We start from the raw sequence: 72089 nt of genomic DNA, 5'->3' as shown, positions 1-72089 counted from the left end.
AAATGAAGGACACAAATAAAAGGCTGTTATTTATGATTATTAGCATATTATTACTAAGAACAACATGTAGTCAGATTGATCATAGTCTTTTTATTAGCACACATTTCAGAGATATTCCAAATTATCTTTTAGTTTGTTTCCTTATTAATTCAGCTAGACAAGGCACATCATTACAAGATTAAAATGGCATTATTATTGCTGGGTAAATATGAAGATTACTGGAAACAATAGTTGTTGTGACAACAATCTCTGAAAAAGAAAATTAAATACGTCTAAAAGTACTATAGATAAGGCTGTAGTCAGAGCTCTTTTTAATCTACTTCATAACAAATAAGTATTTTTTTTCTTTCTTGTTGCTAAATTATATATATAATAGACTAAATTGCACTAACATTAGTATATTATTGCAGCTCTTCACTTACTTGAAAGTAGGGAATGTTTACAAATTTTCCAAATATGGTATACCATGACTTGGAGATACTCATCTACATGATTCATGAAAAAGTTGTTTCCATCAGGTAAGAACAATAAAGACAAAGAAATATTTTGCAATGCAAATAAAAGAAGATGAAAAAACCAAGCACTTCCATCAGTCTCACTGTAAAATCATAAGAGTGCAGAGTATGATATGCTTTAAGCATAATTATATACAAATGCATACTTTGAAAATGAACATCAAAAGTATGTTTATATTGCAGTGAAATTAAGCACATGTCCCAGTTAATATTAATAACTTCCTTGTTATATGAGTGTGTTTTCATTTTAAGAGCATTTTATTTGTAGTCTTTGCCACTGAGTTGGAGTCTCTGTTATAGATCTTCACCAAAACTACATCAGCAGACTGCTGCTGTGGGCAAAGAGGTTTCCTGGCTTGTCTGCCACTGCCACTTCCAAATGGGGTATTAGAGAATCACATATGTGATCTTATCTAAAATCCTCTCATATGCAGTCTAACAGCTGACAGGCACCTGTACAATTGGAGGAAAAGATGCACCAGAAAATATAACAAAATAAATCAGTGGGACAGTTAGCATAAGTTAAAAATAAGGGGAAATGATGCAAAAATGTTGCTCTGTGATATAGAAAGTTTGAAGTTAAGTGTTAAACTTTTTTTCTCAATGAGTCCTGGATAACCAATGACTCCTGGGCTAAGCCATACAGGAAACCTCCAAGGAGAAATATTTCTCCTGGTCCTGAGTCAGCCTATTTGAAATTGTCATAACACTCTTGTCAAAGAGCCACTCTAGAACATGCTTCATCTCAACAGTTTTGTGTGAAAAATAATATGAAAAAAACTCAACTGTCTTGCAATATTTACAAAAGAGAACAACATGAAAGCAAGATAGATGCTTAAAAAGACACTAAAAGGAGCCCCTGTAAAAGCAAAATCTTCACTGGAAGTTTGGGAATGATTTGGTTTGAGTCACAATGCAAATGCATACATTTTCAAAGAAGGTGAGAAAAAGAACAAAAGAAAGTCAACATGGGCCCACAGCGGAGTAAGGAAGTCAATTACAGCTAAAAATGGATCCTTAAAATACATGAAGTTCAATCTGAATAAAGACCAGAAAAGAGCATGAACTTTGGTAGCTAAAATGTAAAAACATATTAATGCCAGACAAAAACAAAAAACTAAAATCTTATCAGCAAAAATGAGTGCTTGGATGAGATGACAACAGAGGTTACAACATAGCAAAAGAACTAAATTAATATTTTGAATCTCCCTGCATCAGGTAGGTGTTTGAAGATTTTTTGTTTGTTTGTTTGTTTTAAGCCAGAACTGTTTTTCACAAGGAACACAAAAGAGACTAAAAATATCACATTCAAATATCAGGAGCACAGCTCGTAGGAGAACTTGACAAAATGAATGATTACACATCATCAAAGCCAAACATATGCTTCGAAGAGCTTTGCTGAAATTCAAGGAATAAATATCTGAATTATGGACTGAAGTATGTACCTCCACACTTAAAACTGGCTTTATACCAGAGGAATAGGAGGAGACTTACTCTGGAAGCTCACTGATCAATAACCTGTACAGTGAATGAAACAGAAAATAAGGCAAAGTCTGGGCGTCTGCAGAAACTAGGAAAGTAAGTAGCTATGGTATAAGAGAAGACTCTATCCTGGATAAATAAATCACTATGAGTTAGGATGCAGGGGAAAAAATGTGGGTTTTTTTATTCAGAAGAGAATTACCAGTGAAGTTCTGAATAAACTGTCATGTAAAGAAGATTAATAACCATATGAAAAATTTGCTGATCATGATGATTTATTTGGTATCTTACAAAGAAGAGTTGGCTGCAGAGAGTTGCAAAAGGACTACACAGCCCTGAGATATGGGATGATAAACTGGAAGATAGTATTAATGCAAATAAATGTGACGTGCATATGGAAAAACAAATGCAATTTCATGATGGGTTCTATAATGATGTGTTCTAAGATGACTGTTAGTCAGGAATGAGATCATAGATTATAATAGATATCTTCAAATAACTATCACTTCAGTGTTTACTAAAAGGAAAAAACTCAAAATGTTAAGGCTTAATAGGTAGGGAATGGAAAACAAGGCAGAAAATACTATTATTTGATGATATAAATTGTCAGTATGCCTGCATTTGAATGTTGTGTACATCTGAGTCTCTTATCCTGAAGGAGATACAATGGAAAGTCAGAAATATGTACAAAAACAGCTTCCAAGTGAGGAAATGTTAAATAAACTAGTGTGGTTTTGAGGCTGACAGAAAGAAGGGAGGTGTGGTGGCGTCCTTAAGTTCAGAAATGGTGTGGTGTAGAGACCACATTCCCTTCAGTCCTAGAACTATCTGTAATCAAACAAAACCACAAGGTGACAGGTTCAAATTTCCAAACAATATGGAACACTAGCAGTGATAATACCCAGTGTGAAAGGAAGCGGGACACTTAATGTGGATTCTAAAACACATTGGAAAAAAATATGAAAGATGTCACTGAAGTCTGTAAGGAATGGACATAACATATCTACTTCTAAAAGTTTCCTAATGTGCAACTGCTGGGTTCAGGAGAATTTCACAATATACTTGTCATCTTCCTCCACGTTTTTCCAGGCATCTGCTTTTGCCTACTGTCAGAGACAGGATACAGGACCAGACGGGCTTTTGGTCTGATCTGACACAGCTGCTCAGATGCTCTTAGTGATAAAACTCACTGTTCTTCATTATGAAAAATAAAAATATTTGATTTTTTTTTCTGTTAAACATTCAATGTAGTAGTCATGAGTGAGTGCTCTATTCCTTTGCAAGTGTGTTTGAAAGACTTTCTCTTGATCATCATACCCTGAATGCAAAAGAACACTGTAGTTTCTGACTCAACTTCACAGTGCTGTTATATATTAAGAGTACTATCAGACCTTAAAATTGTGTTCATTGTCGTGGAAATCTTTAAAACTTAGGAAAGATTTCCAATGCAATTCTAAGGGATTTCTGTTTTATTGCATTTGCAAATCTGTTTTGGTAAACACTCAGTACATCAAAGAAAAAAAAAAAAAAAAAGAAAAAGGAAAAAAGAAAAAAAAAAAAAAGAGAAAAAAAGAAAGCTTTGCAGGACCTTTATATTTAGCTTTACAGAACAGTGAATTTTTTTTTTTTTTGAACCTTAATTCTCAACTGTATGTGTGCTCCTGGTCTGGAAAAATTGTAAGGCACAGTGCACTTAGGTCTGCCCATGTAGGTGTCAGTTGTGTGGCATTCAAGTCAAAACCAGTTTTTATTTTTATAGAAAACTTCAGAACATGTAAAATTTCTGCAACCAATGATTATATACAATTTTGAAAAAATTCCTTGTTTTAGTAATTCATTCTTCCTTTCATCTTTTGTGTTTGGGGAGATGATATTTCCCTAATGGAATATGGTAGCTTGCAATGCATGAGAAGATAAAATCTCAACTCAGTGGTCTTACTCTTATTACAAAAATATTTCAAGGCAACAGATTTATCACTAGTATGAAACTCCTCATACACAGATCAACATTTTCAAATTTTGAATGAATTTTCTTCCATTTTCTAATTGTATTAGTGTCTGCTTTTAAGTGGCATCATTGAGAAAGCTCGTATGTGAAAAAGAGGGGACTGTAATGAGGACAGAATATATGATATTGGATGGATTTTAATTGCATAGTTATTGAGAGCAAAAGGGATATGCAAAACCCAAAGAGTATAAAGTATGCACAACTGGATACTACTGAGCTGATTGAACTGTCTGTGTGGGAAGACATGTCATAATGTCAGGGAACAAAATTCACACAAAATTTCACAGAAATTTTGTAACATATTTAAAAAAAAATTATAAAGCCTGGGAAAGTATTGGCAATTATTCAGTTTTGGATGGATAACATTCTTCTGGAGAAGATTATATGTCACTGGCTGAAGTTTCCTGGAAAGCATCTTAACTTTCAGATAGTATCTTTAATGTCTTTACCAGATATACCCAAGAAAGATAATAGCTTTCAAGTAACACTTTCTGAGGCACTTGCAATTTGGACAATAATAAAGTCCACAAGTTTTGCTTTGCTACCTGATGAGAAAGTGAATCCAAAAACTGCTCTATAAGGAAACAGTGTAAGTGTCTTGGGTCACCCATGAACTCCATTCTGCACTATATCTCTTCTCAGCCATAAAAGACACTACTTTCAAGAGAAAAAAAAAATAAAAAAAATTGAGAGACTGAAAAAATAACAAATAGAAAATTCAGGGTGTCTATATGTTATATGGCAATCACGACTACCTTAAATAGCAGATTAGCATGAATCATCCTACTACCAGCCACTGTCATTCACTATACCCAGAGCTTAGATTTGAGAGCAGAAGGTACTTTTTATTCTGTCATGAGGCATGTTGGGGCAAGAAGGATTGTCACAGAGATAGATGGAGTATAATGTCCAACAAAGAAGGGGGAAGACGAGAAACTCCAAATTATAGGACAGGAATATTGTCATGACTTGCTCAAGTTGGCATGTTTTAGACTTGGCATGAATTCTGCCTAATTTTCCTTTGTATTTTATAAATACTGTGCACCCAAACAGCCTGAAAATAATAATCATCTCACCATTGGGAGCTGGCAAACCGCTCTCTAGGTTTGGTTTATCATACCTGTACTGAAATAAACCAACATGTTTCTGATGTTTCTGGATTGGGACTTTGTTTTTGCTATTAGAAAGTCTGATATTGTGTAACATTTCCAGAGATTTTTTTTGGTTGTTCTCCAATGCAGAGATGACCACTATGGACGAGCAGTGGGAAACAATTTAAGAAATTGCTGCAGACCTTGCAACTGAAATTCATTTTGGCTAAATCTAAACAAGGAGGAGGGTTACAGAGGTCAAATGTATTTATGTAGTATGTAAAGAGTAGAATGAGCAAATAATTGAAAGGCTTTTGAAAAATATATAAACAGTCTGGTAGAAAGACAGACTGAAGAGAGTTTATACAAATAAGCAGAAGAAAGTTAAAAGGATAATTAGAGGAGCAAAGAAATAATATTGGATGTCAAGTTGTATGGAATATTTCAATTAAAAGCTCTTCAGCTATATCTGTAATAGAGACATAGGTTCAAAGGTTAAATTGTCCCATTAAAAACAATGATGGGGGATTGAAGACAGGGCATAAGGAAGTGGCAATTTGTTAAATGTTATTTAACTTCTGTTATTACAGCTGAAGAAGAAGATGGAAAACTGCTTGTTAGAGGAATTTTGTTTCTCACAAAGATAGGCCAGGTAAAATTGGAAGCAAATGAGTAATTTATCAGTGAATCTACATTATCCTGGTGTCATAGACAGAGGTGTAGGAGATTTAGGAAATATAACTTGCTATACGTTAGGATGGTTCTAGCTTATTATCAACATTTTTTTTTAATATAACCTTTGTGCATAATCTCATATAGCATTTTGAGTAGCTCAAATGCCTTTAAATTATTTTCCTCAGTGCAGGTCATCCTGGGTTTTTAGAAAGTAAATTAAAAGAAATTATCCAGGTTGGTGGCAGATTATATACCAAGGCACACCAGTCAAATATAGAGGTAGGTTTCCCATGCAATAAAAGAGCAGAACAAACCTAAACCTTCACTAAACAACTATATGAAAATAAATGTTGGGAAAACCTAAGAAGATTCTTGCAAAATATACAGAAATATATTTCCTCAGATCAGATACCAGCACTGCAATGAAATATTAAAGCTTTGAGCTGGAAGACTATCACAGCATATAAATGAATACATTAACTAGCTCAGTTTTATAAACTATGAGTAAAATTCAAGTAGAGTATCATATTCAAAAGAACCGGAAATATTCATATGGCATAAGTTTTAAAATCACACTACAGAACAAAAGCAGCATATGCCCTATAATGAGATGAATTAGAATGTTTTTACAGAAGAGACAAATAGGAATAATACACAACATGCAGTGACTGTAAAGACTTAAATACAAGATGAGTTTTCTATCATTAAATAAATCTTGAAAACTGAAATTCAGCATGTTTTATTTCTAAAATTCAGCATTCAGTATTCTCCTAAAGAGGACTAGACATTAAAAAGTGTCTCCTATTAAAACAGTTGGAATGGAGAGTTTCTGGGAGTTGTGAATATCTGGCAGTCTGAGTGCATCATCTTTCTTAACTCCATTTTTTACAGTGAAGAGTCAGATATGTGTTGTCTTAGACAGCCCTGTTTTGACTTTTCCACCTTTTATTGCTTACAGGCAAGATTGACTTCATCAGCCTCTTCTCTATGACAGCTAATATCAGCTAAAAGAGTTTTCTTTGGTGAATCCCATCTCCTCTTTATATCTTTGCACCACTGGAAGCTATGAGCTTCCATAGGAGGGAGGAGTCTTTAAGATGCAAAATGGAAAGTGGAAAGCTGTCCAAAAACCAATCTTCCCCTAATTATAGGGGTCTAGAGAGTTAGAATAGAAGATACAGCTTTGGATGAAAGAAATACCAACAGTTTCATAGACACTCCGGGAAAACTTTCCATTAACCAGTTCTGGGCCAATATATTTATTTCTGCTTCAGTCTCACAGACTATATATCCCTTATTCATTCCTTGCCAGCTTTACAGAAAATATACCTGTTTCATCATGGGAGTTGATTATTGTAATTTCCTCTTTAAAAGTCTTTCAGGTTTGTCATATCAGCTCTGAATATGAGAACTCAACTGCTATATTGCTATTCAGATGAATTGAGCATATTATGCTATTTCTCTCTTTTGTACAGCAACTGCTTCTTGAAAAGCTGATTTGCCATCAACTGCCACTATTTTTTAAAGATCTTGCTAATGTGGGCCCTGGTTCTGTTGTTTAATCTCATTTTGACAGGTATCTGTGCCATCTGTATCTCCTATTATTTAAATACCATACTGTCACCTCTTTGGAAGGTAAATGTCTTTTGCTTTGCTTGATTCAAATTTAAGATGGCTCTGAATTACGTCACAATGCATATTTTTATATTTTTATGATGTTTAAAATTAAAAATGTCCCCCTAGAATGAGAAGGGAAATATAAAATTGTTATCATTACCATCATAGCAATCATGTTAGGTGTTTCAGTGCTTTAGATGAAAAGAGAATACATAATAAACAATATCCTGTTGTAATTATTACATCTATGGAAAAAGTTTCTGTATTTCAACAAAATTCTCAATAGGAACAATATACGCTAAAAGGTAAGTCTTGAGACCTAAATCAGATTAGTGCACAAATCTGCTTTCATCATAAAAGGAGAGGGAAAAAAATACCTTGAATTATTTTCCTTTTTCTTGCTACATATCCCAAGCCATTACTGCCAACCCATCAAATGAAAACTGCATCTTCTAGAAGCTAAAATTGCAAACACTACAAGTCATGTTGCAGTTGACATGAAAACAACCACTGCTGGCATATCTTGTATTTTTACAGCTGACTATTCTCTCCCTGACATTTTTAGTAAAGTTGAGCAATATCCAGATTCCAGCCTTGATACCAGTCGGCACAGCAACATTCATCTTAAGATGACATCTGTTGAGAATTTTTCAATAACTTAATGGTTATAAAGCATGTGAGGAGGGGGATAATAGAGGGATTATGACATAAAAATGCTAAAGCCCTTGTGGGGGAACTGCTGCACATAAAGTTTTGATTTGGTAATTCAAACTAATGCAGTTTGTAGTCCTCTAGAGAGAGGGCAATAATGGTGCACAATATGCTCTTAAACACTGATGCATAACACATTGTGCTAGAGCCAAAAGGCACTGTACAATATCATTATGGTGCAGAGAGAAGTAGTAACTTTGGGAGCAGCTTTTACAAAGATCTGAATGCAGAGGTAACAAACAGTACTATTCCCCTCTTTTTCACGTTCCTTAATCTATTCATTTTGGCTTCTTAGGAAAACATGGCATTCATGGTTAATAAAACAAAATGATAAAGCTAAAAATACAAAGATTGTGTCATGCAGTACAAATAGGCTTATCTTCTTTATCTTTTTTATTTTTTTTTTTAAGGTGAATTAGGAAGGAATAAAGTTTTCATTGTTTGTCTTTGAATGTGCTGCAATAGGGAATGTACATATTTGGACAAAGCTAAAAAACAGACAAAATTAAAGATCTATCTATGTGTAACGGACCCAAATTAAGTACTAATGATATTTTGGGGGGGATAAAAAGCATACATAAATTCTTAAAATGGAATAGAGAATTATTACAAAATTTATTAAAATCTCACGCAATGCACAAATAAAATTATTTTTTCATTATATTTGCCTATTTTTTTATTGTTGAAATGGGTTTATTTAATTTACATCACCTGTGCTGCTGGATATAATGTCAAATATAACATTTAAATGAGAACACAGTTTTTTGAATACTTCTCCAGGACTTCTGGCAGCATGAATTTAAGGAGACAAAACCAATGTGCTTGAATGGTAAGTTCTTGGTACTAGGAAAAAGCAAAATGAATAAAAAAGCTCCATATTAGCTGAGTTTCTAAAAAATGTATATATAGATGGCTTTCTGGTTCATGAGGACCCTATCAAGGCTGAACAACTCCATCATACCCTTCCTATAAACGTGATGATACCTTTTTTGGATTTTTTAATGAGTCAAAAGTTGAAGAAAAGAGTCTTGCCATTCAAAACACTTTTTTCTTTTGAGGAGTCTTATAAGTACTTTTGTGACTTTGCATAAATGCAATATTCATATGCATAAATTCATCTCATCTTCCTTTTGTGGCCTGAAAATCAGTTTTCCAGTGGAGTTTGGTGGATTTTTCCAATCAATACTCAATGACATCAACATATGGAAAAACAACAATCAATCGCATCCCAACGTGCTTGTCCAATTGGATGGGACTAGTCAGCTTCCCAGGGGCCTATCTCCTTCAACTGTCTCTGCAGAAGCAGCCCAGACAACTGGCTCACCTCATTCTGACTGACCAAAGCAGACAGAAATTCTGTGTTAAGGACCAAGTACAGAAGTTGTAGGGAAAAAAACCCCAAGAATAGAGCATGCAGGTGTCAGTTGCCATTTCGGGTAATGAGGTTACATCTCCTGGCTGTCTGCTGCTGCTGCTCCACACAGCTGTGTCTTTCCTGTAAGTCCCAGGTCATAGCTGCCCTCTCAATGCTATGTGCCAGGCAATTGAGGGTGTGTCAAACGAGTTAGAGGCTGCTGTTGGTCCCTGCTTCACTCATGCCAGATCTGTGGGTCCTCTATCACAAAGGGAAAACCAGTCTGTCCTCACCAAGGGATCAGGCTCTGAGGTGCTGCCAGTTTGAGTGTCATATCTGGTACTACAGGCTCTATCTCATGCTTCACTGCTGGTCTTCCAGATCTCTGCTGCACAAATCTTTGTTTCTCTCCAGTGGGCTCCTGAGCCACAGGACTCTGTGCAACAGTGCATCATTGGCTCATTGGGCTCAAGAGGCTTGTGCTTTATGTACAGCCCTTCTGCCAACAGGAAGCTTTGCAAAGGGGCCCAGATCTTCTCAGAGAGATGTATTTATGTGCCATGTGATCAAACAATTTTAATTAATATCTTTTTGGTATCCTAGTGAATACAGTGGCCAACATCTCCTCTTTTGTCATTCAGCTGCACTCTGGCATTTTTTCTTGCCGATTACTGGTGACAGTAAAAAGTTTTTAGGCTCCTTTCCCTTCCAGTTCTGTCCATGTTTCCCATGAAGAGTCTTATCCCAAAGTTTGTTAAGCAAATGGAAGACTTTTTTTATTTAAGGTCAAAATGTTAGGAATTTTTGTGTGTCCTTAAGTTTAATCATGCCTCAATGAATGAGAAGCTTGCACACAGTGGATACCCAAAAACAAAGACATGTCTTGGTATCACCAAGTGACCACATACTGAGCTTGGTATCACCCAACAGTAGAGCAAGAAGGACTCTGGGGCTCCCAAAATCCCAAAAGTATTAAAAGGCATCTGTGTGATTTAAATAGGGGTAGATTTGGAATAAATAATTTTTTGGGTTCAAATGTGGCGGTTTGAATGTGTCTCAAACAGCTTCTTTCTGGATCTGGTACTGCCCATCACAAACAGTGCTCTGTGGTCTTCACCCATGTCTGGTCCACAGCTGGCAAAGGTCTGGTTTCATTCCCACTGTTCCCTCTCATTCCTGAGGGTGGAATGCCAGGCAGCAATAACTGTGATCCTTCTCTAGGCCATTTACAGTGTGCATGGAAACCAGGGGGTGGGTTTGGGAGGCTATAGGCACTACTCAAATGAAGCAGCAAGGTAGGTAATTTAGCCTCAAAAGGACAGCTTGAATTTTATCCTTTACCCAGCCTGCATATTCTGGGATATCTACTGAGAGTGACATATGAGATGCATATTATAATTGAAAATAAAATGCTGGGATATAAAATTGCCATTTAAAAAAATAATGACACATCTACCAATTAAAAGACTCAAAATTCTGCTCCATGCTTAATATATATGGGGGAAATTACATGGAATATATGTAAATCTTTTTATGTTTTCTTTATATATAGTATCGTAATCCCTCGAATGAGAATTTGCTGCATTGTTCCATTGCCAAAGTGATGTCTACAAATGAGGGCTCAGGGAATTGCTGCAGGCTTTCTGATGAACTGAGCCAGCAAGCCACTGTGGACACAAGCCTGAGTTTTTGAATGAAGAGGATTTACACATGCAAAGATATTTGTCTCTTTTCCCTTTCAGATTTCCAACAAACGGCTCCTCCTTTCATTTACTGGCAATAATTGGAAACAAAATGCAAAATCTAAATGTACTTGTGTACTCCAAGTCTCCTCCATCTTTTTTTCAGCTATATAATTTGTTCGGCTAAAAGATGCAACTCTTCTTTACAGTTGTCACTTATGAGAAAATTAATGCAATAACTTGAAAATCATTATTTTAACCATCTTCTAAAAACTTCTAAAAATACTTAAATGTCATTTTGCAGACAAATTAGTTGTGAAACTATCTATCTATCGAGGAGACTTTCAGTTAAAAGTTTGTGCAAATAAATATATTCTATATGTTATTCTTTTCAAAGAATGTTTGATCTAATAGCTTCTGAAGATGGAATTTTGTTTGATTTCCCCGTTGTTTAATACCTAAAAGAACAGTCTGAAAAAGACAAAAGATGTATTTGTTTGCTTAGCTACTTAGCTTTAGAAGACTCAGTATTTTGTGAATTACAGAACAAGATTCAGTTTAAAGGGTGATGTTTTTTTTCTACCAATTGCCTCCCTGCTTGAAAATACTAAGTGGCCTTAAAGTGCCAAGGAGTTATAAGAAGTTTAAATTAATATTAAATATATTAGGTCTTTTTATTTTCTATGGAAAAAAGGAATAAATTCAGTATACTCACACATTCAAACCCCAGATATTTAATAATTTTTGTAAGATATCTTATGTACATTAGTGGTATATAGTGACTTGAAATACACATGAAACCAACCAAAAAAAGAAAAATAGGACTGCCTTTGTCCCTGTACCCTTTGTGTCTGTGCATGGCCATCTCATGTGCTGGGATATGAAGTGTGTGACTCCATGAAACTTTTCACCCCTTATCTTTCCTTGTGCATTTGGATAGTATGTATTTAGATGCTCTGATATCAGTGCAGAGGGGAAAACTTCTCTGAATGCATTTTTATAATCATTTCTATACATAAGGCCATGGTATCTAGAGATTTGGGGAAATTATTATTAAATGTTAAGACAAAGAAGCTAGCAGTAACTGGGGAACTTTCAAGGTCATGGCTGCTGAAGTAATTTCTTGTACACTAAAAAAATATTCTGCCACTTCTGAAAGAATAAAAGATAAAACATCCATTGCAGTTTTTCATCACTTTCATGGGTTTTCTTTTGAAAATAAGTGCTACATTCCAGACTCCTTCCAGTCAATCAGAATGCAGAATTCTTTTTCAGAAATTCTTACTTTATTATACAAAAGTACCCTATTCCCTCAGAAATCATTTGTTAACAGCAGTTGAGCTTTGCTAGTCCACTGTCTGAGGTGAATCCAAGATCAGTTATGGTTTTAACATAATTGTGAGGTGTACAAATAACTGTTTTTAAAGGCAGTATTCTTACTTTTGTTTATATTCAAGGTTTTATAGATGATGTGGTATAGCAAGAAAAGTTTGTAGTTAAAACCCTGCAATGGAAAATGTCCCCCAAGTCAGAAGGCAGGACCCACTCTATCAAGTTTATAATTAAGCAATAATCTCAAAAACGCAGTTATTACCAGCCTTTAATGACTACTTTGTTGGTTAACAGCTCAATGTGAAGTTGAGGATTGTTAACACTCTATCAAACTTCTTGTTAAGTGTGCTAAGTTTTTATTTAAACACACTTGGATGGCAGCTGGAAAGCTGTGGGGGGAGTCGGACATTCCCAAGTGGCTAATGACCACTTTTTTTCCATCACTCAGAACACAGGGCACATTCCTTTATGTTTATATAATAGCTGTTAACTACAGATGGCTGGTGCCACCCGATTTTGGTACTTTGTGTGACCTTAGTCATCTACTGTATCTGCAACCAGTTGATGCTCTTTTGCTGCTGAGCTTTTGTGGAATAACAGAAGTTTATCCTAGAGCCTTTTGGAGAATCCAGCCTAGCAGACCAATAATAGTAATTGCAAATAGTAATTACCACAGAAATCAATAGTAACACAAAACCAGTAAGTACCTTTCCAAATGCTATGACAGCTTCTGCTGAATCAGATTTATTCTGGTGGGCCAGAAAAGGAACCATTTTGCCTTGTTGGTGAGGTGACTGGAAATTAATCTTAAGAAGTCTACTGAACTAATTCTGCCTAGGAACATCAGCTGGAAAGCAAAGTCATACCTCTGAGTTAATGGCACATTTTCTTCAGAACTGCCAGTCACAAGCAACCATTTTCCTTTGTTTCGTGCTGTAGCAAAGATGTTGATATTTTATGGTTAATGACACCTTTTTGGACAGGTAGCAGCATTTACACCTCAACTGAGGAACCCTTAAATTAGCAGCATGGGTCAGGCTTGCTGAAAAGCAGCAAGCATAGAGGGTGACTGAAGTGATGTCATATATGGGTTTGTTGACTTTGTTGAAATACCCACAAGAGTCGTGGAGTCAGACAAATTCCGCCTAATCAACCCGATAACTTATTATCAAAAGGATCTATTTCTTTGTCACGTCTGTCAGGGTAATCCGGAATTCATTATCATATTAATGTCCTGACTGGGCTCCTCTGGACCTCTGAGTTTTGTTTGTTGAAGAGCTTCCTGGGGCGTTTGGAGAAACAAAGCGCACTCTCTGGAACACGAGGCATTCAGAGCCGCGTACAGATGGGCCCGGGCTCTTTGTTCCTCTCTGCCTGGGAGGCTGTTATGGGAAGCAGCCAACCTGCAGTCTGTCACAGCGAACATTGTCAAGTCATTGTGTACTTTTAATTGTTACTATGTACATGGAATCTGAAAGGTCGCTCTGGATATATAGTACAAGTGCACAGAGCCCTTTGCCAGACCAAACAGCTGTCCTGTGGTGTTCCCATATTCAGCTCCAGTCACCTTTCCCTCATTGAAGGATTCTTCTGACAGAGCAATTAAAACATACGATTTATTACTAAACAGTCAATAAGGAAATCTTAGAAGTGCACTCTTTCACCACTTCACTGTTTCCCATGTGGCTGTCTTAACAGGTCCTTTTATATTTAAGCAATTATTTCTGCCCCAATGATATTACAGACCCGGCAAGATTAATTAAAGAGCCGACAGCAAATTACAATAACAACCTCAAAACACAATCAGAGAGGTCAAACTGTATACCAAATTCTGTTCTTAGACACCTCTAGATATAATAAGACTCCCTAAGTTTGGCTGGCCTGCAAGAGATGAACTACATTCTTTTCTTTATTGAAGATACGTGAATATTTCTTTAGAAGACTTTGTGTAGCTTCTCATTTTTATCTGCAGCATAAAAGATTCAGTCTTAAAGGAAAACGTAATTGTATATGGTGTGAATAATCCTTGGCTGTAGAAGCACTACTCACCAGGGAGTCTAAAAGCCGTGTTAAGTCTAGATATGCTAATATTTGTTTTCCCATCATACACCTCAGCTTTTGTTTAGAAAAATATGAATGCTTGCTAAGTACAGCTGAACACTAATATAGTGGTGTTTCTAAAATTTTGCCAAGTAAATTAGGTTTATCAATATTGTTATGTATGTAAATACAATAATTAATAAATAATTAACATTTTTAGGTTCAAGACACAAATGCACAGAGATTTCCAGTTCCTGCCCACTCTGCTTACCTCAGAGGTGCTAAATATGAAGAAACCATATAAAATGTATTTTGAAGAACATGATCCTTCTCATACAATTTTGTTGCATTAAAACTTGATAATGAATAATTTCCATTTACATGATATGTAAAAATAAATAAATATATGTATAAATTCATATTTATACATGCGACTGTGGGGAAAACCACTATATTTAAGATTTTTTAAAATAAAACTTAGCATACAAAACTCATGTTCATAATGAACATAAATAAACTGTAATCCAGGTCCTAAAGTTTTGGATATAAAGCTCTTCATGATTAACAGTACAACGTGTAATCCTGAAAGCCTCGTGCTTCTGAAAATGTACATCTAAATGCATACAAAACTGGATATTCTTTAAATGGTACTGATTTCCAGCTCTTTGGCACAGGTGGGGTCCTTCTTCTCTTTCCTTCCCTTTTTTTTTTCTCGCAGCTTTTCCTGTTTGTTTTCCTTGTTTCTTTTTCCTACTGAATGGAAGAATGGGTAAGGTTGGGAGGTCATCTGGTCCAGCCTCCCTGCTCAAGCAGAGTCAATCTAGACCACATTGCACAGAAGTATCCTTACCCTTATCTATACTTTTTTTTTTTTTTTTACTGTAGAACAAAAAAAAAAAAATCTGGTTTAGTATGATGACAGTGTGTGATAATGAAAATAACCTTCAGAATTTTCCAATACCCATTTCAGAAATCCATTTATGACAATGAGATATATTTTTATGATGCTATTGTTGTCATTTTTGTTATTAGTATTATTGTTATTCTTCAGTGCTTCCTAATGATCCTGTTTATAGAAATGAAAACAGTGAGACTTATACAATTAAATTTATTATGATGAAAGCCTTTCCAGCTAGCATTACTAACATCCCTTTAGCTAACTGCATTTCTCAGTTGCTCTTTTTTTATACGAATAGTTATATGCATTTATTTTCTATTTAGGTGTAAGGAACAGAGCAGCCTCCTTCATCTCCTACATCTCCTGGTTGAAAATAACTATCAGATCACCTCAGGCTGCAAACCCTTTTCATTGCCCTGGAAAAGTCTGAAAGCCCTTGTTTGTCTGACACTGCATTTAAAGCAATTTTTCTGTCACTCATATCACTGTGGATAACTTAACAGTATCACAGAGAAAGAATTAAAAACATCTGTAGAAGCTCCAGTACTAACTACTGCAACGATTACTGCTCAAACTGGAGTTTAACGTCAATTTATAGCAATTCTTACTCCAGTTTCACTAAAAACTTCTTCTGAATAAAAAAAAAAAAAAAAAATCTAGTATACTCCTCGAACTGGGATAGTGTCCGAGTACTCCAGTGAAATCATTAGGTGACAATAAATAAACCTATTGTGATCTCTAGTTTAGAAATCCTCAATGCTGATCAATGAACCTCGGAAGGCACAGAAATACACAAAGTACAAGTCAAAGCAGAGCCCTATGTAATGGCTGAAAGAGTAGGTTTTAGTAATGTATTTATGCTCAAGATACTTTTTATAGAATTTCATCTCAGAGTATTTACTTAACCTTTTTTTTTTCTACAAAGGAGAAACAGAGAAGTTTGGTGAAGAGCAAACACATTTATCATGAGAAATTTTTCCATATTGTGGACTGGTTTATTTCACCTTACCTATCCCCTGGAAAACTCTATGGAATGAAAACTCAGTGAGTAAATCCATGCTGAGGTTGATGAACTTAGGGCTCATCCATAGGAGACTGGCACTCAGTAGAAATAAGAAATTTCTCTTCTGTGAAAAGTTTCTCATAGATTTAAATGATATTTTTAGTTTTTGAATAGTATTTGTGTCAGTCTAGAACCATTTCAAATAACCCATTTTGTTTTAGAGACTTGATAAAAGTCCATAATGAGCACTTACAATATCTAGGGTTATACCCAATACAATACCTTGCTTACAGCTTACCATAGCCTTAAATTCCCACTGGGCCTGCTCTGCTCTTGACAGTTCATAACTCTGGTATTCTTCAACATATTTTTTATGAGGCTTTTTAAATTTTAAATAGCTCTACAAATAGTGGACACTATAAGACAGGTACCAGGGGGTCAGCAGTGGCATTGCTGATGTGCTGTACTGCTTTCTGACAAGCTATGGGTACAGAAGAGGGATCCTAGGGTGTGCTGCTGACCATGGGCTGCCCCAGGTGTCCTCTGCTTCTCTCTTCTGCCTGGCCCAGGAGAAACTGGTGTTCACCCAGCCCTCCTTGGAGCAGTCTGGGGGCCAGACAAGAGGCCAAGAAGAAAGAAAGGAATATTTTTCTGTCAGTTTACTCCACTGAGCCATCCCTCTGGGGAGTTAGAAGCGTACCACTGCCAGGACACAAGAGCAGGCAGACACACAGAGCCAGGGCCAGGAGGAAAGGCAGAGAAGAGGAAAGACTGCTCTGTCTGGTGGCAGCTAGCTGTCAGATCAGATTAGCTGTATCATAAAACAGTGTAATATGGCACAGCTCCAACATAAACCCAAGGCTGCAGCACTTGAGTGGGATGAGGAAGCTTATTTGTGTGCTCCCGCATTCGAGACATGATTCCACTGTGCAGTGGATTAGTGAGCTGATCTATGGTAAAAAAAATATAAAGCAAATGAAAAAAAAACCAACCAAAACCACAAAACCCCACCAAACATACAAAAGGGATTATTATTTTGAACACTTTGGGGTTTTTTTTAATCTATTTTCAACCACTTCATGCAGTATCATCATGCCACAAGGGAAGAGAAAATGGGAATAGGGTTGTCTTCAACCAGCACTGACACCTGAAATCCATTACTGGAAAAATAAAGTCTGAGTACATCTGCCCTTATAACTAAACAGCAGTTAAGTTCCCTGATTAGGAGTGTCAATCACGCACCAGTGAGTTTATTTCTGTGGTGATTATTACATCTAGGAATAGTTAACTTTATCTAAAATTATACTACAATTGAAAAGCAATTCATGAAATAGACTGAAATTTTTAAATTGAAAACTACTTCTAAAGCAATTTCAGTTGGGGACAAACTATTTGTATGAACAGTGATGGATGCTGACTGAATTTCCTTAATTTGCCAACTAAATGACAGTTACCTGTATGGATACACTATAACTCAATGGCAGATATCATTCTATAATTTATAATAAATCATATGATGTGAAAGACAAAATTATGAGTTAAATAATTATGCAAGATATTTTAAAATATCACCTGATATAAGATCATTGAAAGTATTCATACAAAATTTGGTTTTTTTATTTCTCATTCTCACTGATTTTAATAATTAAGGTCCCAAATTTGTCTAAAATTAACTGCTTTGCAAGTATATAAAAACTTCATAAAGAATGCATTTGTCTTAAAAATTGAAGAATAATGTCTTAAAATAAATAAGCAATAAGCAGAGAATATGCTGGAATATTTTTGTATCGCTAATACACACAAGGATTAACAAAGGACTTAATGACCATTCTATTCTAGTTGATGTGGTTTTGAAACACCAAAAACCCACCAGAAAATAACATTTCCTTAAAATTTTTACAACTGCTTGGAACAGTGTCTAGAAGATCTTCCACTGCTGTTTCTTGAGCTTTCAAAATATATGGTTATTTTCTCCTCTGCTCAACCACGCCACTTTTGAAAATGCCCAGCCTCTATTGCTGTCACTTCAGTTCCACTGGTTTTCTCTCCATTAATGCAAATCAGCTATATCCCAAATCTTCATTTTCTCCTGTTCATCTCCTTCATGAAATAGTTTGGTTTTCCTTCTCCTTTTGCAGATAGTGCACATCAAATGTTCATTTCTCCTTTTTAGCCTTTCAAATTCCCTCAGATGTCGCTGGATGTCCTTCCACATGTGCATCTGCTTAGCATGGAATTGATGCTGCTCACACAGCAAGGCCACAGAGGGTCAATGGTATTCCTGCTTGGAGCTGCAAGGAAAGACAGACATCAACTGTGATGAACATGAACTTCTGGGAAGAAATTTTCTTTTCAAGGAAGCAGAAGGGGAGAGGGAACTCTGTATTTTGCTGTCCAAAGGAAGGAGAATGAACCAATTTCTCTCTGACTAAGAGTGAATGGCAAAGAGCAGACAATACAAGATATCTTTCCCATGTTAAATATTTCTCATGTTGATATTGAGGAGAGATGGAAAACACCTAACTCATGAACAGTGAGCTCTGAAACTCATTTTCTGAATTTTTCTTTTATCAAATTAGCCGCTTGTACTTTGGTTTTTAGGAGTTTGTAATGCAGTGTATTAAAAAATTAGGAGGGAGGCTTTGTGTAGTCAGCATACAGATCCTTGTATTTTTCTTCTAAACCATGCTTTAATTCTAAATCATGTTTTAGATCCACAGGGGTGTATACACATGTACATTTTCAGTTAAAGATCAATAGCTATACATGATACAAAAAAATCCAAGGCCAATCTATCATATAGAAATGCACCAATCAAATGTTTTAAAGCAAGTTACATTTAACACATGTTGTGAACAAGTATGAAAGATTCTGATACTCAAACCAATTTCAGTTGTATATCATTGAATCATATTACTTCACAAATATTTCTTGCTAGGATCACAGAGTTAAAATGTATCATTGTGACCCCTTTCCAGAAGACATTTTAAGCTATTGTATAATATAATATATTGCACCATCCAAAGTATAAATAAATAAGCAAGATTTGTTATGCTAGTCACAATGCTAATGCATAATAGTCCCCACTTTTCAATTTCCTGATTATTACTTTTCCAATTTATCTAATCTTCAAATCAAAGGCGAATTCTTTACTGAGCATCCACCCTCTCATATTTTATTTAACTTCACCCTTGTTTCTGCTTTGTGTCTGCCAGCTAGTGCAGTTTCATTTCACTTCAATCCATTTTCTGTCTCAGAAAAAAAAGAAAGAAAAACTTGATAGATATAAAGACATAGAGAGAGAGAAAGAGCGGAGAGAAAAAAAATAAAAGAGAAAGAGAGAGAAAAAACTTGCAGTGGACAAAATATATCAATTAAAAATTAGGTTAAAAATAGTCTTTCATGTGCAGTGCATGTCCCTGAGCTAGATTAACATTGTTGTGAGCATGTTGCACTAGTCAGTTCATTGCCTGAGGAAAGTTTGCAGGCAAAATTCATCTGCACAGCTAGCATACTTGAAAGACTCAGGCACAGGGCTGTGTTCATGGTCTGGCAACAACAAAACACCTGCTTGAAGTAGAGACAGAATAGCAAGCTGGATGGAGTTCAAAAGAATTAAATGATAATCACACCCTGATTAACAGAAAAGTGAATTACTGTAGTCCTTTGTCAATAGCTGGTCTATTTGCATACTATCTTGCAATGCCCAACAGGTTAGAACTTTTTAGTTACACATGGTCAAACATTAAAAAATGGAAGGAAAAAACTTCATGCCTGTGTAACTCAGACACATTGGATGCATATTGTGTGTGTTACATCTTCTTAATGCTATCTAGTCTGATGTTGGCAAGTGCACAGATAATTCCACCCACTGTCTTTCCTCCTTTTCCCATTTCTCCACCTCCCAAATATACCAGGCAAACAAGAAACACAGCCTATAATTTGGTTTGGCACAAGTTTTTTACTATATTTGACAGCAAACAACTGTATATTAAACCAATTTGTTTCAGCAGATGAAAGTGAGTAATTTTTGATTCAGTCCATTAGAGCTGCTCTTGGCTATGTGAGCTTTTGGAGGTTTATCAGCAAAAAAACCCCTGTAACAAACTACAATGCCAGAACATAAAACATGGAATGTACTACCTTAATTTCATACTGGATGCCTTTTGTTTCATAATTGAGTTTTCTGCACATACCCTGGGTTTTATTTTAGATTAGTTTCAAAACTGAATGTTGTCATGATAAAATGAGCACTTCTGTATTCATATCTTTACATTGCTAATAAGGTAGTGAGGCATGTCAAAATGGAAATAGAAAACATAATAAAGCCAAATTAATACTGTTGCTTGATGTTTTCCTTTATATTATAAATTTAGTCTTGCTTCATAGGTATTTATAGAAAAATATCTTCTTTTGCTGCAGCATAAGGAAAGTCCTGCTAGACCCCATTCTTTGTTTATTCAAAGAACAGGCAAAGCAGGGATTGCCACTTTCCCTGGCTGTGTCTCTCCTTAATAGGAAAGAAAATGAGGGGAAGTGACCTCATGGGATCATTTCCCTACTGTAGTTGAGATATCAAATATGTCATGGCAAATATGTCACTTGACTAGCTTGTTCTTAAAAATGTTCAAAGCTTAAGACTCTAGCCATTAGTTTTTGATATTTTGAAAAACCCTACTTACATCTCAGTTATTCCAGCTTAAATGTAAGAATGTTTTCCATTGCACCTGTGACTTTTTATGTTGCTTATCTTGGTCAGGGAAAAGAGATTAATCAGTTTCTCAGTTCAATAATCTTCCATTTATTAGAAAATTAGAGATTTATCTCCACTTTCTTCTGCAGCTTGATGAAGACTAGGAACTTCATGCTCCCCCATTAATAATTTTTCTCAAGTCTCTAAATTCCATATTAGTTTCCTGCACATGACATGACATCCAGGTGGTTCTCTCAGGGTTTAGAAGTGACACTTCAGGAGGATGATTTTATGTGTCTTGCAGGTCCCCTCTTCCCTCTCCTTGTTTAGCAAGAATACTGAATTTAGATTAATATTTGTCTTGTGACACCAAATGCATTTCTGCAAAATTTTCATATGACAAATTTTCTCCCCATATTGATTTTACAGTGGATAACTATCTCCCATGTTCGATGAATATGAATCTATTCTCTCTTTGTCGTGGACAGTTTTTCTAGTGTTTGGTGACAATTTTACATTGTCTTCCTGCTCTCTAAAGGTTTTGTAGTTGTGTTGCTTCCCACTCACTTAATAAACATTCCATCATCCATGTCACTAAAGGAAATCTTGAACAGGACAACAAGAGATGATGTGTTTGATTTTATCAGTGAACCATAATCTTTTCTATCTTTTCTTCTTTGATGCTGTAGCATTTTTTTTAAAAACTCATCTTTCTACATGGCTTAGGAGAAAGCCATGTGCACAATAGTAAAGGATTGCTATTTTAAAAATATATCTGCAGCTACTGCTTTGTCCACAGGGCCTACTGCTCTATAATAGAAGGAAATCATTTGCTATTGACAAATCCATGCTGGCTGATAGGCAGTTTTCCATTACCTTCCAGGTTACAAATATTTTACTGGATCTTTTTTTGGTCCAGTAGTTTTCTGAGTACTGAAATTAAATTGGTTGATATGTCATTCTCTTGTATCTCCTTTTAGAATTCATACCCTGTTTTAGAGATGAGCAGTCCACCTGCACTGTTCCAGTCTTCAGTATCATTCCCACATTTAGTGTTCTCAGAAATCTTTGTTAAGAGCTCTTAAGCCATTGCAGTACTTTCAGTAATTTAAGATGAAGTGCATGGTCTTCATGTGCTAAAGTATCTTCTAAACAACTTAAATGGCAAGTGTTCCTTGAGAACATGGGCAAGGGAATATAACACAGGAAGAGGAAGGAAAATTTTAGTGTCACATGTCACCGATGAGTGATGACTAAAATGCAGAGATTGCTCAGGCTTTAGAATTTGTGAAAATGTGGTGTTAAGAAAAGATTTTGGGGAAGAGATAGTAATAAAGTGGTAATGTCTCCTTTCCCAAAACCATTATTGTAACACTGACATTATTTGATGTCATTAAATGTCATTTGATTTGACATCATTACTCCAGTTTTAAATAATGGGTTGAAGAATAAAGATGTGTCTACAAATCTGTGTTGCCTGAGTGACAAGCTGATCAAAGGAAAGGGTGCTTGGAAGGACCTAGCAGATATGTCAGTGCTCTTATATTGATTGTAGAGAACTGTGTTTTAAAATTAGCATATGAGGCCATTTTAAATCAATGTGCACTATGACATAGTCTTCCATACCAGCTACCTAGGCTCAGAAGAAATATCTGTGCCATATTACATTGGCTTTCCAAGTGGTAGAAAAACCACCAGATATCTAGCTGATGTCTTCATATTGGTATTCTAGATTGTGTTCAGAAAAGAAAATTTTATTACATTTCACATTTTGAGATTAATGCATAAAAATAGTTTTTAAAACTTACAAAAGTTTCATTTTTGCAGCCTTTGTGTAATTCTCTGTAGGTCTTGAGCTGTTATTTCAGTTTTAGGAACTCAAGTCACAATTTTCATCAGCTGCGGTGCATTTTCCACAAGCTTTCTGCAATTTTTGAAACAAAATAAAACAGAATGGGCTTTTAAAGTAAGACATGGCTTGAATGCCTATTCCTGATTAGCTCCAAAACTAGTTTTTTCTCCTCCTTTATCAATTCATCTTATTAATATTGCTTTCCCTGTCCTTATTTTGGAACTTATGGAGCAATGGACTAACAGGCAGCCAAATGTGTCTAAAATTGGTTATAGTTATTGATGACAACTTTTTAAATGAAATGCAGTACTGGAACACCTATGTGCAAATATATGCATCAGGTGAAGAGGAGCTTCTCTTTCTTTGGAACCTCTTTTGGGAGCTGAACTGCTGCTATAGCACATCCCTGTTGTCCCTCTATGTTTTGTGACATGATATTTTTGCCCAATCCTTGCCAGGTTAGATGAGGCCCAGAGCTACTCCAATGGCTGGCATCTCTGCCCATGGCAGGGGGCTGGAACTAGATGATCTTTAAGGTCTCTCCCAACCCAACCCATTCTATGATTCTGTAATTACTACTGATAGCCCCACAAAACCATGACAGCAGAAAATTCTGGAGCACACATGGCTACTGTGTGGCTTCTAAGTAATAGTGCCATCATTACAACAGACACTATTGCCAAGCATTGCAAGACCTAGAGAAAAAGGAGAAACCTGTAGATACTGTGGGATGCACTCTCTCTTGTAGTTATCTCACTGTATTGTTTCCAGATTGCTTTCCTGGCCTGATTTATTTCCAGTAAATATTAAAACTCAAGTATTCAGGTGTGATGTCTTGCTTTGCAACATCTATTATTGGATTTTACTTGGAACTGTGGCTGTGTTTATTCAAATGGGTTGAAATTATCCTAATGGATGTGACCTCTACTACTGGCATTATCAGATTCCTGTGTACACTACTTTTTCATCACTTGAAGCAAGTAATCCTTGTTTCCTCTGCCTTAAAAAGGTTTTGATTTACAACCAGGCAGGCTTTTGCAGACATGATGGGTTTGCAGTACAATATCTGGATAATGTAATTTTTTATTAAATGGCTTGGCTGAGAGCACAGTGGAATGATTCAAACAGGGCAAGCTGCAAATGAAGTTTTCAACAGATCAGCTTTTCCTCAGCTCTGTAAAAGACTCATATGTGGGTCATACAGAACATTACCTTGACCTTTTTAATTAAAAAACTGTTGCTGTTTATTCCAGATTTCACTTGTACTCTGCTGCTTAACCTTTGCATTTGACTTGGGGAGGGAGTGATAGTCTAACCATGAAAACTCAGATGCTCAAGCCACTGGCCATGGGTGTTGTTCAGATTGCACAGCTGATTTGTTCATTTCTGCATCTGAATTATATTAACTATTTGACTCCTCTTTTAGACATTCTAATTGTGAACTTACTTCTTGTTCCATGAATGGACTAATCAGTCCCTGGTGTAGGAATATCTTCAGTAAGAAGAGGAGAGCTCCTCTGAAGACCTTTACTCAGCCTGGGTTTGTAGATATCTGTGTGCTGCCTTGCCAAGTTGAAGTTCTAGATCAATTTCATAGAGTCCAGAGTGAGTTTTTCCACACTTTTGAAGAGCCAGACCCATTTTCTGCCAAGGTCCTTGCCCAGAAACACAGATGCAGAGGCTTGTATGGACAGTAGAATACCAAGGAAACAGGAGTTATGAAGAGGCTGTTCTAGGAATGCAAAGCCTGACTGGGAGATGAAATCCTGCTGTCTTCTGCAGCATGCCAGAGGCCACAGCACAAGCCTCCTGCTGCCACAGCAAATATTCCACCATGTCAGGTATACATGGCTTACATGGAATGCTGGATTACTGTAGCTGCATAAACACAGAGCCTGAATTTCTCTGACATAGTGCAGACCTCATCTGAGTCCAGTCTGATAACTCATTTATTTAATGCTCCAGCCATTCCCCCTAACACAGGAAAACTTGAAATGGTCTTATTCATTCTTCTGGAATAACAACAGAAGAGAATAAATAAAGAGCTTCGCTTTTGAGTGACCCATAGTTCTATCTGATTGCGGGTTAATTTCTTTTAAAATGTGCCCCAATCTTCTTCCTCATCAGATATTTAATGTAACTAGTATTCAAAAAAATAAATGCATTTTATTGCTATCTCAGCATGCATAAAAGGATCAAAATTATGATTGTGATATATATGAAAATGCATAGAGGTGTTTAAGACAGCCTACAGCAGTTTGAGTACTAATGGAGTATAAGTGCATGTTAATTCAGCAGTATTTCTGATCTCTAGCATGGACATGAATCCAGTTCCATATCAATCCATTCATTTGCTCTCTAAGCCCAAAAGATTCCCCTTTTCTCCCTCCTGCATCTGCTTATCTAGTTAAAGATAATCCCTATCAAGATTTTATTAATTCAGATGGGTATCTGGAAAAACAGATGCAAGTTCACCAAAGATGACACTCAGGTTTTTCTAACCAATTACAGATATTTTTGTTATTTTTCAATAGAATTGTAAGCAAGGCATTTCCAGGTATTTTAGAGCTAGTGCTGTAAGCTTTCTGGCCATAATACCGTTTTTGGAATAGAGTTATTCTAACAATGGAGAAATTAACGGCAAATTTATATATTCATTATAAATCCCTGTATGAGAATTATTCACATGAATGAGAAAATATGCTCATTTTATTAATTTTGTTATATTTAAATTAAATTTACCTTGTAAAACTTCCTCCATTTATGCCATGACTGAATTGTGACCTTTTCATGTGAAAACATTGTAGCAGTCCAAGTAACCATAGGAATTTCCTGTCATCACATAGCAATAAAGTACAAATGGTACTATGGAAATTTCTTAGCATGATCATATTTACATGAATTCAAGAGTCCAAATTTTGCCACTACTATTTTTTTAGCTATGTCTTTACACCTGAATGAAGAATAAACATTTTTAAGTAACCAATTAGCAAAAAAACCTCTTTTTAATTTTTTTCAAATTTTTGCTGGGGTTTTTTGACAAATGGAGTACATAGGAGCTGTGCAGTCAGGTTCTAGGAGACTGTGCAGAGTCAGTTCATTCTTGACACTTGTTATTCTAGACATGCAAAAGCTCTTATGTTAACAACCAAAATGAATCAAGGTAGCATGACTGCAGTAGCTCACAGGTGTAATATTTCATAAGGAAACTAATTGTTCTTCTTTCTAATTTTTGTAGAAGAAAATAGGCTTAAGAAATGCAGGCAATACCACTAGATGATCATAAAAAAAAAAGAGTCAAGCAAAAAGGAAATTTTTCCTTCAGATCAATCAGTGCACTTGGCATCTCATGCAATAAACAAGAGAAGCTGTAAAGAGTGGGTATCACTCCTGCCAGGAAAAGTAGTGCTTTGTAGTAACAGCAAGAAAAAGTTCCTTGCTGTTAGTCCTGCAGTAGAGAGAATTTTATATTAATTTGTTTCACAGCTGATATTTAGACAGTTGCAAAATATGCCACTTGACCACCAGCACATACCTTTCACATAAAAAAGCACTGAAAACTAATTAATCACTATTTTTCCTAAAGGTACTAACTGAAACAACAATGAAAATAGAAGTAAATTAACCTTGTTCTTTCGGGATTAATAGAAACAAATAATTAAACTACTTTTTCTTTTTTTCCCCCCCTATTTCAAATGTTACCTACTCATTTCCTCAAGAGGTTTGCACAGTCTATTTTCACTCTCATTTTATTTGACTTTAGGAAGCACTAACCAGTCTAGGAAGAAAACCTTTTAAAAGAGATATTTATACTCAAACTTCAGAGGATAAAGACAATGGAAAGTGCAAAAATCAACTGAAATATTTTCAGAAATAATTTAATTCTCATGTCACTGCTGACTGACAGCTCTAATAAATTCCTACATTTTAAGCAGACTTACATTTCACATGCATTTGCTCTCCACTGCTGAGCAGAGTGGAACATCTATTGTCAAATGCATAAAATAACATTAGAAATGCAAACTTAATGTAGCCAATGGTAATGTGTTATTTAAAACTTATGAGCCTGAATAAGGGCTTATTTTCTCTAAATTGAAATTTATAGTTTCATTTTAAAGTACTAACTTGAATATTGATGGGCTTCAGGCATGCTGTTATAAAATGGAGAAGAAAAACAAAGCAAGTAACTATGAGGCATAAAGCTGCTATTGTGGTTATATATGGAAACTTATATAAAAAGTGGATCCTAGTTACCTGTACTAATAGCAAAAAACATACAGTAGAATTTGTGCAACTGGTATAGGGAAGTCATACTTTCCTGCAATATATGTCAAATCTGGGTTTAGAATCACAATATTTAAACACAGATGGCTAGAGAATAGTTTTGAAATAGCACCAGAAAGCAGGTGATAATTTTATCTCTCCCTTTAAAGTTTTTTTTCTTGGCATTTTTTCCCCCAGATCCACTCTGATCAGGGAAAATAAAGAACAAAGACAATGTTTCTCGGTTGCTTTTTGGCTGCAGAGGTTCTTGACACTGGATGGTTGTACTATACATGGCTATCAGAAAGCAAGTTAAATTTACATGAAGCACAAATCTTCTTCAATTTTGACCATATCTCGATTTTGCAGATATTCTAAATCACTGAAGTTTTTTTCCACCTTGTCTGTTCAAATATATTATTGAGCCATATATACATACTTCAGAAACAATGCAGTGTAGTTCAGAGCTTACAAAAATACAAATTTGAAAGTCTACAACACTTACCATCTCTTGATGCAAATATTTTACAAAGTAGTAAATAGTTTACAAAGTACCCTTGGAAGAAGTGCTTATGATTCAAAAATTTTATGATGATTAAGAAAATTATATTAGGAATTACCTAATTTTTTATAAAAATCACAGGTGTTGGTCAGTTGCTGAATTAAGAAAGGAATTCAGTCTCCCAAATCAGATGTTTGTAATTGCCAGTAGGATTTTGCACATTAAAAGTGCAAGTCTCCATAGATCAGAAGAGGTAGATTTCATTAAATACAGGCAAATACTCAGGAGAGAAACATATTTTTGAACAGCCTTGACAAAAGAAAACCAATCATAGTACAACAGATACATTTGGGTTGGTACAGGCCTTAGAGATCATCTAGTTTGAGTCTCCTTGCCATGATCAGGGACACCTTCCACAATTCTCAGGGCCCCATCCAACCTGGCCCTGAACTCTGCCAAGGGTGGAGCATCCAAAGCTTCTCTGGGCAACCTTTTCAATGCCTCACCTCTACAGTAAATAATTTCTCTCTAGAATGAAGTCCATTCTTTAATTAGGATTTAGGTGTAGCTAGGTACCAGGGCTGCTGTGCTTGCCTTCTCAGTTCACTTGAATCATTAATCAGCCACATGTATGGTTGAGATAGCATGTTGAGTTTTGACTTGGGGTCTATTTGAAACTAGGTGATAGGTGGAGCATTTGTAATTAATTATTCTACAGTTGCAGAAACCCAGGTGGTAATTTTTGGTCATTCTCAAAATTCCTCAAGGCAGCTCTTGCTGTTTCACATCTGATCATTACACTTAAATGCATTGATTATCAGTGTCAGTGGAATGTCCCAAAGGCTGCTCTCTGGTTCCTGCTGCAGAAGTGTTCAAACTGTACACAGATAAGACATTAGAAATAAAATCTTCAATGAAAACTATTGTTTTTTGAACAGCATGTACCACAGTCCTTTCCATGCAGTTAACATATTTAATGATGTTAAATATGTTAAGATGTTCTTTTATATAGTTAAAACTATAAGCAAATTTAAGATTGTAGCTAACTGAATAAAAAACTATAATATGAGGTACTCTCCCAATCCAGCTAAAGATGGTGCTGTAAGAACCCTTGTAATTGAGAGCCTTTTCACCATAGGATAGCTATCAAATATCAAATATTAGGATTTGGTTCTTTATACGAATATTACTCTACATCAGGGTTTATAATCTACTACCTGTCATCTATTATTCTAGTAATACAATTTAAGAAAGAAGGTGTATTAATATTTTTTAAAAAATAATATACTTGATTGGTGCACAGAAATTCCTTAACTAAAGTAAGTTAGAGACAGTAAGAGTTGCCATGTATTTCCTTAGTGCACAGCATAGGTTCAAGGTCTTTTTCTGGTTTAGAATAAGATTTTTACCAAATGTGGACACACCTATTAGTGTGTGCCTTATTAGTGGTCAAATTTATTCCTCTAATGGTAACATGAACTATTCCTCATTATTACACTATTTTTAGAAGTGATTCTCAAATTATTTTAGAAGAAGCATTTCACTAAAGGAAAAGCATGTGTTGTAATTTTATGTCTCTGAAAATTCTGAAAATCCTTAATTTATAGGCATATCCTTAACAACATGCCAAATCTATTAAGTTCTATTGGTGTCAAATCTTTTAAGTTCTGCTTACAATATATATTTGTCCCCAGTGATCACACTCAAAAATAGGAAAATACAGGCAGAAGGATATTCCAAGAAAAGATATGTTCAGGAAGGTAGTGATGACTATTATTTTCATGGCTTAGACCTACTCCAAGAATTTCAGACTACATCTAGTCTCTTCCCTTCCTTTCTGAGCACTGCCAACTCAACTTCCTTACAGGAAGTTGACAGTGGTTAAAGTAAGTTACTATATTAACTTTTGGTCCTCCAAATCAATTAATTAGATTCCTATCTGGAGCTTAGAGAAAACACTTTAAAAAAAAAAAAAAAATTTATTTTCTGGAGAGTAGAAGGTTCCAGGAAGATTTTATTGCTACAGTTCAAAGTGTGAAGTAGGCATGTAAGATTGAGAGACACTTTCTACCAAAGCCTTCATTCTACCAAGATCATGAAAAAGGGCAATTTCAAAAATGGCATGGAAATACCAGGTTCACACAGAGAGCACAAATACAAATGCTTATCTTCTCTCTCATAGTTCTACAGAATTTTCTCAGATACAGAAGGTTCCAGAGCTCAAAGGGGTCAGTCTAGTAAACAGACAGAACCTGGCTGTGTCAAGTTTGTAGGAAAAAAAATAATTTTTGATAAGCATTTACCAGAGTGTAGTAGAAAATAGTAGAAAATTGTTGAAAGGGTCTAATAATTGCATGGAATAATTAGAGTTTATTTAATTTATTTATTTAAGTTTATTTAAGTATCTTAGCACCATGATAGGTCTAATTTTTGGCGTACTCTAACCTAAATTTGATAACAAATAAAATATCGTCACTTGGCTTTGGCTAGCATTGATCTGAATCCTGTTGAAACTTTCATCACTCAAACTGTATCTGATAGAATTCTGAAGAAAATACCTCTCTAGAGTTTATTTTCAGATGAGATACCTAATATTTTTTGTTTCTGAGTACCCTTTTTATGTTGCTATTTTTATTTAGGACTGAACAGGCACTGTCAGAAACTCTGAAATTTTGCAATCATCTCCAGAAGCACAGGGAATTGTCTGCTATCACCTTGACTTTGTCCCTGCTTACTGCAGTTTCAAAAACCAGGATTCACTCTTGCATCAGAGCCAGTACTTCCTCCATTTTTGATGCAGAACATCTCTTAAAGTACTGCTAACAATCTGATTCTTAGATCTTGAAGAGCACAGTTCACTTGTGCTGCAGTATGTGAGAAATGCTTGGCTTATATACAGAGACAGATTCCAGAAATATGAACAGATTCTAAGTGGGAATACAAATCTCACTAAAACTTGCAGCATTTTCAGTTTTTAATGCTAGCTCATTTATAACTAGAAAAAATAAAGAAAATCCTTTTGAAAAAGTATTTTGAAAAATATGTTCTTTAAATAGCTAAAATGCATGTAATGCATCATAGCAATGAATTTTAAAGAAGTATTGGCTTATGCTAGGCCCATGGAAAGCAAGCTAACTTCAATACATTGTAATTGTGATTTGTGTAGCTGGCTTCTTTCATGACCTACTGAAATATTTATAGTGGACAGAGAAAAGAGGCAGTCACAACTGCAAATTCCTGCAGCTGGGGAGATCTCTGTCACTGTGGGCTTCACTGAGACAGCTCTGTCCTAATTTCATCTGACTTTGAATATGTGCAAATCACAAGAAAATGTGAGCTGACTACAGACTGAGAAAATCAGCAGACAGAAAAATTTTCAGAACACAGTGTTATCAATATTTTACTTAGTCAGGATTAAATGAATTCTTCAGAAATTTGCAACTCTAATTTCAAGAAATTTATACATTTTCATTAAAGCAGTGATGAATAAAGAAAATCCATGTAGAAAGCAAGGTTGTTTTTCCATGTTGATTCACATGACAAAAAAGAAAAAATTATCTAAATCTATCATAGGTGGACAACATACAGCTTTATTCTAGATTGTTATAAATGATATCTAAAAGCATTTACAATATGCTCTGCTTCCTATGTTCTGTATACTAATATCTTCAGAAATCATACTTGGAATTCATTAATGCTGACATGACTGTGACCTTGAATTCAATGATCAATGTCATGATACCATTAAAGTCCTTCTTGATACCCAGAAGCAAAAGGGTAAGCTTTGTTTCAGCCTCAATCATCTTCTAAAATCCCCATGGTGATGGCTTAAAAGTTTAGGATCTTTTAATGTTTCTTTTAGTTTTAAAGGAAACAGGAAGTTGTTGGCAACCTTGACCTTTGTCAGTCTGGTTCCCAATTTGATTAGCTCAAGGACAAATAAGTCCTCTTCATATCCAAATCTGTTCTGGTTATAATGCTCTGTAATAAATTTTCACTTAACTAGAGGAAAGCAAAATATCAAAAGCAAGCAAACAAAAATATCAGTTAGCCTTCATCTTAATGGGACAGGGTAGCTGGCTGAGTGCTAATCCATTGTGCTGGATCACTTTGATTGTGGATGTCAGCAATGCCTGAGACAGCAGGGTAATACAGGAAAATATGTTCAAGAAATGTCAAAAGGTTTTGATCAAATTAAAATGTCTAAGGCATACTCAAGGCAATCAGCTTCAATACAGAAGTTCAAAATACAGAAGAGGAACATGCTGGAGGGTGGATTTTCTGTTGTTTATTTTTTTCCTTTTTCTCAGAATGATTGCTTACCTACTTAGCAAAAACTATCATTGTTTATCTTGTCATCCCTGCACACAAGACCTGCTGAATTTCCTAATACAAAATATCATAAATTAATAGGGAATTTTGCCATCAGTCTTAGACATCTGCCAGTTTTTATGAATTTTTTATAAGAGGTTGCATAGTTTTTCTCTCACAGCTTACTTTTGCTAGGGAATTTTTATTCTGTGGTAATATTTAATATTTTCAATATTCTCTGTAAAAAGGCCAAAGAAATCTAGCTGTATTTGTCAAGGAATAAGCTAGCATTAAAGCAATGCTATGTATGCATCTGAGTTACCTTTGGTCTTTCTGTGTCTTAGAAAAAAATATTCTGTGGAAGGATACACAGAAATTTTGCTTAAAGAAAGCAATAGCTGTTTCCAGAAAACACTGCTTAACTGAATGCCAAACTTTGATAAGTCAGAATTAATAGTTTCCAGTCAACTTTCAAAGAGATAGCACCACATAAGTCTCCCAATTAAAAAGAAAATTAATGCATACAGAACCATTATAAATAGCATCAAATATAGCAAACCATATTTGGAATACTTTGATTAAATTTTGAACTAAATCTGTTAGTAGGATTTACTGATGATAATATGTTCCTCAAAGTTCCTTTCTTCATCTTGATTACATATATTCAAATATAAAGCATTAACATGATATTTACATTGCCATATTTTTAGTACATTACACTTAAACACATTCTTCTCTGATCTGGTCTGGGAGTTGAAGTCTTAGGCTTTGTGTATGGTTGATCACTATTGCTTTAGAAATTGAGGCAAAATCCCATCTGAAAAGTTCAAAACATTTCTCACCAAACAGCAAGGCAGCAGTCTTTACTACTCTCAGAACTCTCAAGTTTTCCCTTCACTTGCAGGCAAAAAACAAACATAACCAAAATTATGTAGTATGTAAGGGAGGCCCAGTGCTCACAACAGCATCTCTGTCTATCCCAAGTGCAGCCACAGAGATCTGCAGATCTGCCTTTTACTGCTGTGATTGAAACCTTTCCTCCTTCCTCAGAATTGAGTAGTGAGCAGGCAGGTCCTGTCAGATGGTTCATCTGCAATGCAATTTTCATTTACCATCTCAGAAGCAGCTACTGAGCCAGTCCAGTAACCAGCACAGAGCTGTTTCTGCATCTGCCTGGGCTCTCCAAGCAGCACTGCTCACCACATGTGTGCAAAGACATAGAACATCCCAGCTGAACTCTGTGTCTCTGCCCACTGCTTCTCTCACTCTCTTGCTTTGGGCTCAGGCATATGTTGCACATTTCCATGCAGTACCTTTCCTTATAATGATGCTGCAAAACAAGTCACAACACCAGTGACAGGTTCATTTTGAAATGCAAGAAGCAATCTTTGCCTTACAGAACTCTCTCACTCCTTCCCTTTAAATGGAACAAATAACAGAACAGATTCTTTCCAGGCCATTTTGAGACTGAGAAATCCAGCTTCCATCATCACTCATTATTTTAATTTGTGGCTTTAACTATTTTTCGTGACAGCCCTTCTTTATGGGCTTAAGAGCCACAGATGGCATAAAGAGATTCGGTGCAGGAATGTCAATTAGCACAAATATAATTATTAGTTCAGAGACATCACTGCAAACCTATTTGATACCCAGAAGCAAGAGGTGCTGCAAATAATATATTCATCATAAATATTGCCATGTGTGGAACAGAGGAAAGGCAAACTAATCTCTGACTTGCCTCAGCAGCATACTATATTTTTTCCCAAATTCAGTGCTCCCTGTGGCATCCTCTCCGTATTCCATGTTGATTTGTTCAGCTTACACTGTTTGAATTTCCTAATAATGACTGAATAGTGGATGAGTGTTTTTGATAACTTGGTTGAGAGCTATCTTGCTGGTTAGGAGTATAACAACATTCTGAGCTGCCCAACTTCTGAGTTCTGCACGAGATTTAGGATGATGATTGTGTTGGCGACTATGTCTCAGCTAATCTTTAAAGCTTTCTTAAAAAAATAGGAATAAAAAATAAAATAAAAAGAAATAAATAATTAAATTACTAGTGGGAGGGAGGTGGGAAAAATAACAGCAGTGTTCAGGCCTGTAATCACAGCAGTGGCTGCCCCGTCCGTGTCTAATGTAAGGGTTATGGAATATCATAATCCCTTCTCTGAGCTCCTTTGCAGCAGCAATGATGACTAAATTTCTTGTGTCTTATCACACTGTCACAGACTGGAACTAGGAGAAGGAACTCTGAAGAAAACACAGCATGAAAACTGGAGAGCAGATGATCAGATTAGCTGCTATTGGATTTGTTAGCAGGGCCACAATCTGACTGAAACAGGCTTGATTCCGAGGCCCATGGAGATTTAAACCATCAGCTCCCCCCGTTGCCCCTTATCCCTATCACGCCATTATTTATTTTTTTAATATATATCCCCCTTCTCCACAAAACACACACATCCTTTTACCTATTTTAAGTCATCTTCCAAAAGGATGAGGTTAAGAGTTTAACACTTCACAGGTTCCAGTGGTATCAGATGAGTTGATGGATTTTTAGTAAGAGGATCCATCAAAAATACCACACCAAAAAATCCCCAAATAAGACTGAAAAGCAGCATTCCTTTGCTGTTTAGTGAGATTCCCTCCGTCTTACAAGGCTTCTGCAATGGCACTTTGCAGAGGTCTGCTCTAATGTGTCCACTTGTGCTGCCTGCATGATCCATGATGTCGATTACGTGCCACCCACAGTCACAGAGGGTGGGAAGAGCACAGTGAGTGCAGCCCAGTCATGATGGGCTAGATGCAATCCTCATGACAGCAGGTAGGTACACACCTCACTGCACAAGGTAAAATTTATTTTGATGATGTGTGGCAGTTACCAGTTCATGAAAAACAACTGAATGCTATATTGCCTGAAAGAGCAGTCCTTTTGTTCATGATGTGTAGTAAATGTAGTACACATTCAACTTTATATATCAAATCAGGTTGCAGAGTAAACCAACAACAATACTGTAGCACATCCACTGTGACAGAGTAAACATGGCATACAAAGAGTTTAAGGAAATCTGATAGAGGATACACTTTCTTAATAAGTATGAAGACTTGTATGAAAGAAGCTCAACCATACAGCAAAGTGAAATTTTTGTATACAACACCAACAACAAAAGTAAGTAAAGCACTGAAATCTTGAATTTTGCAAAGAGATATTCATAATGTGCAAAAATGAACACCCAGCTAAACTTGTACACAGTTGGGGTTTTAGTTTTCAGTCTAAGATGCAAAGCAGATTTCTATTCTTACTAGTGCCAAATACAATTCCTTCCAAATAAATCATCACAGCAGAAATAAAGACATATTGAAGTCAGCTCTGTAATTATCTTGATGAAATGTTGCATTCCCTAGAGTGATAGTTAGATACAGAAAAGAACTGCTGGGCCAGGATAATATTATACTTGAGTGATAACTCCATTGTGTTTTAAATTTAGAATATTTGAGCACCTGCAACTCTGAAACCTGCGTTCCAGTCTCTTTCAAAAATCTACTTCCATGGTAGAATTTGTGGTTCTAATTTAAGGTCATTGCAGAGAGGGTTCTCAAGTTACAGTGATTCTATAAACTTCATGAGATATTCATTTATATACATACAGATTTATTGCAAAGGCATTTTGAGAGTTTTGTTCTTTGAAGCTATGATAAAAATAGATCCTTCTTTTGCCTCCTGTCTTTTACCAAATATTCTTCCTCCTAACACCCAAAACACCGAAGAACTTTATGTGCATGACCTACAGCATTCTTGCTATCTGTATTGATGCATTCATGACAATGCAATATTTTTATTTTTAAGAGGACATCTTGATGTGCTAATAAGACCTCACCCAGTCAGTCTTTGCCATGATCCATCCTTGAGAATACAACCAGCATCTCCAGATGCTGTGCAGTGATTAGTCATTATTTACCCGAAGACAAATAGGTAGGATAAAAACTTTATAGATATCATAATGGATTATATTCATTCAACCTAGCTGAAGTTCTTTTGAAGAGATAGGTGCTATTGAGCAAACTCCAACACTCACTCACAGTATCAAAGCACTCACTGTTTTGCATTTCTGTAACAGCCACTATAATTACTTGTAAATGTATAATATTTTGTTTTGAGGGTTTTTTTTGAGACCAAATAATACCCATGAGATCTTACACTGCAAGACAGTCTGAAGAAATGGTTAGACCCATTTACTCAGAAACTTTGCTGGACCATTGATCATCATATTAGCAGAGATAAAAAGTTTGCTTTCTTCACAGATCTTTGTCTTAGTCTAGTATATTCTTTATCCAAGTAATAGTGTCAGCACAGTACCCTGAAGGACTTGGAGTCTGGGGTTCTTTAATTTGGTTTTGTTTGTTTGTTTGATTGATTGATTTTTAATTTAGATCTCTTCAGAAACTTTCATGCAACCTTTCTGGAAGCAAACCTTATATTTAGATATAAATTATATTTGTAAAATCTTCTTCCAAAGTCCATTTGAAAACTGAAATATCGTGTTTCAGCAAACTCCTCATGACTTGCATCTCAATAAAAATTGAGAGCTATAGAAATTTTAAATCTGGTCACATTTTCATGTTTTAAAACCTTATCTTGCCAGTAGAGTTCTCTGAAATTTGTGATCATATATAAAATTCTCATGCATTTCAAAATTGTATAATTGTGTAACAGGTGTTGATTTTTAATTTTCCTAGAAAGAATCTTTCTTGTTTACAATTGCCTCTACCATATCAAAAGAGAAAAAAGGAAGTGAGAACTTGGATTTTAAAAAGAATAATCAAACTTTTTGAGAAGTAAAAAAGGAAAAAAGCCTTTTCTCAGCCTTTCCTGTTAAGCTATCAATTTAAAAATCCTAGGATTTTAATGTTTAATTCTATACCAAAACCAAAATGTGATTAATAGTTTTATTGGTTATGTCAGTATGAAATAATGTACAGAATAGTTGCTGATTTCTGCAATGTTCCTTTTTTACTTACGTGGTGAATGTAATAAAGAATACATAATTGCTTAAAAGGACATATGAAATATGAAGAGGAGATCTTTAAAACCTTATGATGAAGGATTGTCACAGCAGAATCCAAAATCCTAAAGAGCTCTGAAAACGACACAGTCCCATATTTCAGTCTATAAGACCATAAAACACATCCAAACCACGATTGCTCAGAGAAAATAAGATACTAATATACTGCCTTTGTAAATAATCTACCCCTCTCCTTTTACCCAGAATAAGATGAGAACAAGTATTATAAGAAATTTGGAACTCATAGTGTCTGTCACTCTGATCAATAGATGTGCAAAGCAAGGAAATGCATGTACAGGGTACTCTCATATGGTAAATTGCATATGGTTTATATCAAGCTGTCCTCAATCAAAAGAGCAAATGCATTTGTCGGGGAAAAAGATTGATGAAACAATATTTAACTCTATCCAATTGTTCATCCAAACTACAGAAGCTTAATGTTTTCATAATATAATAAAAAATCCAAATTAAATATTATATATTTTAAAAGTTGTCATAGAACACCTTTTTAAAAAACAGTCATATGAAATATACACAGCTATTTTTCCTAATAGAAGCATAGTGAAATTAAGCCCACCTCAAGCCACTTTGAGCATATAAAAAGAATTCTGTAACATAAAATTCAGAGTATACAAAGGTTTTTTGCTTGTTTTTTTCTGTTTTTTTTTTTTTATTTTTTGCTACCCCAGGAGTGAAGAGTTATATTATTTTATCACATGTATCTTCCTTCTCCTTAGGAAGTGGGCTGGAATTAGTTACAGGTCATAGAGCTATTTGGACTTGTAGTATCATCACCCACATCTGAAAAATAAGAATACCCTGACCACAGAGCTACAGGGTCAATCTCTCTAAGGTTCACTTTCTCTTGAATAAATAAATAATGTTTAATTACTTATAGAGAGTGGAGTGAATTATTTATAGAAATGATTTCTCTAACAATGGGAGTGAGAAGCATCTCACATATCTTTCAGTGTAATGGAATGGCTGAGAAGTCATTACCTGCAGCATATCACAGTCACAGTCAGTAAGTTAATTCCAATTGGATTTTTTGGACCTGAGTACAGTCCTTCCTGGACCACTTTAGAGGTTTCCTCTTTTTCAAGATGGGAGCATATAATTCCTCCTTTCTAGTCTAGGTCCTGGATGTCAAACAAGATGGAGGAGTCAGAGTTCACCTCACAAGGTTTGGCAGTCCTTTCCTGGGAGTAATGCCAGTGACAAGATAACTGTAAAACACTATTTTTTTTCAGGTGAGGAGAAAAACATAGAGGAAACCAGCCTTTAAACAATGGATGAAAGAGTGTTCATTTTTGGCTCATGCCATGCCATCATGTGTATTGGCCACTTGCCAGCAGCTGTTAGGGTGCTTTCAAGTGCCTTATCATCACAAATTTTTTCTGAGCATTTTTCATCTGATCTGCCTCCTTCAGTTTCTATAGCTTTGCCTTTGATAAAGTAAAGCTTCTAGAAACTTGCAGATGGAATGAACGAGCCTATAGCTAATAAGCTGGTCCACTTCTTAAATATACTGACATTCTTCTTTCAGGATCCATCACAATAGTCTTTTCAATATAGTTTTGATAGATATTTTCAGATTGAAAAGCCTTGTGGCCCACAGTAAGATAGCTTTACAGTACAAAAAAACTCCTTACTACTGTCTATTACTATGGCAATGTCATAACATGGGTCTGTGCACAGAATGAAAGCAAAGGTGCATCTCAGCACACACTATCCTGTCTCTTCTGCCAATGGTACTGAGGCTGGCTGAGGAGGAGCATGAAAGCAAAATAAATTTTTCAAGATACATTGACAGGTAATATCTCCATCCTCAAAAGCTTGCATTTTAGAGTTTTCCTGAACCAGAAGTGGTGTCCACATTTTTACTAATCCTCAAAGGATTTCTAGTTCATCAATTTTTCCAGTGACCCCTTGCATTCCACTAAACTTCCAACACCTGCAACATGTAGTGTATTCTCAGAGGTCATTACCTTTAAACTCTTGTAGATACCTATATTGAAAGTGGTAGTTTAAATTCTCTTTCTGCTTTATAAAGAGTGACTGTAAAGAACTGACTTAAAGGAAGTCTCAACAACTCAGAGTCAAGGTCTATGCTGTGAACATCTGAGTTAGCCAAGATGAATGCCAACCTTTCTGGGGCAGTGTCAGATACAGCAAAATTAATCAATCTTCACAACTGCTCCCAGTGCCCAATAAAATACAGACTAAACTTCTTGAAAAGTCAATATGGAATTTCAAAGGGAATCGTATCTTTATAAATTCCATTGATTCAAAAACATTAAAGTCCCTCTTCTCTGAAATTATTGCCAGTACATTAAAGGATGGTATCAATGTTCACAAAATAAAATCTTCCAACAAGAAAACCCTGGCTGAATGGTCAGCAATTTCTCCTGTGTTTTTATTTCTTTGTATAAAAATAATAGCCTATTTTATTCTGTATTAAGTTCAAACAATCACAACCATAAAATACTTAACATTAGTTTACACACCAGGAGCTCTAATAGCATGTTCCCAGTGTTTTTCTAGATTTCCAATACAAATATAGGGTTGACAATATTATCTGGGTACCATAAGTTTGATTTTATAAGTGCTCCTCTTCTAAGACTAAGAATTTTTCTTTTTCTTCTGTGACCTTTATCTATGTTAAAGTGTTTAAATTTCAAATTCATTGTCTGGCAACCAATGCAAAAGTACTATAAAGGGAGTGTGGCAGGGGAGACACAGAAAGAGAGAGAGAAAGACATAGTGAAAAAGCAAGATAGTGAACAAGAGGAAGAGAAAAGTTAGACAAAAGAGAGAAGTTTGTGAGAAAAAAGGTGAGAAAGAGAAGAACGGGATGGGGATATAAAGAGTGGACGAAACAGAGAAAGAAAAAGAAAGAAAGGAAGAATGATAAAGGGGAAAAAAAAAAAAAAAGAGAAAAAAAACATAGTAGGCAATCAGGAAGCTACAGAAAGAGAACCAAGAATTCAGGAAGGATACTGCAAAATATGAAAAGGTAGAAATCTATTGGATTAAGTCCAGAGTAGACCCACAAATTTGATCAAAGGGTTGGAGCACATTTCATATGAGGACAGGCTGAGATGGCTGGAGCTGCTCAGGGGGAGAAGAGAATTCTCTCTTACTCCAGAGAGAATTTATAATGCATTGCAGTGATTACAAGAAGGAGAGCTCACAAGAGGCCAGAGAGGCACAAGGGCATGCAGTGATAGAGCAAGGGGCAATTCCTGTAAGCTGAAAGCAGATATTTTAGATAAGAGATTCAGAAGAAATTCTTTATGATGAGGGTGGTGAGGCAGTAGAACAGGTTGCCCGAAGAGGTTGTGGGCTGCTCATTCCTGGATGTGTTCAAGGCCAGGCTGGATGGGGCTCTGACTAACCTGGTCTAGTGAAAGGTTTCCCTGTCCATGGTAGGGAGGCTTGAAGTACACGACTTTTAAGGTCTCTTCAAACCCTAACCATTCCATGATTTTATGAGTCTATGAAGAAAATATAATGAAGACAATGTTAATTGAAAATATTTCTGAAAAATTTGTAGGCCATTTTTTCAATTTCTTCCACTGTTCATCTATCCATTTGTGTTCTTTGCCTGCAAGGACAAAGTCCTGGCTCATCCTTTGAGCAAACTACTCATTGCTCTGCTCCAAACCAGGTCACTCAGGTTCTTTTTACCATGAGGACAGGAGGGTTAGAGCCAGTGTCCATATTTTATACCTCAGCCTACTGAGTACATTGTGGGAGTTTTAATTTTTCAGCAAAAAATGTCTCTGAGTAGCTGGCATATATGATAAATTTTATGCCTTATAGTGTTGCTGCGAACATCTGTGAATTTTACAAGCTATCTTTCAAGTTTCTGTTCTTTTTAACATGTTATTATAAGTACACTAACAAGAGAACCAGTAAACAATAAAAATTAATAAAAGTTAGAGCTGTTCAAGTTACTGGTAGTACACTTGAGACGTTGTAGAAAGAAAAATAATTGTCAGAGTTTAAAAACAGCACACTTAACTCCCAGACAAAAAATATTTCCTGTAGGAGGAACAACAGGACAAAGGGTTCCCCACAGAAACTTCATACATGGATGTTCTTGCAATGAAGTCTCACTGTACTCTGATCCTGTCTTTTGGAATGAGTGCTCTTACTTCAGAGAAATTTTAGTCTCATTTTTCTCATACAAACTTCTTTCTGTGCAAATTGTTACAAACAAGAGCATATGCAGTAATCTGAAGCAAGCAAACCCCACAGACTTCTCTTACTAGGGCATTCTTCTGCCCATCAGAATTAGTTCCTCCCCACCTGAGAGGACCATCCTGCAGAGCCTATAGATTAGGCTATCCTGCAGAGGATAAAATTTCCTGTGTTTCCAAAATACTAAAATCAGACAGATAGTGTACACTTCAATCATTGCTTAAAATTATTCTCAGACAGTTTGAGTTTTTTCTTACTATACTCTATGAGTGTCAAAGTAAGAAATTTCTCATGTTTTCTCCTTTTTGCTTGAACTTTGTGTCAGAACATAAGGTCTTGACTACACGCAGTTCAAATACCAAATTAACCTAATGGATTAGAAAGCAGCCTAATGATAGCTGTGTTCACTCTTACTTCACTCTTACTTCAGATTGAAGAGAAGAATCTACCAATTAGCTAAATTAATTTTGATGCATTCTTGGCCAGGATTTCACCAGTTCTGAAAACAACCTTGAAAATGTGAATTAGTATAATTTGATCAAATCTTGTCTTGTGTTGCTTGCAGGGTAACTACAACAATAGTGAAATCCTGTGTCCATTGAAGTAAGTTTCCAAAATGTCAACTGAAAGCTCTGGCAAGGGCATCTCAATGCCCCATTCACCTATTCTAGAATTTACTGTAAAGATTTAACTCAAGTAGGAGAAATGACTGAATTTAAGTCAGATTTAGTACTCTTCCTAACTAAGGGAAAAAACTCAACTATTTCACTCTGGATCATTTTGACCACAACATCCATCTTAATTTCATATCCCACAATTCTAAACCATTCCTTTGCTTTTTTTGGAAGCTGAGCTACTCAAAATAAACAACGAAAAAACAGGTCCCCTACTGATAATCTCTGAAACTAAATGGAATTACCATGCAACTCATTACACTGAACACAGTATGTTCAGAACACCTCTGGCTGCTTATTTATCATCAGGTTACCATTCCTCCAGTATATTTTTCTAAGAGCAGAGGAAGTTACGAGTTTCTTTCAGATTTTTTTTTTTTTTCGGTAAAGTGAAGTGCACCATGAATTCTGTCTGTTTGTCCCAGGGCAGATACATATTAATAGACCACTTCTTGAAACTGTTTGAATTTAGGTGTGCTCTTACCCATTCCTCCATTTAGTGACCAAAAGGAAGACAGCTGCCACCTGTCTTGTGCTCTGTGGCTTTCCCAGCTCTCTCCTCATTGCTAGGTCCACATGGGAAAGTGCAGCTAGGAACAGAGAATAGGTTTAGAAGTTCAGCAAAAGCTTTATGGCTTTTAATCCCCCTGGAAGCTGCACAGGTACAATCAACACAACTTCCAGTTACCTTATAACTCCTCAGCCTCAGACACTCAGGCCTGGGTTTGGGTATTGCTGCTTCTGGACTTCTAGAGATGGCTGTAGACACTTCTCTATCCTGACCAGGATAGGAATCTTCAAATAAATGCATAATTTAGAGGGAAATCAAAGTTCTGAGAAAGCAGGCCATGTTTTTTCCCCATTTTACTGATATAAACTGTATGAATATTCATGTGGTTAGATATGGCTGCTGTGGAAGATTTCAAGGGAGAACACACTATTTGTGAAAGTCATATCCTTTTCAAAGGCAGGTTGCATTATTCAAAGCCACAGAAGGTCAGTTTTAGCTTACATGCCTGATTTTTTCACTTAGTCACACTTTTACTTGCATATAGTTGTTATATTTCCCCCGTTTTACATTTTCTTTGTCCCTTTCGTAGGGTGCATATCCCTTTGTATCACCTGAGATGAATGCTGTTTCTAGGAGGGTCATAATGGTATTTTCTGAAAATTATATGGTACAGCTGACTAAATTTTCTGGGGAGAAATAGCAATAATTTAAAGTTTGGTGCTCAGTAAATAAAGAAAGAATAGTTCATGCAAAACAGCACTCATTTCATACTGTGTTCCTATTAGACTCTAAAGAGACACATGCTGTTATTGGTAAATTGTTCTTCAGTGTCTTACAATTTGTCTTGCTGAAGTAGATTTAAAAGTCAGTGTCCAGGCTACTGTCAGCAATGATTTGTGCCTTATGTTAGTTTAGAGTATATAACTCACCTGTATCCTTGAGAAGTACTACTTTTGAAAGTAGTACCTGGACTCCCAAGACACATTCTTTTCACAGAGAGTAAATTCAGTTCAAATGCTAATCTCCTAAGAAACACAAGGAATTATTTTATTAATTTTTTTTGTATTAATTGTAATACATTTGTTCATGAGGAAAAACATAACCTTCTGAATGTTTTCTTTGATAATTGCTTATGTCGATAATATCTTTACTCACTGCTATTGACATCATATCTCCCAAATTCTCACACATCTGCCCCAGTAGTCCAGCCACCACTGTGCTACACTGTGCTTCTTTAACCCAATAAATTAGTCAGTTTTCTTAACTGGTCACCTTGAATAGTCAAAAGAATTTTGATGAGGTGAAGGTGTTCCCCAAGGGTTACATATTTGGCATAGATCTTTAATCAGTGCCATGTGCAGGTTGTCTGTCTATGGGCTGTTCCATCTGGAAATTAGGTTTAGAGGAACCAGTTCACTGATGGTTTCTTCTTGGTTTTCTGGATCCTGTTGAACCTCCCAGCACAATATTTCTAAAAGGTATTGCACTTCTCTGCAGTTTTGGAAAACCATCATGAAGTCACAGGAAGACATCATGAGACAGGGAAGAACCTTAGATCTAAATAACTTTGTTGAATAAATCTTCATCTGTGAATTTTGCATAAGCTGTTCATAATTGTGCTACTTCAACTAGACTATCTAAGAACACAGAGGTAATACAGTTTGCTTTTCTTCCTGCCTGAGTCAAGTTTCCATGCAAATACTCAATTTCAGGCCATGCTTATCCCCATGAAATTCTGGATCTATGAAGACACTGAACAGTTCTCCTGTTTGATACAGTATTATATATGGAAAAATGTCAAAAAAAATCTTGCAAAGAGATGAAATATGCAGAATTACAATTAAATATTTGTGGAACTTTCCTTTTTCAGATTTCACCAAGCCTTAACTCCACTGGTGGTATGATTATCAAATTTTTTACCAACTATTTCATTAAATGAGGGATCAGTTACTTGTCATTAATTTTTAAATGTATCTTACACTTCAGCTCAAGTTCTGTCATTTAGTTTCTCGTTATTAGCCATTAACATATGGAGACTGGATATGTCATATAGTCCCATGGCTATATTTTTGGTATGTTGTCTCTAGAGTGATTAGTTCTTCAGTGAGGTTTTAAAACATAAAACTTTCCATTACTATTTTTTCACAGGGCAGGTTTTCAAATTCCTGATATGGAAAGTCAGTAATTTTGTGGGGTTTTTTTGTTTTTTACTTGCCCCAGGAAAGCCTCTGTGTACTGCTAAAGCATTGCCAAAGCTGCAGGAGCTCCAATTTACCCACTCATTGCCAAAAAGGTATTTGTAGTGAACCAGCATCATGAACTGAGAGAGACACCCTCCCTCAACAAAACTACCACCTCAGCATAAGTAAGCTGATCAATAAGTTAATGGCATGAATCAATGAAAAAGATTTGGGAGAGATCTTAATTAAAGAAACAACTGCTGATACAAATTATGTTTCCAATGTATTGATGTAGCAGAGGGCATGAGGTTGAACGGAGATGAGTGCTGATCAATGCCTCGAACATTTGCATTTCTTTTCATCAGGAACCATCTCTCTTCATCCTTAGGCACACAGGCAGGCAGGCATTCAGACACACATCACTACCACCAGCACCTCAGAAGGGCTTTGGTTTCTTTGTCTTTATTGATTCCTACAGCACTTTTCTGGAGGCTATTGTGGTTGCCTCACTTTACAAGGTGAAATGAAGGTCTCCACAGACTAGATGATGCTCATCCCTTTAGACCTTCCTGGATGCTATCTCAATACCCTAAATCAGTGAGAGGTGCTTTGCCTCAGTGTGAACATCATAACCTACACGTTGTAATGTACAGAGTAATAAGGAAGCAAAGTGTAACTTTGGCAAGCTATACTTGCACAGAAAATAATGACAATATTCCCTAACACAAAGGGACAAGCATGTGGGTGTGTGCATGTGCACACCTTCAAGAGAGACACAGAAAAACAGATGGACAAAGGGAGAGAGAGAGACAGAGAGCATTCTCTCGTGGCTGAGCAGCACAAACATCCAAAGTCAATAGCTGGTTTCCCCAAGTGATTAAATCTGAGACACAGTTTAAAAAGACATCAATCTGTGATGTCAGCAATGCTCAACATATAGCTAATGGAGCTTCAAAAGATCAATATTCAAACCTGACTTTTTTCGTGCTAGAAACTCACACCACTGTGACATTTCTTGCTAGATGCAAAGTAGAATTTATTTTAACTCCTTTTATCTCTATTTGCATTTATGTTAAATCAGATGTTGGTGTATCTGGTTTTTGGGAGGGCGGTTTGTTTTTTTCCATTTTTTTTTTTTTTAATTTGGGAGAGGAGGAAACTTTATTCCCTAAGATGCAAAAAAGTAATTTAAACTTTTGCTCAGCTGGTAGCCATGTAATCCATCTTATTTTCCTGTCAGGTTTTATAATGAAGTCAAAAGCAATCCTAAACTGGTGACATAATAATCTAATGCTGTGTAGTAATGATTATGCTGGATCCAAAAATATGTTTTCAATGCATACTAAAATTGAAGAAATAGAGCAATTTCAATTATCATCATCATAATAGTATCCCAGGGCAACAATAACAAAAATATCTGATAGGAGAAGAAAGAACTACATTTTTAGCTACTTAAATCATAATCAAGACTCAGTGAAAATGCTGAAAAAATGAATAGATTGAAAAGTATCTTTCAGTAAAATACCAGTTTCCTGTGGTTGAATTGCTGGGTGTTTCATTAGTTGCATTTAATAGGCCATAGGAAAAGCAGAGGAATCTAAAAGATTGAAGTCATTAGCAATACTAATATTATCACTGTTCTAAAATAACATCCTATCTAGAGCTAAACTCTAGCATGCATCACATGTATTAGAGAATTATTATATTGACACATTGCAGTATATGTAAACTCGTTGAATATATAGTAAAATGATTTAAATATTAAGTGAACTCACTCTTCCAAACGTTTGTTCAAAGACTGGTAGAATTGGAGCCCCACTCTAATCAGGCTTTCCCATTTCCTTCTCCCACAAGAAATAAAAGAAAAACAAAACCAAGTCAAATTAAGTTGTTAAAAGGTTTAAGGATTTGATATCTTTTGCTGTTAATTTAAAAGGCTGAGCTGCAGCTCATTTCTTTTCATCTTTACAGCAAAGCAGAGAGTGACCCCAAGGGTCAGTGAGGATTATCTCTGTGTCTTTCCATTCCATCTTACATTATTAGTTTACGCTGCAAATGAGAAACTGATGTCAGAAATATGCCAAACATTATTTATAAATACAGAAAAAGTCAGGGTGAAGTCTGATAGGTCTGTGGCTTAGCATGTAAAGGTCTCAACAGCAATTAGTAATAAAGATATGTCCACTGTAAGGTGGAAACCCTCATCTGAAGAGTAGAAAATGTTTTATTGGAATAAGCACTAAGCATGAAATATACTAGAAATCCTATAATTGAAAAAAATAAAATTATGAGAACAGTGTCTTAAGGTAAAAAGAAATACTGAAATCATTACTAGTCTTAAGTTGAATGAAATTTATTATGAAGTTACTTCACATTTTTCTATACACTTTGTTTGATTGACCTTAAAATAGTGCTTTTTTATGGTTTTTATAATTAAGAGCTTTAATTGTACCAAATATTGTAAATGGTGTATATAAAAAGATATTGACTTTCTCCATTAATGAAAAAAACCATACTAGTCTTATGAGGACTTTTAGCTAATTAGCATCAGGAAAAATGCCATATGATACAACACTGTATTTTTACATTATCACAGAGGAGTGGAAACCACTCATTATAGTCATCATTGGAAGAACAATTGAAAAATTTTCAAGGCAGAATTTAAGATTCAATATTCTTCAAGTATACATTTGCTGCTAAGAAAATCTGAGGGCAAAATAGTTAATAGGCAATAATACTTGGGGAGAAGAAAATGCTCTGGCATAGCAAAATCCATTGAACTTTAACCAATGTTGTTTAAAATCTTTTGCCTTGGTATCAGAGGCTTCATATGAAAGATGTGCATTCTTTTTTTTTATGCTCATCACAAGTTACTGGAAAGATGTGTTTGATAAACGCTCTATGTTTAGGTGATATTGCCCTATATCACAGTGCACTAATAAACCAGAAAGAATGAAGGTCACACATTTGGATAGAGATGCTCCATTTCTAGCACGTCATACTTTTTAACCCAGCCTCCAAAGAAGTCAGAAGTTAATGAAGTGCTGTGACACAGAGGACACATGTGCACACACACATATTCTCACAAGGGCTGATCACTAAAGCAAGCCAGTAAGTCAGGGATGTCATATACCCCACTTCTATTAGAGCAAAGGAACATCATGTTCTGACCCTTACCACCAAAAAATAATAAAAAAGGAAAAATAAAAGGAAGAAACAGATATCTCTGGCCAGTCAAGTGACCAGGTCATCCATTCAAATTTCATTCCTATGTGCTTCCCTCCTCACCTCCATCTCTAGTCTAGAGCAACCTGCACACAGAAAGAGTATCAGGAGCCTGTAGCATAATTGACTAGAAACATTTGTTATGCTTTAAATCCTATCTTGTGGAGCACTTACTGTATCGTGTATGGAAATAATATCAGTTTTTGAGATTTGTAAATTAATTTTGCTTTTACTTTGTTCCAATGATTCATTCTCTCGCCTTTCCTGTCTACACAAGTTACCTCTAGGTTCCTGCACTGTAAACCAAAGAAAATCAAATATTCCTAGTTCAAAAGCGCCAGGGAGAGGAATGATCTGCTGGGAATGGGGACAGAGAGAAACAGAATTTCTTCACTCAGTTATGGCTCATGGCATTGTATCTCAAGTATTCCTGGGTGCTCAACTGCACATTGCTCTTTCCAGCAGCTACAGTTGTTCCTCTGAACTTCTAGGATAATTTTATAAAATCTAGTTACCCAATTTTGTTTGAAAATTTATTTTATTTCTCTACTACAGAGAAGTCAAGGAAGACATAAAGCACTGAAATCAGTTTTTAAAAAAGTAGTTTAGTTTAGTTTTTTTTTTTTGTTTTTTTTTTGCTTTGTTTTGTTTTCCAATGAAAACATACAGTAACAGGTAAAAAGACATAAAAAGACAAGTGTGTTTCAGCTTAAAATATTCTGTGAAGTCCACTGGGAATTCACTAGGTAATTTCACTAGGACAGTGTGACAATAAGTGAAGATAAACACTATTCAAATTGTAAAATAGATTTTAGCCTAAGGTACTATAGACTTAATTGGCACAGTCATAAGTGAGGACTTGCAGGAGGAGGCAGTGCACAATCAGTATCTCAGCATTTAACTTTTGGATGTCTCCTCACAAACTTCCAAGTGTGTTTATTAAACCCAAAGGTCAGGTATACTTTCTAAAGGAAAATATGGTTAAAACATCCAACATGAAATATACACCTACACAAAAGTTCTGTTTAGAGGTAGGGAAGTTTTGTAACTGCTGGTTATTTATTTGGGAATTTGGACAGTTTGACTCAAATTATATATTATTCCCAGGGTAACTGTTCAGAGGATTTGGACTTTGATGATCCTAGTGGCCCCTTTCCAACCCTAGATATTCTATGATTCTGTGAAAATTATGAAGAGAACAGCAACAGGTTGCTGGAAATCAGGGTTTTTTTAGTTTAAATACCATTCTGAGGAACCCTTAAGATAAAAAGTGTCATCAATACACACTCAAATGTCTCTCAATGTTGCTTGAAAAATGACAAAGTGGAGCAGGCCTTTCCCTGTCCCTCGTGATTTAAGTGAGCTCCTGAAGAGCTGGCATTAGCAGTGTATGGAACATATTGGTAACAATAAATCAGTGTTATACAGAGCTGTACAAATTGCCACCTTATAGGAGAGGCTGAAGAGCACTCCCAGAGCAGGTGATTTTTCAGATTACATCTCATTACCTGTTGCTCACATTGGCTCATACAGCATGTTTATTTTAATTCTTTGTGTCACCATGGTGAAGAGGTGTCTCTTTACTCTGGCAACTGTACTGAAAGTCCATCAGAAGCATTGGTGGTTTCACTGGGGTTAAGTTGGAGGCTTGATGTTTTTAAAGGACTAAGATGATGGGGCTACTGGAGCATACAGACACCCCAGGACACCTCTGTAGCTCTAGGATGTGTTACTTTAGTCTCTTCCCCATAGTCAGAGAAGGAAGAGCTAGTAGAATCTTCAAGAGTTGTTCATATGAATCATCTCCTAGCCAAAGCAATCCCAAAAAGATTGGAGGAGTGATTGATAAAGAAAGAATTTTCTCTCTGTGTGAACACAAGCTTCCTGACCCATCAACACGCCTAATAAGAACTGTTGGATTAAATGTCTACAATGAGATGGTGGCACAAGCAATTTGCTATGACAGAAAAGTTTTATCCAAAGCTCAGGATATAAAGATGCACAGAATTAAAGCAATTTCTGGAAGATCACATTTGAAATGTGCCATATTATGACTTAACTAGCATATCAAGAAAAATAATGAGGGCTCTTATGTTAGGCGAAAAGTACATCCAAATTTGATGGAAGAACTTGGCTTCTTGCCTCGTTCATTATGTCACAGAGAGTACCATAAGCACCTCTATGTGTCACAGTCTCTTCTATATGGCAACTTCTATTTATATAGAAGTTTTCTAGGAAGGTTTTCATAAAGCCTTCTTTTATTCAACATTATGATGCCATTTTTCTCTGTGTAGTGATGTTTTAAATAAAAAATAGTTATTTAAAATTAAAAAAAAATCACAGTACTACAGTTCAAACTGATCAAGCTCCTAGTCAATCTAATGGATTTTTGAAATTTTTTGATCAGTTTAATTCTTGGAATCTAACCTAGGTCTGCAAGTATTCACTGCTGGTTGTAAAGTAGTTGGCTATCAACTAATAAAACATTGCACTGTGAACCAAGACTGAGAACAGTAACTTTGAAACTAAACATCACAACTGCTTAACACACAGAACGATTTTCACTTTGATTTTAATGCATGCCTATGCACTGCACAGAAAAGAAGAACATCCAGATTGTTGGTCACACCTACATTCACTTTCCTATACATAGCACATTCAGTATAGTCCTCAGAAAGTTTCTGAACTTATCTAACATGTTGTAAGGCTTTTCCTGTGTGAATCTGCTTGCAAGTTGTGAGCTGTGTGGACTGATGAATGCAATAAATTCAGATTAAATGCCATTGTGCTAGTAAAACATTAAGCCTTGGTCAGACTTGAATCCTTTCCAGACAGCACTTAGGCACACTTCAGAGGACTGAATAATTTAAAAAATGTTACCAAGAGTTAGCATGCATGATGCTACTTTGCCTTTTTAAGATTATGAGACTTCAACCATATGAATATGAGCTGTTCTGTGTCACATGCCCCTGGGGATCAGAGGACAGACACCCAATCATTTTATTTACAAGCACAGACACAGCCTTTTGGGACAGTACTAAATATAGAAATGAAAACAAAATATTATCCACTTCTAAAGTGGGCAGTCTGACTCCTCTTTATTTTGCTCATTGGCAAGCGACTGTTTCAGAATTCCTTTACTGCCAGTGAGGAAGTGACTGAGAAGCTGCCTAGTGGTCAGCAAGCCAGACTTGTGTGCTTGCCTTTTTGTCTCTGCAATTCTCACTCTTCAAAATCACTTCTCTTCTGCTCTGCTCTGTCATAGACTGAAGAAAACGGCACATCCTAAATTTTCTTTTAATGAAAGAATGACAGAAGTCAAATTTTTTTTTTCCCTGAACCCATTTAAATTTTCTGACTGTCATAAACATAAGTTCACACCTCTGCAATAAAATATATAGACATATGTATTTGTGTGTCATTTACTTGTGTATTTAGGGGTAGACTTTAAGGATCTTATTTTTAAAGTTCTTGGCCTAGAAATTTTGGAGATGTCTTTTTTCATACATTATTGACACAGTGGTTCAGGAGGTGAGATGAATATTATATCCTACATTACAGCCCTAGTGCTCTACAATGTTTATTTTCAATTGTGTCTGCTGAATATATTTACTTGTGGCTGGTTTTAGCACAAGTTATTCAGATCACAATTCTGCAATAAATTAGTAAAAATGATGGTGCATTTCCATATTGAAAAAAAAATTTCAATGCTATCCCTTCAACTATTTCAGCTTTTCTCCCTGCACGTGCTCTGAAGAGTTTTACTCCTCTAGTTCTCATAAGTATATAATGTATATAGTTTAATATATTTCTTCTATTGTTGTGGCAAAAGTGCACACAGCACTCGAGAAGAAGCTGCACTAGGGCAAAACTGGAGCAGGACAATCCCCTCTCTTTGCTAGCTGGTGATGCTGAGCCTGACACCAGAACACATTGCTGACACATATCTAACATTTGGTCAACCAGGATCCCCAGGTTCCTTTCTGCAGCATGGCTTTTATTGTTAATTATAGAAATATGCAATTATGAATATACAAATAAATGTGTTCTAGTTGCTGCATTCAGGTTTTTAAATCTTTGCCTCCTGACTAGAAATTTTTCAAGCCAAATTTCTATGTAGTAATGAGTTCAGCCATCTTTATATGTGAGGAAGTGATTAGGGCAAGAATAAGAGCCTTGTGGTTCTGACACAGTATTTTTTTAAAAAAAGGCTTTATTGTGAAGAGCAGAGAAATGAGTAAATTAGTACAGGATTTTATACTTCATGCTCCCTCACATTTTATATTTTATTTGTAATAGCATTTTAATGATGATTCCTTATTTGCAGAGACAGAGTTTGCATGTGTGGTAAACTGGCTCTGTTCCTAAGAATACATTGAATATTGGCCACAAATATACAATTTTTAATATGCATTAAGATGTGTGATTTCCTAATAGTAAATAGAGAATATGTATATGGTAAGACAATATTCGAGAGAAAAATGTGGGCTACCTTAGCTAAGAAATATTACATACTTCAAGTATCTGTATCCCAAATTCAAGCTGAATTTAAACAATGATATTTCATATATGTCTTTTCATAGTCAGGTGATAACTTTGCAATTCTGTTATGACAGAAGGATAACTGAAGTTTCTTTTCACCAGAAGTATTTAAAACCAGTAGAAAAGTGGGCTCTTCTGATTGCTCCATAAAATTGAAGAATAAATGTTCAAAATGTAGATCAAGTCTATCAGAAACACTGGGGTCTGAAAATATTTTTTGATTTAAAAAAAAGTTCTTCAGAAAAATTTAATTGAAAAAAAATCATTATCAGTTTATTGTTTGGTTTCAGCTGCTGAAAATTTGAATTCAGTCTTAAGGGTTGGACTAGTCATGAGTGAGTCATGAGATGTGGAGCCTCCATCCACAGAATTTGGCTGGATAGAGCCCTGAGTTACCTGAACCACATTGATCCTTAGGCAACCTCCAGAGGTCCTTTGCAATCTAAATTTTTCTGTGATTCTGCAACTACTCTCTAACAATCTTTCTTCAATACAAAAATGCAATTTGCAACTAATTATAGAGAAATTTGAAAAGTTTATGTATTTTCTGAATATGCTGTAGATTATGGATCCAGCTATTTCTTTGATGTCTTTGCTGCATACAACCAGAAAGGAAGTAATATCTCTGGTAATGCTTTGAAGGTTTTTCTCTTCAGAAGAGAAACTGTTTTATGAAATGCTCTGGACAAGCTACTCTGAGGAGAGCAGAGACTAAATGAATAGCCTAAAGCAGCAACCAACTGAATCAACAGACTATGGCAGCAATCAGTTCCCACAAGGGCATTTCTTCTATAGCACAAAGGATACTTAGATATGTAAAGATAATGAAAAGGAAGACTCATCATTTAGCACAGACTCCTGAGTAATGCTTTCACTGAAAAACAACAGAGTCATTGCCATACGAGAGTGGTTTATGCTCACTAAATATATTTAAATGCCTACACTAATAGGAGTATTTCATATTCTTCTTCCTGCTTTCTACATCTCTGAAACAAGACAAAAATATCACCTGACCCAGAGAGCTGGAATTGTAATTGCTCAAGTACTATGCCATGCTTTGGACTCCAACACAAAGGTTCATTAACACAGCTTAGTCAAACTTATGTTTGACAGCTGACCTTTGGGAACCCTGTGTGTATTCTTAGACCACCAAAAATGTGAGACCTAACAATTTCATATGGGTTTCTTCCAACAATTTTTAGCTTTATCCACCTTCATGTGTGACTCCCTATACAGTAAATGCTTCCATCCAGGTGGAGACAATTTCCAAACATTCATGTTTAAAAAAAGCCAACAAACCCAGATGGAATCTATGCTAATATTACAGACATACTTTCACATGTAGTCTAACCCACTCAGTTTCTTTTCAGTCAATGAGTAAGTAAATCACCAGATGTATCACTAGGCTACCAGGTATTGATTTGCTTGCTAACTTAACTCACAGTAAATGAAGGCTGGCCTTGAGCTGGAGATCAGGGACTACATTTTTCTGTACATCTCTAGAGTCAAGATCCATTCTTAAGTCATTAAAATATAAGTGTGAAATCAGCTAGTAAGTAGTAAGAAAATATAAAATGAACAAATACATAAATGTAATGGAAGCATATGAAGGACAATATCGTGGCAACCCAAAACTTGTGTGTAACCCCATAGGAGGTCTTGGATACTTGTATTCTTTTTGTGCCCAATATTGCAGTTTTTGCTGATGGAAAGCTACCATCAGCATTAGATCAAGCCTTATAATGGCACCACATTCAAAGTACTTAATTTGAGAGTCCTCTGGAGTCCCAATTCAGAGGTCACCCCTACCATTTCAAAGGAGAATGCTACAGGGACATCAAACAGAGAATCCTTTCCCAGGAACAAATATTTAATGCATTTTACTAGTTCGTGTTTAATGTGCAGCTGTAGCCTACAGAATTTTAAAATAAAACAAAACCATGCATTACACTTTTAGAAACAGAAAGTTATTCATGGTCTTTTCCCTGTAATTTTTCTGTTCTTCAGATGCTGGCAGCTGAGAAACATATACTGTTCCTTTCAACTGCATAACTCTCCTTCTAGCGATTAATTACTTAGATACTTTGGAATAAATAGGATGTAAAGAAATACCTAACAAAAGCCTAATGCATCTCCAATGATGGAACCCTGTGCTATGCCTGAGATGAATATCCTTTTCAATTTTTTTTTGAAAGACAAGCAGATTATTCAAAATTATGGCAATCAGATACTGGCAGAGAAGAAAAATAGCGATATGCTGAACAGAAACCACTTAAATGCTGCGAGTCTTGATAATATAATATTTCCACAACTGTTTCTGTTTAAAACTAATAAAAATAAACATAAAACATTCCCTTCTCCTCCTATCAAATTCATTACTTTGAGCGACAAAATGACAAAATGATTAGCTGTTAATAAGGCCCTGGTTTAAAAGATTGACTGACATTGCATTACTCATTTAATTTCCGCTTCTCCTAGGTTTTTTTTTTCCCTTCCTCCAAGCACAGAGGGAATTAATATTATCACATCAAAGGCCTCCCTCTAAATGGGGGAGAAAAATCATTTAAAAGGACAGAGGCTGTGATTATTCAAACTAGGTTATTTGCACCTTGTATATATAACGATATCATGGTACAACTTCATTTTGTTCAAATTGCTGTCAGTCACTAATAGAAGAAATTTGCTTCCGTTTTATCAGTGCTATTGTGCTCAGTCAGATTTGTGGGTGTAGGACGGGGAGTTCAGGCTGGGCATTAACATGAGATCTGATAAGAAGGATATGAGGAACGGGGAGTAAGGAAGGTACAGAGCAAAGGAAGACTGATTGTGAGTCCAACATTCACAATGCAAATGTGTACCCACCCCAGCTTCCTTCATGATTTTCTTCCCTCTCTGTGTGTGTTGTTTTTATTTAAAGACACAGATGCAACCACACACTAAAGTGCAAGCAGGAGCCTCTGTGGAATATGAGATTTAGCAATACAACTCTGTGCTCTGGTGATTTTATTTCCTTTCACTTTGATTCCTGACAGACAAATTATTCTAGGGATGATTTAACACCTAAAGATGTATGTCATATTCCATAAAATAGTTGTATCAGTGGGAAAAATTATGAGTGGCACAACCCCTGGCCTAGCAACATCCAATGATCTATCAGCATTTAACTCTTGGCAGATTGAATTATTCCCCTCCCTAACTGTAACTGTGTTAGGGCTTGCATGACAAACAGTCCACTTGTCAAATATTTATCCTTCCTCCTAAAAAAAAGAAAAGAAAAAAAAAAAAAGAGGTGGGGGGGGGGAGGGTGGGGAAGGGGGTAGAGGGAGAGGGGAAAAAAAAAAGATTGACTAGGATAAGGAGGGGGAATATAAGTGGTAAAAGACCAACCACAGCATGAAATATGAAACATAAATCACTGGGGTCAGGGAGAGCAGGGGAACTTGGTTACTAAGGCTCCAGATGGATTAAATAATGCACGTCCTGAGGGAGGGTGGGAAGGCAAGCACTAAAATAATAACAGAACAGAATGCTCCTATGTCGAAAGGTTTGAAGACAAGCCTTGTTAATTCAGAAAACAGCAGAGTTAAATTAGCCCAGGTCCCTGTGAAAAGTACTGCTACATATTGTGCAGAGAGATAAATTTTCACTCACTCTCCAATAAACTGGCCACTGACAGGTGACTGCTGTGAGTAGTTCATTAAAATGTCCAATTCATGAGAGACTTTCAAAATTTATAATGCTTCCTATAGACAACAGGGTCAAGTTCAATGAGAAAGGAAGAGAGCAAAGTAACTGAAGGAATTATTCACTAATTACCTTTTAAACACATTTGCAATTTTTTTTCAACAAGTATTAACTTGCTTTTAATGCCTCTGGGTTTACGGCTTTAAATCAGAGAGGGAGATCAGAGTTCAGCACACATCCCTGTTTTCATTGTCCTCTGGATGGAAGATTTTTGAACATGTAAAACCATGTGCTAAAGCCCTGAGAGTAAATGATTTTAGAAGATATAGGATCAGACGTTTAGCAGGGAATGGAACAGCGATGGCAATTTTAATTAGCTTTCATTTACCTGTAAGCCAAGAATATACACTGAAGTAATTATGAGTGGGGTGGATAGAACTGCACATTATGAAAAATTACTGGGCACCTATGAAAAAAGCATCACATGCAAATAACTTTAGTGTGTTATCCAGGATGAAATATCTTTCCCTAATGGAATAGGTAAAGTTGAATTTCTTTGCAAAATTTCTGCCATAACCCTTATACTATTCCAGAAATATTCTAAAATTTGAACGCATTTTAGGCAAGAAAAATCCTATAAGACTTAGAGGAAGGACAATGTCAGGAAAACAGTGCATGGTATTTGTTTCCTTTTGAAAATCTTCCTGAAGAGCACCAGGCTAATGATTTATCTTTAGCCTGGTGAAAAACACACCTCTGTGGTAATCTGGGCATGCTCATCTATGCCCATGGATGAACAGGACTTTTCCTGAAAGTGTTACTTTAGGCTGCTGCAGACTGGGTCAGGTTTGCCATCTGCAAACCCTTCTAGAATAGAGTTTAGTCTTGCTCTTCGTTAGTTAGTCTTTGCTCTTTGTTAGTCTTGCCACAAATAGGTGACATTTATTGCTGCTGGTTTCCCCATTAGTTCGTCCTTGCATCCTGAGAAGACATAAAAACCAGAAAGCTTTTGTTTCTAATTGTCACTACAAGAGGAATATTGTCCAGAACAGTTTTGACTATATCTGTCTTTGGACTTCTTCTGAATGAAAGTTGTGGTGGACTGCTAGAACTCAAGAACTGAAAGGGTAACATGAGGAAGGGGACAACTGACTGATTCAAGTGGGTGGAAGAATCCTTTTAGTGAAAAGAACAGGGAAATGTTATTAATTGAAAATTATGAGGAATAAGAGAGAAGCATGAATGAGTCAATGGAAGGTAGAGAAGGATCCTGGAAAAAAACTGAAAGGCATTTGAAGAAAATCTCAGAAAGACAAAGATAAAAATGTGGCTAAATGAAGCTAAGGACAAAGGGATTAAATGGGAATTGCTTCCAGCATCAAGGAAAAGATTTCCAGGCATTTCCAGGGAAAAGCAAGCTGCATTAGCAGTCATTATGTTGTTTTCTAATCACCTAAGCTTTGTTAATTAATATGATATATTAATATATAATAATAATTAAAATATATAATATAATTATATACTATTGTGTTATTATACATTATATATACTATAATATATATAATATATGTTATTATAATATAATATATATCATTAATTGAAAATATAAAATAGACCGGACATGGCCATGGTTTAGCTTGTAGAGAGATGTTAGGTCATATGTTGGACTAGATGACTTTAAAAGTCCTTTCCAGCCTAGTTCATTCTGTGATTCTGTGTTTAATATCATGTTCAAAAATCTACCTTAGGGATAGAAAAGCATCTTTTATTGTAGAAGTTGGAAGATAAGTAGCGAAAGTGAAGGAAGGTAAGTTAAGCGAAGAAAGAGTCAGAACAATCTCATAGTTAGGACTATGCAAGAAAACTGGAGTGGATTTCAATTTGCAGGTTAAGGCAGATAAATGTTGGTGTCTACACATGAGCTAGGTGCTGCAACTCCCCTTGCACCCAGCTAAATATAATATATTGAAGGGCTACTCAGCTGAGCATATATGGGTATTACCTTCAGGGTGAACTGATTAACATAAATCTCCATTGAATCACACAGGCTGACACTGTCAGGATTCAAATCCTGACTTGGGATACTGTGAGTCTGCTGTAGAGGTTCTATGTTTTCTTGGGCAAGAAAAGATTTTTTCATGAGATCACTATCTCATGAAATCATGAAATCACTATCTGTGCATTCTTGAGGTTCTTAGTTGGATGATTTGTTTGGCATGAACAAATGATAATTCACAGCTACAAATGCAACAAATAAAAATAATCTTTCCACCCACAAAATGCTATCTAATTAAAATGTCTTTTAAAAAATGTATAATTCAGACAACAGGCCTCTCGAATTCAGAGGATTCTATTTTGGATGTACCATTGACATGAATCTCATTCCAACCCAGTTGTTTTTGCAGGGGCATAAATTCCCTTGTTTATAAAGTATAAGTGAATGATCAGCACTGTAGATTAGCCATGAAGGGTGTTCATCATTGCATCTTCAGAAGAGCCTTGAATAAATATATATGTCCCAGAGACCACACACTGAATGATGATGGGAAAAGATTATACTGAATAGTTATTTGTAAGAAAATATTATCCATTTTATGAGGCAAAGTTCCTGTAGGGAAAAAAAAAAAAGAAAAAGGAATGTGATAATATTATTGATATCTTTATAATAATGCATACACTGACAGAGTAAATTAAGGTTGCATGAGCAATTTTAATTCTGGGGTTTTCAAATTTTTGAATGCTTGACTTTGCAACTTTAATAGCTTCTCTTAATATATTTTATGTGCAATTATATAAAGTGCAGTGCTTTTTGATTTATTGCAAATGAATATTCTTTGTTTGCTAGAGTCATGTACATCATTAGTTCAAGTGGAAGAACAGCATTTAGATTATATGTGTTTAGAGTGTCATGCAATGACTTTCTAAGGCATATCTGATCATGCCAAAAAACCTGATCAAGAAAATTCAGGGTGAGAAGTAAAAGATGGATGTGATTCAAATCACTAGCATTCTGGATTTATTTGTAAATTTGTTCAAAACTCTTCAGGACAATTATTTTAGAAATGAAGTGCCATAAAATGCCATTAATTTTTATTTTATAAAAATATTAAACAAATTTTAAACCAGTTTCTGGAGTGGGGAGGGTGGGATGTTCCTTTAGAAACATCAGAAGAAGATAAGAAAAAAATGGCCCAGTACAACATTGAAACAGGTCCCTAAATAATATATATATAGTCTCATTATCCTCCTATGAAACTAAGTTAAAATTATTATTAGGTCTTAAGTGAAACAAGACCTTTTGATAATTGCCTAAAAATACCTTTTTTGAGATAAATTCCTGTATATAATCCCCCAGACCTTTTCATATGTAGATTCCCAGAGAGCAAGAAAACAAACAAATTCTTAATTTGTCAATAGTTTAATAGTTTACTGAATGTTACAGGAAGCTTCTTCCAGCTTTAACATAATTACTGCACTTGGGCATGGTACTGCTCCTTGTGCAATCTACATCAGGGTATCCTCACCACACTCAACATCCATCCTCATGGGGGAAATTTTGCTTTAGAAAGTGCTCAGGCATGGCACTAGTCCTGGTTGGAAAGTCCTCTTCTTTTCTTTTCAGTGGAATTCCTGTGCTGTCGTGGGCAGAATATCAGGAAAGGGAACACAGCCTCAAGCTGTACCATTGCCTGTTTGGTGTGTCCCAATGAAGACAGAGGTAATGAACACCACCCCATCACAGCCACTCTTCCAGTCCACTCTTGGTAAGGCATGGTTTTGTGATCTAAAAGGTACTCTTTTATACAGCTAATGAAAAGAATTCCATTTGCAAAGAGCAGGGACTTGGGGACTGGACAATTTTTATTCATCCTCCATAGCTACTTCACTTCAGCAAGGCCACTTTGCATGAATAGAATGAGGGAGGATATTACCTGAGAAGAGATCACATTTACAAGGATGTATAAAAGTAGAAACATTTTTCTTTTTTTAGATTTTTACATAATTTTAGGTCTTAATTTTGGGGGACTTCATTTCAAATTGAAGAAAAATGTGACATTCCAAGTAAAAATTATCTGAAGAGTGTAATTGGTAACACTGATATATTTCCTTTGATAAACTTTTCTTTTTTGTTTGAATATTAAATATATAAACTAAATGTACATATAAAATATACAGAGATAAATATCAGGACATACAGTTCATAATATTGAAATAAATGTAATAATCTATTTCAGTTTAATAGAGCAAAAAGCTTTAAAAAGTGCTCACTTGATGTCATTAAACATCAAGAGAGAAAAATAACATTTTTTTTATTTTCTGTTTAAAAGCTGTGAAATTGACATATTTCCATCAACTATTTCACTTTAATAAATCTACATCTTTTGCTAAAAAATCTGCTGAAACAGTATGCTCATTCCAGTAATCCCTTTCTTACCCTCAGAGAGGCTATAACCTGTTTTCATGTTGACGTGGTTTTCAGAGTCTGTAAAAGAGAGATTTTCTTTTAAATGAGAGAAACTGAGAGACACTCAGAAAGCAGGTAAAGTCTGAGAAGAGCCTACACAGAGAAGTCAAGAGACCATGTGCTGATTTAGTGCTTTTTCAGGTGAGCAGCAGTACACACAGTTTTCACAGCTCTTTATCTAAAGTACAGAAAACCCTGCTAAGACCCATTATTGAGCAGGACACAACTTTGGTTGCTGCCTACAAAAAGAGAGAAATTAACTACTCATGGTTCTGTATTTTGCTGATTAATTTCTAATATATGGATAATGTATATCTATGGATAATTTGTATAGAAAAAATATTTGAGAAACTAAGTTTCCTGATTTTCCTAAAGTTATTTCAGTGTAGTGTGGTTTTTTGAAGGGTCTCTGGTGCCAAACAGTCTCAAAAATGCTCAAAGATGAATAAATATATGTTTACTTTTGGTTGAATGCCATTTATTTATTATCACACCAATTTAAAGACCAAACCATTTTTTTAACAAGTAAATAAAACTCTCTAGGTTCACACATGTTTCTTGTGTACATCTGGAAACATTTCTATCTGTAGTGGAAATTAAATGTGCTTTTGACAGTTCAAAAGTAGCCAAAATGAGAAAAAGATCCCAACAGGTCATATGATGGTGTTAACATCACTAAAATTATTGCTTTGAATTATACCATTTTTCTATTAATAAAACAAAAGTAATAAAAAAACCCTTGAAGTTTTGTTTTGCTTTGTTGTTGATACAATACAATATCTATAGCAAGAAATATCAAAATAACAGAAAGTAATAGAAAAGAGACAAAAGATTACCACCACTTATTCATGTTCTTCAGTGACATAATTCTGGTCATTTCATATATCAGGGAAGAAAGACATAAAGAATTCATATTGTTACAGTTTTTTAGATTGTACAATTACAGTGTTATCATTCATATATTGCTCAGGAGGACTCTGATATCTGTGATATTCACTTGACAGGTAGTGTCCCTCCACAGTTTCCCCATCCAGCTGTGGCTTGTATGGCTGTGGAACTTTTCGGTGTTGCAAGCAATAAATTGCCACAGGCAAAGGATGCAGACAGTGTCAGGTACAACAGGCTTTGTGCTCCATGGAGGTAAAGTTCTGGAGCCTACTTGGTACTTCTCTTGAAAGAGTCACTTTTGGCATCCCTTGAATGGACTCACCTCACCTCACTGCCCAGCTGTCTCCTGATTCCACTCCCTGTAGCTGTCAGGTTTGCTCAGAGTTAGTGCTAAAGTGGGAACTGACTTTTGTTTTGCAAAAACAAAATCCTCTTCTCCATCCTAAGGATCTCTCGGATCACAGTGTGATGTACTAATGAAAGCAGAAGAGAGGTGAGAGATCAGTCTTGTCTGCCACAGGTTGCTATTCTTCAAAGAAAACTGTGTTTTCTTGAGTGTTTATCCCTAAAAGGTTAATACAGATTCTGAAATTTCTTCCATCCTTCCAGCCACCGCACAAGGAATTTTGTCAGTAGTGTAAAAATGGTGAAAGACCCCTTATAGCTTTTCTCTTCCATAAATGCATGTCAGAGAAAGAAATGAAAAACAATTTTTGTGCTTCACAGTAAGAGCTCAGATTCTATCACATCTTTTAAAGTTTGTAGTTTGCTGATGAAGCATGATCCATTTTAGAAGAATGCAATTCTGTTGGACAGTCCAAGCTGTTATTGGAAGAGTTGCACACACTGCCAAATTCAGAATTCTCTTGGCCTGTTTTCTATATAATTAACATAAATTTCTATCAATTCTTGTTTGTCTGAGCTTTATTGAGTAATAACAGATTTCTACATTTTACATCTGCCTTGAAAGTATTCTAATCAAAAGTTCACTAGAATACAACCTGCAGCAACGTTGATTAAAGTTACATATTTAGGGAAAAAAAAAGGTTACTACATAGGTAATTTTAAATTGGTGAAGGAAATGTTTATCCCAGGCATGTGCTTTTCAAATATAATTTCACAAATCTAATTTTTTAAAATACATGAATATTCCTCAGCAAATAATATCCACACTGGAAAATTAATTTGCAGATCACCTTTGAACAATCCAGTTTCCTTAATCCCTTTTTTTTAAATAACTGAAATTAGCAGTTTCTTCTGCCCATGAAAGTAACAAATAGCTGGTTTATATATGGCTTTTCCTTCTGTCAAAAGAAATGCATGTATGCACTGAAAATAAGAAACAGGAATTTTTATTCAAAAAGATAATTAATAAAAGGAATGACTTTTGTATAAAAATGGTGTTTAGCTTGGTAGTGCATCCTCAGTCAACTCCCCAATATCTTTCATCCAACATTATAAAACCACTTATGTTCAATACCGATAAATGTGCTACTTTGTAAAGCTACAGCTGAAATAACGTTTCAAAGCTGCACTTGGCAAAACAATAATAAATGCATTTTGATAAAATCTCAATTCTATTTTTTGAGGATTTATTTCTAAACTGTTGGTACACTCTCCACCTTATAAAAAAATTGAGTGTGTTCTAGCAGGATCGTCATCTGAACAGCGGCTTGAAGGGTGTTTGAAGTACTGCTGCTGTGTCTGAAAGACTCTGATCAGGACCTGGTTTGTCAGACTGCATGTTTGTCAACATTGATATATCAAAGAGGTCAGGTCAACAGCACGTCAGTATAAAGTGAGCAGGACAGGGTCAAATGGAAGCCCTGAGCCTTGTACCAACATCAGATGGGAAAATGTGAAGTACATTTAAAAGGAGGCAATTGTTTCTCTCTCCTCACTGAATGCAGGTGTATGGTTGTTGTTCTGGATGGTGCCTTTTTAGATTAAGAAAATAAGGTGCTCTCAACAGTATTAAAACAGGAAATCATTTGAAGCAGAAGCAGAATATTTCAGTGTTTTAAAATCCTCTTCAGATCTTAAAACCTCATAAGAGAAGGTGGAAATCGAGTGAGATTGGAAGGAACAGGGGTGAGAGGCCAAATTCACACTTCCTTCAAGCACAGAATATACCCAGCCTGGATACTGTCCCCAAACACGCTCATGAGCAAGTCTAGATGTCGTATCCATCCCTCATTCAGGCATTAGCACTGCTGACTCTTTGCCTGTCACTAAGTGTCCTTTCAAAATCTGTCCTCCTTTTAGGCTGTGATTACACACCAGTCAGAGATGGTGCCTTTGATCAGTTATCATCTGCTTTTACAGATGGAGGCAATGTGATTTGCCAAAAGCTGCAGAGTAAATCAGAAGCAGAGTCAGAAACAAAACCTGGATCTAGATTTATAATAGATCTGCTACCAGTAGGCCAGAGAGCAATAGACTTTGCATATTCATGCTATTTCAACCAAACACTGAAAACAGTATTTGATTTTCCAGCCTGAGAAATGTAATTACAACAATATGTTATTGATTTGCATGGTGCATTTTGATGTTGATACTAAACACTTTAGTGGAGAATGGATAATATGACTGGGTAGATGGACAGCTGCCATTAACCAAAAGGATGTGATGACATTTCTGCAATGTGTGATCTGCAGTGGATCAGAACTGATGTTCAGCAGTTTAAGCAGAAAGTCAAATGTTAGGACAATGAACTTGAAAGCCCCCACCAAGTACTCTGCCCCTCTGCCCTCTGTCAGACCGAGTTGGGCTAACACCAAAACAAAACATCTGCTGAAGATTTGAAAAATTATTCCAAGCAGTTTTTCAACTACAATCCAAGGACACATCTTCACTACCACCAAATTAAGTCTCATTTTACCAGTGAGATCGACATGGTTTTAGTTGGCTCGGCTGAAAAGGAACTCCTCAGAGCGCTATAATCTGTGCTGGTTCTCTGAAAAACAAATGAATGAAAGCCAGAGAGAGAATTTCTTTTAAATACAGATGTGTGTGCATGCTGGGAACTGACACACTTTTATCACCATTAAGAAACCTGTCCTCAGATCAGCATTGCTTGATGAGGAAAAGAAATCTGACAATGTATAGCACGCATCTGTTTATATTTAGCAGCCCTTAGCAGAAAGTTGACAAGGTCTGCCCAGGAGGTTTACAATCTTGTGCTTACCACCCCCACCATTTTTTGCCCTTCTCTCTCCATAAGGAGCATTCTTCCTGTTGTGAGATATAAAATGGAAACCTTGGGGTTTGGTTGCTTTTTTTCCCTTCCCCTTAGGTTTTTCTGTTAAGGTCAACATTGCTTCAGAGTCCACCTATCACTTCTAATCCAGTTGTTTCCAGTATTCATTATATCAATTCCTAGCACAAAAAAAATCACCTTCCTTGACTCTATCTGTGAGTTCTACTGCTCATCATGAAGAAATTCAGAGCTGTTGAATGATGATAGGTTAGAGTGAATAAAAAAGCGCCTGCAACAACAACAAAATAATAAAAAAGGGGGGAAAAAAAAGAAGTGGAGAAGAAGGTTTCTGAAGAATGTGGGAAAGATAAATAGGACTGATACTTTGTTTCATTGTCAGTAGCACTCTGGGGTTATTTGAAGCACTTATTTATGCACTGTAAGCAGAACAATACTGAAGAAGAAATGATTAAATACCAGCTCTCTGAGCAATAGACATCTCATTGTGGCAGGCCTAGACTCACCACTGGGTGGTTTTGATAAAGGCAATATGAGTTGATAACTGATACAGTTTGCCAGGGAGTCATCTGGGGATGCTGACAGCTACTATGCTTTAATAAAATCATTAGAATGTAAATGTTTTTATTGCAAAATAAAGAGCCTCCAGCAAAGTTGACACTATCGCTGCTCCCTCCACTGAATGAAAGCACCGATTAGCATTCAAATGATATAATGATAGTCTGGTTATCTTTATTAAAATTTTTCAAATCGAGTCTTCATTTTGCATGATTGAGTTTTAAACAAATGCAATATTCAGTAGGCTGGTGAGTCAGTCTGAACACTCTTGAAATAATTAAAGTGTGCCTTTTATTTTTTTAAACATGTGTTTCATAAGCAATGAATTGGATTTGCTATTTTAATATGACAATATCTAGTTAGCTTTGCATAAAATAGGGATGTTATAGCATAATTATTGAAAGAGTACAACTTTTAAACATATGTTTCATAAAGCTGAATTCAATTTTCTGAAATGTGGCAGTGCCAGTCAGCTACTGAAATAATATCAAAGGATGACTTGATTGTTTAGGTTAATTTCTTGGACAATCTTTGCTATATCGTAATTGATGGTAAATTGCATGCTTTGTGGTATTTCTTTTCAAAGGAAACACAGAACTCATTTCCCACAATGCTCATCAATTCACAGTTCAGACTTTACAACTGCAAGAAAATGAAGGAAATTCTAAGTAAGTAGTTTAGACCCTGAATTTCTGCAATGTACGATTTTGTGTAAACTAGCAGAGGTTTTGAACTATCCAAGAAGAGCCTCAGGAAAACTGAAGCATAAATTAACGATCTACGTCCATTAAACTGTACTCTACATAGGATCAATCAATCATTAATAAATATTTAGAAATCTTATAGGACCTGATCTCTTTTTCATTACTTTTTTCAGTCTTGTCAACTTAGGCTAACCTTTCTCCTGGATTAACCAACCTTATAAAACACACTGTACTACAGATATCAATAAATACACAGTATTGTAAGCAAATATGTTTTGGTTGGTTCTTGCTTATAAAAAAATCAAGAGAATCAATGATGACCTAAATGTTCCTTAAAAAACATGTGCCTGAAAAAGCTGTAGTATTGACTCCATCTTGAGACAGCTTCAGAGCTGAATTCTAAAAAAAAAAATAAAATTCTGAATAGCTGACAAACTCTTGTATCCATTGTTTGAGGAAGAAATGGATAGTGCAGGAGCATTCTCAGTTCTTAACCAGTCATTTATTATGATGACTTTCTGAAGCTGTTCTGGATGCTTCAGAAGATTCTAAAGAATCAGACATTTTACTATTTACATTTCACTGAAGATGTGCCAGGCACTATCATCAAAAGAAAGAATATAAATACCCCTCTGGTAATAAAGCTAACATGTGAGAAAACAGGAATGTTAAAAATATATCCTTTTAACTCTTGGGCATTAGGAAGTACTGGCACACAAAGCTGTGTTATAGACAAAAGACAGCAAATAATTGAGAGGGTTTGGTGTGGGATTTTGGGTTTTTTTATACATGAGTATGTATAAGAAAAAAACTTACCTAAAAAATTAGAAATTGGCACATCTGTCAACGTGGTATTATTACACCAATTTGACTAAATGGGACTAGGATGTATTTAGCAGCATCATCTATGAGAGGACTACTGATAGTGCAGTAGCTGGCTGTTGAGGAAAATACATTCCTTTTTGTGCCAAGAAGATGTTGTTACAATCTAAAGGACACAGGAAAGAGTTCAGGCCACAGCATTTCTCTCTCTCTGCATCAGATTTCAGAACAGTCTGTAGAGCAGCCTGCATCATCCTAAGAGCCTTGTGCCTGGGGATTAACCCCTCCCAGAGAGAGAGAACATCTCTCCTGTCTACTACCAGTGCAGTCAGTCTGGTCCAAATGAGGGATATTGCAACAGTCTTTGGAACTAAGCTTCAACAAATGCTTTATAGTATTATTTAGAATTTTATGAGATCACTGGTCTGGAAGAAGAAAAGCTTTCCAGTTTATAAATAAGTTGTCTTCTAATGACAACTTGAAAAAGTGAGAGCAAGACAGTAGTAAATCTATGTAAAAGCCATTTCAATACACATTCTGCTGAATAACCAAGGGAAGTCTTCCTGCTATCACCCACAAAATATTACTATATGGAAATCTTCTCATGGGACTACATACCATAGCCACACAATCAGTTATGTTGGAACTGGGCATATAACACTTCTTTTCACTTCTTTCAAAATTTTTTCTAAAATAAACCAGATTTTTTTTTTCAGGCAGAAATTTTCTTTTCACCCAGAAATTCAACTGCAAGCCTGATACTTTCACATGTCATTTCTTTGGGACAGGTATTGTTCCAAACGTCTAATTTGGTTGTCACATGAAGTTTTATAAAAAAGGTCTAACCAGTGTGTCTGGTTATAATCAAAGTCTGAGTCAAGAAAAAGGAAAAGGAAAAAGAAAAAGGTGGCACTCCACTTTTTGCTATCCGGCCCAGGTATTGCATTATTGATTCAGGGACGAAATGTGCTGAGCAAGTGGCCCTGGATGGAACTAAAAGAAACCCTTGGGACCATTTATGAGATAGAATTTGAGCTCAGTTAAAGAGCTATAGCACATGCTGTTCTTCTTATTGACAGGGAAGGAGTTTGCTTTTTTTTAGTCCAATCAACACAGTAACATGTGCTTTAGAGACTTAGGAAAGACTGCAATCCCTACACGTGTAAAAGCTGGACAGACATGACTGAAGTCTGAAGTAAATGAAGAGCAGGATGTTAGATGTAGATTTGGGTAGACATAGGCCTATACTAGGTAGAAAATAAAGAGACATAAAAAACATGGAAGGAAAAAACATTGGATATGCCAATTGAGGGCTAACCAAGTAAGAAAATCTTTGAGAGCTGTGGGCAGTGCACTTTTAAGTGGATAGTGAGGCTTTTTCAGATTATGCTTGTTTGGTCTTAAATATAAAGTGAAATACAAATAATATATACATATTTAAAAAAATGCTGCCTTTTGAAAATAGGAGAGTTTTTGTAGGCATGCAGGCCTGAGCAGAGGAAAATTAAGCAGGATAAATTGATAAGAGGAAAAGAGAAAGGAAAAGAATGATAAAAAAAGAAAGAGCAGAGAGAGAGAGAAAACCTGGAGAGAGGATTTCCAGAGCGAAGAATAAATAGAGATGAGAGTAGAGAGTAGAGTAGAGTAGAGTAGAGAATAAAGATGGAGAGTAAGAATTTTATACAGTGTTAAAGTCCATGAAATTGCAAGAATAATATAGAAATATGGGATTATATTAAAGTAGATAACAAAATAAAATTAAGATTCAGTTATAGCCTTAGAAAGGAGTTGATCCATTGCTACATTTCATAGTATTATCAGTAGCACTATGACATAACTTGCATCCTGAATTTTCAGTCTTTTTTAATGGATGGTATCAACCTCATGGGGGACAATACACAAACTGTGTATGCTTTTCAGATGCTAACACATGCTGGACAAAGCTCAACAGCTGCACTCACAAGGGCGTGTTGAAAATGTGGCTGAACTGCTGGCATAGAAATCCAAGTGTCTTGAAAACAACTGCAGTATAGCTTTAACTGCCATGCTCTGCCTCCTCCCCAAACTCTTCCTTCTGGCTCACAGAAGGCTGTCAGACACACGAAATTCTCTGTACTTTAACTAACAGAATAAAATATCTAATATAAATTACCTTTGACTGCTGAAAGTCTTTATTTACAGCTGCTCAGAGCTGCATCTGGAGAGTTTAGGTAGAGACTACAAGTGCCAGATGGTGGCCAGACTTACCCAATTAGCAATCTCTCTCATCCTGTGCCTGGCTTTGCAGAGTGACTCCTCACATCCCAGTTGCCTGACTCAAGCCAGTACCTCTATGGTCTAAAATAGTAAATACTAAAATAGGAACAATGTTGTCAGGTGAGCCAACACAGAGCTCTGTAGGCTTGGCTCAGTCGGAAGGTGCTCTTTGCTCTGCTTTTCTGGCTGTTGAAATTAATGATGTAGCTCTTGAACAGTTCAACTTGTTGACAGGTAAGGCCCAATCCTGGACTGCTTTTTAAGGCAGTGGTATGTTTAAAAGTGTAATGAGGGCTGTCCTCAGTGGACAAAAGTGGCAAATCAGGGAGAATGGGATAAAAGAGGGTTGACATTCTCAAGTAGAGGTATTTATGTTCAGGAAAAAAAATCTACAAAGAAGCTTATCAAAGCATATTCAAGTTCAAAAAGATCATCTGCTGAAATCTATGTGACAAATCAATGATTGAAAAATTTTCATTTATAGTTGTAATTGTGCTAAAGCACATCATCCAGACTGATCTGTGATTAGACTGCTATGTATAATTGGAAAAACAAATAAAAATCACAGGCTTTTCCAGTGCACAGTTTAGGAAAGGCAGAGCTATGCAGACAGATTAAAAGTACAGATCCTCATGGGACTTTTGGAAAACATTCCCAGTCCTACTTAAACAAATTATTAGTCTCATCCAAAAAGTCTAATTAAAATAGTTATGTTACTCTGGCTATGCTTCTCCAGGTGATTAGGAAGACAAGATCTTGTATTACAGCCTGAAGGTGGAAAGAGGTTGATGTTTGCATTTTGTTACATAGAGTTTCTTTTGCTTTTCTGACCTGACCTTGGCACGGAACAGGGACCAGGGGAATGTCAGCTTTAAGACACTCAACACCCACAGACTCTGAGACCACTTGAGAATCATTAAAGCCTCCTCTGCATCACAGTGCCAACTCCTCCCAAGAAGGGGAAGGAGAACAGGAATGGGAAGGGTTTTGATGAATATATACATAACCTGGGAAAGGCAAAGTGCATAACTTTATTATGTGTACTGCAAATCTCACAAGAGATATCCAACGTGCTCTAGGAGTCAGGTTTCCAACTGTTTTGTGCTGCAAGAGTAATTAAAAATGACTACTGATTGGATTGAAGGTATTTGCCCTCCTCTGAAAAGTCTGCCACAATACCAGCCCGTTATTGTGCTCATATGAAAACCATATTCCTTCCTCCAAACCACCTTTTATGTCAGCTTTGGTTACAGTTTCATGGACTCAGGGCTCATAACTTTGCTTTGACCCTGAAAAACAAATAAATGCAAAATAAATCAATGTGGAACTTGGAGAATGCCAGTATGTTCCATCACACCTCTTTGGAAAACCAAATTTCAGCAGGTGTAGTATATCAGTATACAGCTGTACTAGTTCAGTAACAAAATTGTGACTAATTGCACTGTAAGATTTGATTTCTGATTCTTTTGTACAGATAGTATTTTAAGAATTTAATGAGCAAATTAAATGGGTCATCCAATTTAAATAGTACAATTCACATAGCAGAAAGGCTGAATGAGTGTTTCATTTACTCCTTAGTTTTATTCTCCTTCTAGCCACTTTCCATCATTTTCCTGAAGACTGGATATTCCCTGTTTTTTTCTGCACTTTTCTTAGCTGTCATTTGTCTTATTTTTTCCTTTGTGCGTAGAAGTAGTTTTGTAGCTGTTATTGTTCTTTTAGCATAAATTATATTTGTAGGAATTGTGACTCAGAGAGACAAAATTAGAACTCAAAGGATCTGCTCAGAAAACATAAGCATCTGTAAAACTTTATCTGAACCTGAATCAAATAGAAAAATTTGAGTAGGTTTATAAACAGATCTAAGTCAAGGTTTTTAACCTCTGAAAAAGATTTGGCTATAGCTTAACATGAAATTGCTTGCTAGGAGCAGAGTTATTCATTAGCACCATATTATTGATATCTAGTGCAGGAAGGTTGTATCAGGGAAGAGGTGGGAATTAGATACCATTTTCAGGTCTACTTCTATTCCTGCTTCTATTCTGTTTTGCTGCATAGCTTTTTTGCTGTAGCCCAAATTTGCTACATGATATTGTGTTCATCTGCATGTTTGGTGTAGTCACTTTCCCAAATTGTTCCCTGCCTCTTGTTTCTCCTTGCTACCCATTTCCCTGGCTTGTGGGTAAGGGAATTACAACTTACTCCAATGCCCTGCAACCTGAGATTTAAGTATTATGGCTGCTGACATAAAAGGGGATCTCATTCTCTTTTATTCCTTCCCGCATATGACCTCAATCTCTATCCTTTAGATAGCTGATTATCCAGATCCTCTGACTCTCTTTTAATCCCTTCTCCTTCATTTCACTGAGACTGCTCATGGAGCAAACCAGGATTTTCTTTTAAGTGAGGTGGAATTATCTAGCTTTCTCAAATCACCAATGTATATTTAGCAAGACATTGGGTTGATGAAAACATAATTGTAATAAACTGTGCTAAGGGTTCTGAATCTAGAGATTTGTTTATACAATTTGCATTATAAATAAAAACTTGGGCTTTTTTCTTTTTTTTAATGAGAGATATTTGAGGTTACTCATACACAGCCCTAAAAAGACATACAAAAATTAGCAAGGGATTTATTTTGAGTAACTAGATCAAGGGTAGAATTTGTTCTTCACAAGGGAAAGAAATAACACAGCTTGCAGGAAATTGATCAATGCCTCCAGACCCATATTGTGAATTTTTCTTCTTTCATCTTTACACACAGAAATAAAGGGACCTATCTGCTTTAACTGGAGTTTTATAGGTGTGTTTTACATGCATTGACTGAGTTACCTGTCTCCTTGTTGGTAAGGAGGTGGGTAATTCCCTATCTGGAAGTGTTGCATTTTTACAATGAGCTTTTTTTGGGCAAACATCAGAAGTGACCACAGTCTCAAAACACAAGGAAGAACACAAATTGGAAGAAAAACACAGCATAATAGACCTTCTCACATTGTGCTCAAGGGGACTCCAGGGACCAGCCAATCCATACAAGAAGAATAGTGTGAGCTAGATGGGACCCAGTATGA

This window comes from Oenanthe melanoleuca, chromosome 2 (genome assembly GCF_029582105.1).
Source record: "Oenanthe melanoleuca isolate GR-GAL-2019-014 chromosome 2, OMel1.0, whole genome shotgun sequence".
Taxonomy (NCBI): domain Eukaryota; kingdom Metazoa; phylum Chordata; class Aves; order Passeriformes; family Muscicapidae; genus Oenanthe; species Oenanthe melanoleuca.
Note: the sequence above shows the minus strand (reverse complement) of the source record.